This window comes from Mustela putorius, unplaced genomic scaffold, assembly GCF_011764305.1.
Source record: "Mustela putorius furo isolate JIRA1106 unplaced genomic scaffold, ASM1176430v1.1 tig00537350_pilon_pilon_pilon, whole genome shotgun sequence".
Lineage (NCBI taxonomy): Eukaryota > Metazoa > Chordata > Mammalia > Carnivora > Mustelidae > Mustela > Mustela putorius.
The window spans coordinates 23,314,841-23,386,929 of NW_025422471.1; the positions used below are offsets into that span (position 1 = coordinate 23,314,841).

Here is a 72,089-nt window from a genome sequence, read left to right on the forward strand (position 1 = left end):
TGCATTGGGTACTGTACTGATGTCAAATATTTTGCTTTTTAAGTTGTGCTGGAGAAGTTTTAATCTTACACAAATTACCCTGGGATGTAAATGCCATGTGATGTCTTTGGATGTTGGGGTCAAACGGAGGGCGCTGTGTGGCCGTCCTTCAGGAAAGAATGGAGGGTTGTCTTGTTTTCCTCATTTGGTTCTTAGAGTGCATTCAGCTGACAACAACATCATAGTATATCAGGGTAAAACGGCCCTTGCCTTCACTGTATTTTTGGGTGGACAAGACCGAGGCTTAGATGATGCATGTGTGGGCACACTGTTGAATGTTAATGGGCGCAGCCCTCCACTCTGCGCACAAGCCTACTACTGTTATTCAGTTTCCTTTAATGAGAAAAGAAAAAACATGGTGCATTTGAATGACAGAGGAGACAACTGTGTGTCACTGAGATACATGGAAACCCCGGTCAGAAAACAGGCAGTGAAGGAGGTCTTTGAGCACATACTTGCAGGCTTTGTCTCCCAAAGAAAGGCTCGGTTGTGTTTTTGAATGGTTAATTAGGAGATATCTCCAATTTAGTGTTGCATTCTCAGTGAGTCAGATGACTGTTGTGAACAGCTTCTTTTGGACTCCGGCTACTGGATAAAGTCACTATTGCCAAACCCTAGAAAGCTCGGATGCTGGTTGACTCTATGCTTGCCTTCTGATTCTTGTGTCCAAAGCCAGGCTGCCTGGGAAGCAGAGGCCTTGCTGGCTGAGCAGGAGAGGTGCTCTCGTGTCCGTGTGTGTGCTTATGCATGTGTATAGAGGTGGTGGAGCTGGGCTGCGGGGCCAGCGGCTGAGGGAGGCCTCTCCCGATCCAGGAAGGTTCCCGCTCAGCAGCGTGAAGTCCTGCCAGCCCTGCTGAGGGCCAAGGAATGTCTAGGAGGCGAGATCCTTGTCTGCAGCTCCACATCGCGGCCCTCGATGGTGGTTGGACCCTTGGGAGGCCATGGGGGCTCTGCCACCCTCGGCAACAGGCCCCGCGGTACTGACAGGAACAAGCTGTGAGACTGCTCTTGTCCAGGAGGCACCCTCCTGCCTCCTTGTTGTTTGTCCTCCTGGCTGCATTGACTGAGGACATCCCCTTGGTCTCCCAGGGGCCACCATCTTCAGCTGTTTAAGGTGCTCATTCTTACCATTGTACCCACACCCCAGATTGCTCTTTATTTTAATTGGTGGCTCAGGTAGTTTTTCAAAGGTGTGAAGTTTTACCTTTTCCACGTTGTGTCAGGTAATTTGTCTTTGGTATATAGCAGTTTTTCTATTTCATTTCTTTTCTCTTTATTCTCCCCCCCATCACAGAAGGTTAGTATTAATAAGTGGCTGTATTTCTAGCATATTTGCCCTAAGTGCCCTCATACAGACTCTTTAGAGTCTTTAGAGTCTGCCCTGTGGGCGGTTTGTCTTACCTTATGGCCAAATGAGTGGCATGCTCAATTCTGTCTTCCAAAGTCATGGCTCTACAGCTCTCTTCTTTAACCACTGCCGCTGATATCATTTACTGAGTGTGTGCTACGTGCTGGGCTCTGTGCAAAGCATTGTGTGTGCATTTTCTCATTTAATCTTCATATCAACTCTGTGAAGTAGGTAGTATTACCCCATTTGATGGCTGGGGAAATTGAGGCATAGGGAGGTTATTACTTGCCCAACTTTATTCTGCTAGTATGTGCCGTACCTAGGGCTTGAACCTCATCTCAGTCTAGGTCTTGGGCCTTAACCACAAATGGGTATCTTCTAGAGCAAACTGTCCCTCCGGGGTGTTTGGCAGTCTCGAAAGACACTTTTTACTGTCACAACTGGGAGAGTGCTACTGGCATATAGTGGGAGGAAGCTAGGGACCCTGCTCAATGTCCTACAACTTGCAGGACTAGCCCTGCTAACAAAGAACTATCCAGCCCCAAATGGTAAAGGTGCTGAGCTTGAGAAACCCTGCTATGGTTTGAGCAGACAGCGTTTCTTTTTAACAGTAAGGAGCACCTTCCCAGGGAGGCTCTGAAACTTCAGTTCCTTCAAGAAATATTCCTTGTTTGCATAGTTACTCAAGAGGGAGAAAAAAATATAGAACCTTCTACAAGGAAAAAAATATTTTGTGAGATTCCTCACTTGTGAAATGGGAAGGATTTCTAACAGTTCTTGTACCTGTGTTGTGATACAGTCAGTGGCGCAGAGCCCCTCGCGTGGATGATTATGCCAGCCATTTTCTTGTCAGATCCTGCTTACAGCCTAATGCACACAGGTTCTCTGCTAGTTATCAGCAGGAAATTTTGAAATTGTGAAATTTAGCATGTCGGCCTGGTTAGGTCCCGTGGGTCGGTGCTGCTCTTAGGACTTCACAGCTCCCCACCTTCCAAGCCCCATGGACCAGCCCGGGGAGGAGGCCCACAGGAACGTGGTCTGGGCACAGGGGGAGCTGGGCTCGAGTTTCTGGGTGAGCGAGGCTGCATATAGGTTCTGTGTGGAGCACAGTCTTAATCACAACCGTCTGTTTTTGTGTTCCAGTCATGTGCTCGGCCCCCCTGCTCATCAGGCAAAACCGAGCGTTCCCAGTTGGAGAAGTTTAAGGTCTTCCTGTTTGTCTGAGCTGCTGGCAGCGAAAATGTAGACATCTGTGCATTGTCCAGCTCATTTCCTTCCCTGCGGGCCCCCCCACTCCAAAGCCCCCCAGCCGCATCGGCAGGGCTGTATTGTTCCCATTCTTCCTCATTGTGACCTTGTACTGACTGTTTGTTGTAATCACTCCTCAGATAAAGTACTCCTTGGGACTTTTCTTTTCTCTCAAGTAGATGCTTGGGGCTGGCATGTTGAGCATGTAGCTAATACGCTGTGTGCGACATTCTGAAGTGCAAGTCACACCAGGGTGAGACTCACTTTCTCTTCCTGCTCAGCCATCTCCTTGCCGCTTTTTAGGATGAAATGTTTGTTTGGTGGGACACGAACGGCGGAGTGTCTGCCTCTGGTCTCTGCTGACCACCACACCCCCAGGACACATGGTCCCTTCCCTCCTCCCCCTTGGACTGCTCCTTGTCTCTCTGGCCATTTCCTCAGATCCCCAGGGCACCTTCCCAGCATCCCATACTCTCCTTGCTCTGAGATCTCCTCTCAGCGCCTGCTGAGGACACATGGTCTTCTCCCCAGGACACATGTTCCCCTCATTCCTCCCGCCCAGGACACATGCTCCCCTCATTCCTCCTCCTCGGACTGCTCCATGTCTCTCTGTCTCTCAGCACCTGCTGTATGCCCCCCCGAGATTTCAGATTTTTCCTGACTCAGACTAGATGCACAGTCTTGCCCGCACGTCCCTCTTTCTGTGTTCTTGCTCCCAGGAATGGAAGCATTCAGGTGGTTGGGCAGAAATCGGGGAGTCCTCCAGGACTCCTCTTCCCAGCAACCTCCACACTCTGCTAGGCCACATCTGACGCTCTCTCTCCGACCTGCCCCTCTCACTGCTGCAGCTCCGACTCTGAGCAGTTGTCCCCTGGCTCGCTGCACAAGCTTCCTCTGTGGCCTCTGGCGGGCGGTCACTGAAGCACAGGCTCTGCCTGGCCTCTTGGTGGCAGTCTGTGGGATCCGGGGCCCCACCGCCCCCTCGGAACTGTCCTGGTGATCACCAGCTCTCCCCAGAGCCTGCGTGCCCCTCTGCCTGCGAGCGAGTGAAGTGCATACACAGACACACTCAGGGCACGTGCGTCCTTACTTGGCTTAACCCTTACAGGTATCCTGGAGGTGATCTTCTAAAAGGCAAACCTGGGGGGCGCCTGGGTGGCTCAGTTGGTTAAGCAGCTGCCTTCGGCTCAGGTCATGATCCCAGCATCCTGGGATCGAGTCCCACATCGGGCTCCTTGCTCGGCAGGGAGCCTGCTTCTCCCTCTGCCTCTGCCTGCCACTCTGTCTGCCTGTGCTCGCTCTCTCTCCCTCTCTCTCTCTGATGAATAAATAAAATCTTAAAAAAAAATAAAAATAATAAAAAAATTATTTTGACCAAACCTGGTTTGGTCACTTTGATGGTGAAATTATTCCTCTTCATCATGTGGAGGACAAAGTTCCAAATACCAGACCTATCCAGCCCCTCACTAGTTGGGTCCTGCTGTCTTTCCTGTCACATTCCTGCCTGCACCCCCTTGTGTCACACAACAGTGAATGTGCTAGCACTGTTCTCCATGGCCTCGCCTGCCTTCTGAGCATGGGGCACCCTCTTCACTGACAACTTGGGGCTGAGTTCCCTGCTGACTTTCCCACCCCCACCCCTCACCTCACGAGCCCATGACCAGGTGGAGGAAGAGGACTAATTGCTTCGGTGTCCCAGCCATGGCTCAGATCCAGGCACATGCACAGACTGACAAAGTTAATGTTGACGGTGTGTGAATAGGATCTTTCACTCTCAGAAATAAGATCAGTTCACCCGTTGGTCTGGGGTTTGGCTGCGTGGTTTCTGAGGAATGCCAGACTGGTACAACTTCTCTTTCTTAATGATGAGGAAATTTGGGGACTCTTGTCCCCAATTAAATTGTGTCTTACATAAGATACAAAGTTCCTAGTTTTCTCAATCATATCCACTGATGTCTCCTTCTTCCTTCCTCTCCTGAAAGTGTCCCGGGTGGTCAGGAAGTGTCCCGGGTGGTCAGGAGCTCCTAGAGAACTTAGCAGGAAGGGACAGCTTGTCGAAAGGGTTGCAAATTCCTCTTTGGGATCACACTTTATATTTACGAACTCCTCCCCTAATGTCATTTGTTTTTCCCTGAGCCAAATATAAATATGCACTCACTTTGTCAAGTGCAAGCTGCTTCTGTGACTGACGAGTCCCACCTGTGCCGGTGTTTCGGGCCCAGGGGGCCCTGCGCTCTGGAGCAGAAGCAGGTGAGGGCAGAGCAGACTTGCCAGGGACATCCTGCTCGAGCCTCCGAAAACTGGACATCGGGCCTGATGTCCAACAGAGCGTGTTTGTCTCTTGAAACTGCCTAAACCCAACGTGTTCTACGAGTCTGTTTCTTGATAGAATTTGGGTGCATAAGCCAGATTCAGAGTTCATCCTAGTTCCTTGAAAGCATTATGAAAAGTTCACAAATAATCCTGTCTGTGAAAAGGTGAATTTGAATGGGGAAGTGGGGGCTGTTAGAACATAGAGGTTAATTTTAATTCTTTTGTTTAAAATTCATCATGCTAAATAGCTGGCAGATAGGCCAGGATGAAATCTCATTCTCCCGTTTAGCCACCATTTCTGCTTCCATGCTCCCCAAAACAGGAAGGTTATCCACCACTTCGATTTTGCTCAGAATATGAGGAGTGTCCACGCTGTCCAGCCCTTCAGCCTTCCTTTCAGAAGTGTTCTTCTCCAGCCATCTGGGGTTGTCCGGCAGAAGCAGGAATAACCCTCCTCTTCTTTTTCCCCAACTGCAGTTTTCCCTTCGATTCACTTCCCAGTCATTATGTTCCTGATAAAACCTTATCCTAGTTTTCTCCAGATTCTCCCCGTCCAGTACTGCCCGCCCTGGTCCACCGCGGTGAGTTCTCAGAGCTGGTCCTGCCCCTCGGTGGCCGGAGCATGTGTGTTCTGTTTCTTGACTCCCCTTGAGAGCAGCGAGTGTCTCTCTCTGTCTCCTTCCGCCCATCCCGCCCTTACTCCGTGACCCAGTATGTTGCTCTGCACATCTTGGGCGTCAGATCTTGAACACGGTGTTAGTTTCTGGAAGGAACTGTCTCATCTTACCTCTTGAGAGCTTGAGTGAGCCCGGCCGCTAATCCCAGTGATAGATGAGGATAAATAAAAGCATATGAATATGACCTCTCCGGTTTGGGGAGCTAGCAGAACGAGACTCCTTATTAAGTGCTTTAGTTTTAACAGAGATTAAAGAGCATTATTTTCGAAGAAGGGTGAAGGGGAAAAAAAAAAATCAGGCAACCATCTATTCTGGGTTCCAGGAGAAGGAAGAGCTATTTTTGCAGAATACAGACAGATTCAGCGTTACCTCCGAAATCCATTACTTCTGTCTTGTTAAGCTTACGGGCCCTGGGTTTCTCCACAGGGGTGGGAGGTGTGTGTGTCCAACTCATTCATCAACTTCGTAGCACCCACACGTAGCTGGCCTTCCAGATGGGCAGGGCGTTTTTTTATTCCTTCCCAATCACGGAGGCATGATAGGGTTTAGCCCTTGCTTTGTGAATGGCCACCTCTGCTATAGGGCATTTGGGAACAAAGGTCAGGAAGTTAGGAGGCGTGAAAATGGATGTGTTCTTCTATTCTTGGTGTTGACATAGCTTTATTTTCATTGCCCATGCCTGCAGCCTGCCTGCCAATGTAGAATGTCTGTGGTTGACCCACCAAATAATTTGTCTTACCAGCACCTCTTACCCCTGGCCTTTGCTATCTGTGATTATCAAATAATTTATCTTACTAGCACCTCTTACCCCTGGCCTTTGCGATCTGTGATTATCATTTCTAATCAGATCAGTTTTACTGAATCTTGGTAAAAGATTGTCTTTGACAGCAATGGGACCAAAATTTAAAAAAAAAATTTTTTTAAATCCATCCATGACCTCACTGATAATACCAAGGAAAATTAAAAATCACTTTAAATTAATGTCAGCTTAGCAGCTTCATCACCAGGCTATTGGGTTGGAGTGCTGAATTTTTAAACATCATTTGAATCACTTGGTTGATCATGACAAAACAAGACATTTTATTAGATCATTAATAAGAGTACTTATCAAAAATAAGTGCCCCTTGGATGGATGCAAATCAGCCTTCTGGGGCCATTTATAACTGAGGAGAGAATTACTTTGCCTGACTTTAATAATTCACCAAAGAACAGAGAATAAACAGCAGCAAACATTAATTTTGTAGGACAGTTTCATATGGTTTATGTTTTGAAATAAAAGGGATGTGACTTTTGACTCCTGCCTGAAACTAAACTCCTTCCAAAGGAGCGTCTCCTGTTGCTGGCTTCTCCAGCTGGAGACTTCATACTAAGGAGCATTGGTGAATCAGCTGGTACCCTCCCTAAAATAGGTAAGAAACCCGCTTATAAATACTTGCAAAACGATGAAAACTTTGTATTCTATCGTGTTGTTTGTTGTATGGCCAAGAAATTCTTCACAATCAAGTGTTTTCATTTGTCTAGGACAGGTAGCAAAAGTACCTAAGAAAGAAAGCACCCTTTTTATGGCCGTGGATTTTCAGAACTGAGTAAGGGGGCTTTGATTACAGGATTCCTCTCTGAAGCTAAGGACAGGAGAGGGCCTCATTTGTTTGGCTGTTAGCCAAAAGACTGGAGTGGGGATGGCTCTGCTGTGTTTCCAAGAAAGAGAGATACTCTGGAGCTGTAAATGAAAGGTCAGAGCTGCTGGGTTCCTCCATGGAGTGGAGAAAACAAGTCAATGAGAAGAGGGAGCCAGTCTAGTCCACACTCTCCAACCTTGGCCCTTGGACAAGTCCCTGTGTGCTGCCCAAGAGCATGTCCCCCAGCCCCTAGTCTACTCAGCACTGTGATTGGATGTGACCTTCTTTTCTGCCTTTTTTTTTTGTTTGTTTGTTTGTTTGTTTGCGAGCCAGTGCAGGGGCAGAGGGAAAGGGAGACAGAGAATCCCAAGCAGACTCCTTGCTGAGCACGAAGCCGGGAGTGGGGCTTGCCCTCACCACCCTGTGATTATGACCGGAGCTGAAATCAAGAGTCGGACATCTAACCACCTGAGCTACCCACATCCCCCTCTCCTACCACCTTTAAACCACTGTGTTTGGCCTTCCTGCCCCGTCTCCCCTCTTCCAGTCCCCCACTTGGCCTCCCACGGGAGCCCCTGGTCTGAGAGACGGTGGTAGGAGGTGGTCTGGTGCTTAAAGTGATTGTCTTATGGCACTGGAAATGACTGTGGTGGTCTGCAAGCCCACCCTGGTCGCTTTGTGCCTGAGCTGCTGAAGCTGGAGTAGTGTTGAGTAGTAGTGAAGCTGGAGTAGTGAACACACAGTGCAAACTGTGTGTTCACAGTCAATTAGGCGGGAGCCGACACCAGCACCTGTGTTTTCCTGGCTTCCTGTCCAGTGCTTTTTTCCCACCTTTTACTTTGCCATTGGGCCAGCTTCAATCCGTAGAGTTTCTGGTGCTCAAAGATCATTTTTTGTGGCCTCGTGGAGACAAAGAGCCTTTTGAGAGCAGAAAAATAACTGTTGACCAATAGGATGATAATAATAATAATGCTTCCTACGCCCTAGTGAGGGTTTGTGGTTCTGCCTCACTTTCCCTGCATGGGTTTCGTCCCCCTTTGTGACACCTCGTGAGGCAGATACTCTGATCAGCCCACTTTAGAGACGTGAACCTCACTCTCCACAGACACAGGGCTGGTCACGGTCAGGGTGACGGCGTTGAAGGAAGACCTGGCTCCCTGCTGCACCCTGCCTGCTCTGCGACTACTTTTACGTAGAAAAGGCTGCTGTCTGAAGGTAACGCAAATGGCTGCAGGCCAGGCGGGCTTTCGAGAACAGGAGGCCCTAAATGGCCAAAGGAATGCCTCGGGCACAACCCCAGAAGTGGCCGTTCTGGTGCAGGTCGGGAGGTGGGGGGCGCCGGATCCTGTTCGGGAGGGTGGGCCATGTGCCGGGAACACAGAGCATGAGCCAAGCACTGTCTGAGCTCATGATTTCTTTCAGCTTGCCGAGCCTCGTGACAAGCCTCTGCGGTAGGTTCTGTCGGCACCCCGTTTTGCAGTCACAGAAACTGAGGCATAGAGGCACGTCTTGCCGAAGTCACCACCCAGGGTGTGGCAAAACCAGGATTTAAATCCAGGTAGTCTGGCCCCAGACTGAATCCCTCCCTGGTGCTGCCTTTCTAGGGGATCTCACTGGTCTGCAAGGGCTGAGCCACGGGTGTTGTAGGAACTCTGAGTGGGTGAGCCCACCCTCTTCCTGTGCGTGAGCCTGAGAGACCCTCCGCAAAACACTGTGCAGCCCCCCATTTTATGCTGGAACCGAGAACTATTAGCTGCCCTGCTTACAGGAGAGCTTGGCAGTGGGGATGCTGGGAAGGAACTTTCTCTTCCAGGTGAGGGTGTGTACTCCTGAGGCCTGCGGTGATCAGGTCTGTGGGGAATGGTTTACTGTCATGAAGTCTGTCAGTTCTCACGACTTCAGCGGAATATGTGTCAGCATCTTGGTGATGCCCCATTTTATTACCTAGCCAAACACAATCTATTTTTTTTCCCCTCTGCTGATTCCCCCAGGCTCTCTTGCCTTGTACCTTTTTCTTACAGAACATTGTCGGTTCTCAGTGAGTCATACTCTGCCGCCGACCTGTGCCAGGGACTCTGGTGCAGGAGCCCACAGTGGCACCCGGTGTCCATCGCACTGGACAGGTGTGTAAACCAGGACAGGCTTCCTCTTGGCCCACCCTGTGTAATCAGCCCTTCCAGGGGAGAAGCTGGGGAACTGAGGGCTGGGGCATGTCTTCTAGAAGTGACCCTAATGCCATTTCTGCTCCCAGTCTTTCCAGCACGTTTGCTTTTGTTTTTTTAAGCAGCCTGGTCTTCCGATGCTTACTCTTTTCTGAGACATCCAGTTGAATTTTCTCTCTGTTCGCTATGCCTCACTATTGTTAGAAACTATAACAGTAAATCCCTGTTTCCAGAAAGAAAGTACCGGGTCATATGATCAAGTACAAGGGTTTGGACTTCCCACCTCAGGGGTTTGCCCTGCCCATCTTGAACTTTGAGTCTGCGCGGTCTCCACCTAGAGTGCAGTGAGGAAAGCTCCTGGGGCTTCCTCCGCCTGGTACATTCCTCAGTTGTTAGGCGAGCCCAGCAGTGCAGGCCAAAGCTGTTGCCTGCATTTCGGGACTCTTCTCCCTTTGCAAGTACCTGAAGCTGCTGGCAGCTGTGTATTGAGCATACTTTTCCTCAAAGCGTGTGTATCCCTTCGGGAGCTATGCTTAAGCCCATCTGTTTCCAAAACAGTTTGAATTCTAAATATCTGGGGAATTCCTCCAGTTAATAAATGAAGGAAGGTTAAACCTGCTTATGGTTTTGAATTTGGCATTCTCATTAGGGAAAGTTGAAAAATGCTGGGTAGCTTGATCTCTGGCTGTGAAGTCACTGAACTGGACAGCGGTTAAAGAACTGGGTGTGGCTGCAGTCTACAGATCTGGCTGGCTGAGTTTTTTAGAGGTTTCAGAAAATCTGACATTGCAAATAGGTGTGCACATTCACGATCACACAGCATTTCGTGGGTCTTAAGTATATGAGAGAAGGAAGGTTCTAGAGTGAAGATTTTTGATGCCTAGAGTTACAGTCATGTTGGTGAGCACCTGCCTTGCACGTCTTAGTCTAAACTGCGTGTGTGTTGGGTACGTAAAGCCTTATGCTGGTGTCCATCCCCTGCCCAAGCTCATTGGCACTCAGGAGGTGTGTACACACCCGTCTGGGGCGGCGGGGCAGGGGGCAGGAGTTCAGACCATGGGCTGCAGATTGTATCTTCAGCTGCAGAAAGCCAGTGTCGATGTGAGTGAAGTAATACAAAATGAGTGTGAGCCTTTCGGTGATGCTCTTGGAAATATGAGCATGGTCTACACCAGCCTTTGGCCTTTTCTTTCAACTCTTTCAAAAACTTTTTAAAAATTCCACTGCTGTTTAGCAATACTGGTTAGAAACAGAAGTAACTTCAGTGAGAATAGATAAGTCTGCAAAGGAAAAGGTGAGCAGTGACTAGCATTGTCTTGGTCTTCGGGTAAATCCCAGACTATCCTCTTGGTTTTTAAGGATGTGGGTTGTCTTGCATCTTTAGGCCCAGTTCACGGATAATATCTTTTAGTGGCTGATTAGAAATAGCATCACTCTGCTGAGGGCTTTGCGCACAGACCAGATGGCAGCTGGTAGAGCTGCGATGGGCTTGTTTCAAGGGGTTTCTGGGTGAATTGGCCGAGGTGAGGAGCAGCTCTTCCCCTGTGCCCTTCAGGAAGTTCCTGGGTGGAGTTTCGGTCCCCAGGTGGGAGCCCTTTCTCTGAGTCATGCATCTGCGCTATCCCCTTGGCCTCTATGAGGAGGTTTCTGTGGCACTTCTGCTCACACCATCACCTCCTCAGTGGCTGGCAGAACCTTGGCACCGAGGCCCAGCTTGAACATTAACCGCCCTGGTTTTCTTGTCTTAATAACAGTAGTGCCAGTGGGATGGTGGGAGATTCAAGGAAAGAACTGTTTTTGCTGGTTTTTAACGACCAGTGACTGTTTCCAGTTCATAAAATGATACCATAGTCCTACTTAAAAAAAAAAAAAAAAAAAAAAAAAAAAAAAAAAAAGACTTGGTTCAAAAAGAGGCAATACTGAAATATTAAAAACTTCATTTTTAAAATGACAGATATTCTCAGGAGTTGTTAGAAGTCTTCCTCATGGAAGCCACCAGTTTTCACCCTCATGCCATCTCCAAAATGGCCACATTCCTAGGAGGAATATTCTGATTCTCACGGGAGAGATTACCTGAAAAAATGTCAAGTGTGATCATGGCTCTTTGCACCCTGGGGACTCACTGTGTCCACCTTATGCCTCCCTGATCCTCTCTCTCTCTCTCTCTTTCTCTCTTTCGCCTTCGACAGCTCTGCATCCTGAGCAGCCTTGACCTCTTGTTCAGCAGCTGTAGCCTCAGGGTCTCAGTCCTACCCTCTGATCCCCTCAAGGATCTCTTGTCTCCTGAGTCAGTCGATAGCCTCGCTCCAGCCCTGTGGCTTCCAGTTCCTTAGAGAGACCTGCCCTGACGCAGGGTGCACATCAGCCCGGCAGCCCTATGCCCTGGCTTGGACCACTTCTGCAGGGCTCTCCCGAGGGCGCTCCGACCCAGTCTCCCTCTCAGGCTCTGCACAGAGCTCTCCTGCTTGAAGGGAGCAGACTAGCCTTTGTCTTGGCTGGTGGCTGCAAGGAGGTGGCTGGAGCCACCCCCCTGGGTGGAAGAAATAGAAGCAGAGAAGGGAACGCTGAGGCAGCGCCAAGTGATTCAGGGCTCTTTGGTAAGAGACCTCGGGGAAGCGCCTGATGTGGGAAGTGAGTCTTCAAGCTGGTCCTCTGAGTCACTTTATAAATGTCCTCATTTATTCACAAGGGAATTTTTCTTTTTTCTTAGTACTTCCATTTATTAACCTAAAATAAATACAGTAAGAGCAAATCCTGTATTGGAGTAGCTCACCTTGCTGAATTGTACAGTGAGCACTCCTGAGGCAGTGGCCAAGCTTTAGTGTTTCTCATTTCTGTTTAATTGCCAGAAATTCTTTGTCATGCATATGGTAGAGGATGGTGAAATGAAATTGAACCTGACCCCAGAGAGAGCTGGGACAGGCAACTATTGGGATTCCAGCAGGAGCACACCCCTCACAGCTCAGCACTGGCAACAACAGGGTTGGTTTGGGGCCCACACTGCCTGTTTATCAAGGATCAAGGGCCCGTGCTTCATGCTGTCAGGGACCCAGGCTGACAGGGAGGCCTCTATCTGAATGGTTTTTGATCTCAGGGGAGAGGTAAGCGAGCTGGAGACCAAAACACCAGCTCCTAAACTCTTCTGCTTAGATGTGGCATGTGTCACTTCTCACAGTGGTTTGTCGAAGCAGTGCTCTGGTCGGGCTTCATGGGGGTGGGGCAGGAAAATAGGGCCCTCCTCTAAGGACAGACAGAGTGTATTGGAAAGAATAATACAGTCTTCAACAAAAGCTTCCACAGAAGCTTCCAGTCAGAATAGGACTCTTGTTCTAGTTGATTCTTGGGTTTTCTGGGTTTGTGTGAGAGATTCAGAAATAACAGATGGCATAATCCTTTCCGTTTATCATGTTTGGTTTTTCTCAAGCTGTTGGAAGGGAACCTGACTGATGGCATTGTATCTCGTGAACAGCAGTGATTCTTTCTGCCTCTGTACGGAGGGGACTAGAAAGCCTGCAGTTGCTGTGAGAATGAACGTCGTGCTCCCCCGAGCTGGGAGAGGCTGCCCAGCTGTCCACTTAGGCCAGAAGCCTATTTCCTAAGGATTATTTATTCTCAGAGTTGAGGCACTTAAACAGAGGGCATTTGGAGTCTCTGCTGTTCATTGGGTGTTCGTGAAGAAGGAAGTTATATATCTTGATTTTTATGCATAAGTTCTTTTAAGTAATTTGTTTTCCATCCTTTGTTACTTTACTCCATTAAAACACTCTACTTCCTTATTGATCTTGAAAAAACTCACAAAGCTCACTTTAAGACTTACATTTTGCCTGGTGTCATAGAATTCATTATGAACTTGAGAAACACCTTTAGTTTAAAATGATATACAACAGTGAAATTAAAAGGCAACCCTTGAAGTTCAAGCTCTAATTCCATTGAAACAAACCAAAGACATGCGGACCGCACAGTACGTGGAGGCCACAGGCAGATGGCCCCGGCTTACAGCATGTAAGAGATCAGACATAAGCATCTGTCTCGGAGGTGGATTCTTCGGTCCCTCCTGTTTGACAGAGTTGAAGACCCGTAAAGAAAGACGTGCTTTCTAAAGATTTTTAGATGGTGAAGTTTGTACAAGGAATAAAATTAAGAAATAAGGTATATGGGCTTCAGAACTCTTAAAGAAGGAGTCATGTAGAGAACAGGACCAGACAAGTACACCTGCTACTTCTGGCTGCTGCTGTCTCAGGGAGGAAGTATCCAAATGGCACCTTTAGAAATGGGTGCTTAGCAAGCAGATGGATTAGACACCGGAGGAGCGAGAGTGGGCATCACGAAGGAGTTGTGAGGAGCAGGGAATTAAAGGACACACTTGACAGTGCGCACAAGCTCACTGGGTGCTCCTAGCCTAGGAAAGAAAAGGCTGGTTCAGTTGCTTTCGGAGGTGGGCCCTTGCTGCCCTGGAGGGGCCGTCAGGCACCAGACACTGCTAAGAGGGTCAGCCGGAGAGGAAGGTATCTGGTAGGGGGAGCCAGGCTGGGGTGAGGTGGTAACCAGAATGCCTGTGCATTCCCTAGGTCTGCTTGGGAAGGTCCTTGAGGTTTCCTGGTGCTTGGAGTGGCCAAGGCCACCCGAGCTTGTACGGTGTGGACAGCCCAGCTCTGGAGGTGGGGAATCTGAGAGAATTAAAGGTCCTGTGGCCACACTTGCAGTTGTCTGCAGTAGTGTAAGACCCTTGGGGAGGAAAAGACAGGAGTGGGTGACCTCCTGCTCTTCATCTCCTGAGAGCCCCATTCTGCCATTTGCAGTAGAGAGATGCCTGAAAACAATAGCTGACTTGTGTGTGTGATCTGAAGAGGCAGGGTCAAGGACATTGTCCTGAGTGTGTTCACTCCCGCAAGCTGGGATCCACATCCTGTCAGCTTGCCATCTTGGGACACACAAACTAGCGTGGACCTTAAACAGAAATTCAGAAAAACGACTAAAAATATACTTAATGTAGTAAATACTGTGAATGTCCATCCAGATTGTAGAACTTGGCTTACTCATTAGATCTTCGTAAAAAGCAGTGGCTTTCGCACTCTGTTTTATGTTGCACCTACAAATGTCAAGCCTGCTCTGTGCAGGAACCTCGAGAAAGGGGTTCTCACCATAAACACTGCTAGGCATTGCCTCTCAGTGGCTGCTGGCCCGTGCCCCACAGGCCAGTCAGCGGCATCCTTGGCTCACTAGCTGCCAGCAGCACCCCCCCCCCCAAGTTGTGACAAGCCTGGAATATCTACACACCTCATCACTTGTCCCCTGCAAGGGGGAGGGGGCAGAATTGTCCTGGTTGAGAGCCAGGGCAAGAGTTTCCCCGAGTGGAGTCAGACCAGAGATGGGGAGGGAGCGAGGCAGGAATTGTGGCCGTGAGCAGGAAGATGTGAGCACACAGAGCCGGAACTCCAAGGCCAGCCAGGCCAGCGTAAGGATTAGTGCAGTGGGGCCTCTTCTTAAACATTGTCAAGAGGATCACATTTTCATGGGCCGCGTATTTGAGGAGGTGGCCAGGGCAAATGAGAGTTCGCAAAACCTCCTTTGGTAGGTGATTTTTTCTGAAAGCCGTGCAAGGTGCTGAGCTTTTTGGACCAACCTGGTCCATCAGTTCTGAGAGCTGCCGGTGGGCTCTGCAGAGAAGGCCCCAGGCGCTTGAGCTCTTGGATGTTCTGCAAAGACTACTGGACAGCATGTGAGTGGGGAAGAGCTTGGGTCCCTGCAGATTCACTGGCCCGGTGACTTCTGTGATGTCAGGAGCTGTGCTGAGGACAGGTGGTCTGGCTCTGTCCTCCTGAGCTGGGCAAGGCCTCCCCTCCCTCACCCCCCCCCCCCGCACCCCTCGCCTTGCCTCTTCTCCTCGGCCCCCTCCCCAGCTCCAAGTCACTGCCAGGGCCAGCGACCTCCCCGAGTGTGAGGTTTCCCTCGCCCTGACCCGGTCTCAGACGTCACTGTGCAGAGAACCTCTGGGGGGCTTGTTAAAAACACACTTGCTGGCAACACCTCCAGAAAGTTTGATGCAGCATGTGGGGACCAGGGACTGAATGTTTTTAAAAACAGATGGCCTACATCTCCCTCTAGGAGATGGGGGGTGGTCCAGGGACCACACTTCAAGAATCAGCCTCCTGGAGAGTCTTTCCAGCCCTTGGAAGGTGAAAAGCACATAAATTCTACTCACCTAATCCTCTTGTGCTTCTAGAAGATCCTGGTTTGGAGACCATGCTGCCAAAGAAAGCTCCAGTGACGTGGGCGCAAAATGCAGTCTGCTCGGAAGCGTGCTGGTCATTCGAGTCACGTGGGTCACTGTAGTACATTCATTATTTAGTCTTATGACCACATGATTGAGATGATAATTAATGTGTTAAATTATCATTAAGCCCTCTAATAATGATTGATAATAGCTAAGGTACGTGGAGCACAGTGAACAGGAGGCTCTGCTGACCACTCTGCCTATGCTCTCGCCTTTATTTCTCCCGGCAGCCTTAGGAAGAAGAGATTGCTGCCCTTTTTTTGCAGAGGAGGAAACTGAGGCAGGCCGAGGGGCAATGTAGATAGCCTGCCCAAGGACTCACAGCTGTTCAGTGGTAGAGCTGAGGCTTGATCTGGAGTCTGTTTTCAAAGCTCTTAAAACCCGCCATCCCAGCTCACACTATGTAGTGCCCTTTGCCCAGTGCAGTATCGCCAGTGCCCGCTGCCCCCCCGCAGACTGGGCCAGGGCAAGGTCCCAGGGAGGCGGCCAGAGCCCGGGGCCGTCCTTTCTGGAAAGGCGGGGCGCTCTGAAGTCAGTGGAAAGATGGCTCCTCCTTCTCTTCACGACATCCCCAGGCTCCGGTCAGTCCTCCTGGAATGGGCGGCCTCTCTATAAGGCTCTGTCCTGCTCCCCAGGCCTGCAGAGCTGTATGCTTTCAGCTGTCCTACCTAAAATGTGATTCCATTTCAAAGAAAGACAGCAGATATTCCTTAGATGTATGATCCCTTTGGTAAAGGACTTTTTAAGCTTCCCGGACATGGTTTAGGATAGGGCTTCTCAACATCGCCATCAAAACTCCCAGGAAGCTCTTCCAAACACACAGAGCCCTGCCCAGCCAGCTGCCCAGCCAGCCCTCCTGCATGTTCCCTCACCAAAATTCTGATTCTTCAGGGCCACGGAGTTGTCTGTCTGTCTCTGTCTATACATAAAATACATACATATTAATACATGTACACATATACGTATTTGTGTATGTCTCCATATGTATATGATCACTCTTATTCTGATGTGTGCTCAGTGTTACTCTTCCCAGATGTGAGGCAGTGGAATAAACAGCATCATCCGCGGTAGAGTCTCACCAAAAATATTTAAGCTGATTCTAAACTAGCCTTTAGATTTACCCTCGTTTCTGTAAAGCCGGGCATAGAGAACACTTTAAAGGACATCAGGAGGAAATGGACAAATCCAGATTGTTGGGTGTTCTGCAATGCAGCTGGCCTGGTATCTTCAAAAACGTGTCTCCGTGTCAAGGGAAAAAATGCAAACAGAGTTCAGGGTGAAACGATTGTTTTTCACTAAAGAAACAAGATACAAAACCAAATGCAATGCATGAGCCTTGACTGAGTCATGCTTTTAAGAAAAAACTGTAGAAAATGGGGCAGGATAGGGACATTTGAGTGTGGACCAGGCTTTGGATAGAAGGAAGGTATTGTCAGGTTTTGTGGGTGTGTTAATTTTATTGTGGTCATGTAGGTAAATGGCTTTATTTTTAGTACGTGTATGCTACAGGATTTAGGGCTGAAGTGTCAAGACATCTGTGACTTGTTTTCACATGATTCAGGAGAAAACGTCTGAGTGTTACCATGAGGCTGGATACGAGTGTCGAAGCTGAATGTTCAGGGACTGTTCTTTTCAACTTGTATTTTTGCCAGTTTTCATAGTAAAGTAGAAAAAGATAGGCACCTGGGTGGCTCAGGTCATGATCCCAGGGTCCTGGGATAGAGCCCCGCACTGGGCTCTCTTCTTAGCAGGGAGCCTGCTTCCTCCTCTCTCTCTCTCTGCCTGCCTCTCTGCCTACTTGTGATCTCTCCCTCTCTGTCAAATAAATAAATAAAATCTTTAAAAAGAAAGAAAGAAAGAAAAAGAGAACCAAGGTGAAGAAGCAGGTTTGTGTCCTTGAAAACTCTGGTACGGCTTCGTTCCCAGGCGTCGAGGCTCCAGTGCTGGCAGCACACTTGGCCTAGCTTGTGACAGCCGGAGTCAGGTCCTCAGTGCACCTCTGCTCCTCGGCGTCTGCTGCGGTCGTCTCCCGGCCAGCTGGCCCCAGGTGGTCGTGCTCCACCTGCACCTCCTTCCCTGCTCACTGACATCAGGCAGCTGCCAAAGATAGCCCCCTGTGATGGAAGCAACAAACCCAACTGAGCTCAGCCTACTACCTGCCCCCTTGTTTAAACAGGAGGGCTTGCAGGAGACCAGCCGTTTGTCAGTTGCCCCTTGCTCTGCATTCTGATGGTGGACCGTTGTGAGAATCCTAGCATCGTTTTCTGAAAGTCAGAGGACTGTCCAGATGACCCACAGCTGTCAGGGATATGAGAGTAAAGTAAGCTGTGCTGGAGTGGAAGTGTATGTCGTGGCCTCTGCGTGGAATGTCAGGGAGGGCCTGGTCTTATCCAGTGAGTTGTGAAGAGGCAGGGAGTCGGGGGGACGGCGGCAGAGGTGTGTTGAGCTCTGTGCTGGGATCCCCACGGTTCACAACATCTGTCATGAGGATCTGTGTCCCCTTTGATATGGATGTTGTGCCAGCAGGATTCTGTCCTTGCACATGTGACATGGCCAAACGGGGGCACTCTACAGAGCACAGGCACCTGGTAAAGCCCACTGATGCATTTCTTGTCCTGTCGATCTGAGGACTTTTCTCGGATCCCCAGGAAAGCCGGTCAGTCAGCCTTGTGTAGTATGGCCATTCCACTTGTAGTAATTATTAGCAAACTATTAGGCTGGAAAGAGCAAAGCATGTTATCTCCCTCTTCCAAACAGGTGAATAAAAGCTCCTTCCAGCCACGGATGGATGTGAGAACTTGGTGCAGTAGAGGGGGGATGGCTTTAGCACAGACGGACAGAACTATGTTTTGTGAATGTAAGCACTGGGCTCCCTAAATCATTCTGCCCTAGGTTTGGAGCGGACCATTTTGCTCAGCCTCAATGTGCCACCTTCCGTCCTCCTGAAGTTTCACATCCTTTGTCCTCATAAGTGGCGACCTGACTGTAAGCCTGACTCTGAGCCGAGCTTGCTGCCCGGGACAGTGGACACGTGACGTGTTCATTAAGCTCCCGGTCACCTGAGAGGTTGTAGCAGAGCCCTGAGGCTCCATACGAGCGCAAAAACACAGAAGTTTTATGTTCATGTTGAAAATTGTCCATTAAACAGAGGAGGAGCAGGGATCGAGATCGGCTAGCACATCAGGGAACTGGTTTTCTAATCAATGAAAAGACTTTGTAGACGCCTCATCTTCTCCTCATGGGCTGGTCTTCCACTGGCCGGTTTCCGGTGGGCGCGAGCCTGGTGGCCAGGCAGGTGGGCATGCCATGTGGGACCTCGCGGGAGTCATCACTGGCTTGTTAATTATTCTCATTCGGAATGATCATCTCAGGCTAAACAGTCTCTTCCAAAGCTTTTTTGTACTAGTAACTCTTTTCCCAAAAGGCATTTCTAGTTGGTGGTATTTGGGGTTGGGTGGGGGTGAGTTGAGAAGAGCGAGTAGGTTCTCCTTCCAGCCTAGTGCTAATTTCACAGTTGAGTTTGGCAGCGGGGTAGGCGGTGAGGAAGTAGGAAGTAAGACCAGGACCCACCCGTGAAGCTCACCTGGGAGGCTGGCGCAAGTGACGTCACCCGTCTCTAAATAGCACCTGCTCAATGTCTGTCTGCATGTAGTGGCCAAGTTTCTGTCACCTGCCCTCGGCTTCCGGCCGTCACACTGTTGTCTGACCCGTGTCCTCTTGTTCAGGGAAAGGCTTCTGAGGGAAAGGAGGTGATAGTTACTGAGTGCTGACTCTGCCAGACACCGAGGTCCTCTGACAGATTCGTGATAGTTTCTCAAAGCAACACTGTGAAGCAGGATACCTAACCCTTGCCATGGGGGTAGGTGAGGAAGCTGAGGCGTCCGCTTGGCCAGTGCATGGTGGAGCTGGGCTTGGAACCCAGACCCGACAGGACCCAAAACTCTTAGAGTGGAAGCCACTCCTCCCTTCACCAGTGCTCAGCAGAGCTGCACTCCACACACACACACACACGCACGCACACACACGCACACGCATGCACACTGACAATTATGAAGGGCCTGTGTCCTTAGTGCTATGTTAGGTAATTTCCTAAAACAGCATCTTGGGTAACTATAATGATGTGAGGATTTTTGAATGTGCCATGTTTTATGAGATAAATAGTAATCTCTCACTGGCATGTCAACTAGAGTGGTGACGAAGCTTTGGTTCTCGGCTTCCTTATTTCCCCACTGGCCTTCCTCTTCAATAACTCCCTGCCCCACCTCACTGCCCGCACACCAGGGGGCTCTTTGTGGTTCTCATGAGGTTGACATGACCTCAGTTAACAGTGTCTAATCATTCACGACACAGCTTTGTGTCCAGATGTCAGATGTGAACTGTGTGATTCTTCCTGACCTAGAAGAAGGGACAGTAGATGGGACAGCCCAGGAGCACGGTACTCCTGTTTCAGGGCTCAGTCCCCTCTCAAGGAGGTTTGAGCTGTTAGAGCAAAGCCCTCTGGTAATGAAGCCATTTGTCCCTGGGAAGAGAATGAGCCCTTGTGAGACCAGAAACAATGGGCATGTTGAGTTGCAGACCTAGGGTGAAGGGGGGAGGCTCAGGCAGAGGCACAGGGGCTGAATTGGGATGGCTCAAGGAGTGCATTCTTCCTAGGCCATTTTCTGTTGTCAACAAGTCTACTCTGTGGTAATGATGATTCTTAGTCAGTGGTCATTAATGCCTCTGTTTTGAATAATTTCCCCAAGTGAGTAAGTCATGAGCTCTTCAAGGCTTTCTTATTTTTTCTTCTATGAGTTTTAATTAGGGTAGTGTTTTTGTCCAGAGATCACCCTGTGAGAAATGAATAAAAATAAGTTTGGGGAACAGTGTGTTGTTATTCTTCATGGCAGTGTTTACTTTTATATTCTTATATACCTGTGAAGCAAACCCTCACTCTTAGGTCTCTGCTACTAATTTGATTCCCAGGCAATAAAAGTGGGTGTTGCTGCGCGCGCGCTCTCTCTCTCTAAGCAAAAGCTTTTGGTGCGCGTTTTTCAAAACTTACTTCATCTAGTACCAAGACGGCGGGCAGAGGGTCCCTGCGAGCTTTATAAAACCAGAGCCCGTCTGCGGCCAGGGTTTATTGCCTGCCAGCCCTCTCTAGATGTATTTGGATCTCCGTGGTGTTGACCTTTCCTAGTAAGAGGTGCTGGAGCGGGATCCCGGTCCCAAGAGTGCGGAGGCGGGAGCTCCAGGGCCATAGGGTGCGCCTGGGTCGGGTGCAGGATTCCCCCGCCCCCACCCCGGCCGGCGGCAGATAAGGGAACCGCCACGCCACACACCGCCACACACCGTGTGAGAGCTCGGGAAGGGAGAAGTCGGAACAAAGGCAGCCGGGACCCACGCTGCGAAGGGCGGCCATCTGCTCCGATACCGGGACGCGCTCCCTCAGAGGGCTTCCCTGGGACAGGGAGTGGCGGCCCCGGGCTGGGGAGGGCGGGGAGCAGCCCTAGCCGCCGCGCACTTGGCTTTGGGGTCCGCGAGCTCCCGGCGGCCGCGCTGCGGGGCGGAGCCTGGCCGCCACTCACCGCCCTCCTCTCTTCCCTCCCGTAGGTGAGGCCGTGCTCGGAGCTCGGACATGGCAGCATGACGGCCCGGGACCGCGCTGCCAGAGGCCGGCCAGGAGGAGCCCCCGGCTGCGGGAGCGAGCGCCCGGAGCAGCGACTGCTTCCTGAGGCCGCCTGAGCCTCCTTCCCCACCCGCCGGCTGTTGCTGTTCACCCCGTGGAGTCCCGACTTCTCCGCCTGCAACATCAATATGTGTCATGTTATTGTCACCTGTCGCTCCATGCTCTGGACCCTCCTGAGTATCGTGGTGGCTTTCGCAGAGCTCATCGCCTTCATGAGCGCCGACTGGCTCATCGGCAAAGCCAAGAGTCGCAGCGGCGCCGAGCCCGACGAGCGGAGCGGAGGCCCGTCGGAGCCCTACCACCCGACCCTGGGCATCTACGCCCGCTGCATCCGCAACCCGGGCATGCAGCACGTGCAGCGGGAGACGCTGTGCGGGCCCTACGCCGAGAGTTTTGGCGAGATCGCCAGCGGCTTCTGGCAGGCCACCGCTATCTTCTTGGCCGTGGGCATCTTCATTCTCTGCACGGTGGCCTTGGTGTCCGTCTTCACCATGTGTGTGCAGAGCATCATGAAGAAAAGTATTTTCAACGTATGCGGGCTGCTGCAAGGGATCGCAGGTAAGCGTGCGGGAGAGGGACCGGGGCCCTGCCCTGCGTGTGCTGTGCGCCCCCTGCCCCTCGTTCCCTGCCGGTTGAGAAGAGCCGGCTCCTGTCCGGTCAGACTGGCTTTCTCCCTTTTCCCTGTTGCACTGTCGCCCGTTCTTTCTCTCCCATGTTCCTCATTGCTTATTTCCTTGGGCTCGAAGTTAATGGGTTTTGTTAGAGTAACTACTCCTACTTTTTTTTTTGTTTGTTTGTTTTTACCATTAAATTAAAAGCATGCTTTTCCGTCAGTGCATCCCGTTGAGGAAATTCGGGTGAGAGGCACCCCCCCCCCCCCCCGCAGCAGGCACCCTCTGCTAAGAAGGAAGGCACGTGAGTGTGGGGCCTTCAGTCTTGGGCAGTGGGTCCGGCCAGGTGCTCGGTCCCATCCCAACCACAGGACGATTTCACCTTTGGGAGAGGAAGAAGCAGGCTGGGAAGGAATTAGTATCAGCTGTTCTGTGTTTAATAGTGTTCTGGTTTAAATTGTCTGTCTCCTCTCGTCTGACAGAATGTTCTGTGCATTCACATCAGAAAATACAAACCTAACTGCTCCACTTTCAGGCAATTTCTCACTAATGAGCTCATTAGAAATTGATGGAAAGGAGAGTCTGCACCCTTCACAATGATCCCGAGGAGAGGCAGGGAGTCGCAGGATAACTTCTGTGCGCCCCAGCGCTTTCATAGCCTTTCCCTGATGGGTTTGGAAGGTGCATCCTGAACCAGGAGGGCATCAGTCAGTCTGTATGGGCTCAAGGGATTTGTTCTGGATGGCAGAAGTATGCACACATAGATACAGATGCTGCAGTTTTGAGATATCGTCAAGAAACTAAAGGAGTAGACTCTCACTTTGATTTTTCAGGGGGGAAAGAAATAGCTTTTTAAACAATTAGAACCAAGGTATTTGTTAACTCTACCAGGAGAACAGTAATCCAGCCACAAACCCTAACTGAAGGCCACAGGTGACTCATCCCTCAGCAAATGCTAAAGGTTTATGCATGGGACTCTTTGACAGTGAAGATAAGCCCTGAGCCTGGTGTTCCAGGGCTGTAAGGAAACAGACCCCAAGTGAATTCACTGTAGTCTGCCTAATAGCAAACTCTTGAGCTCAGTAGGGCTGGCTTCCAAATCAGCAGATCAAACAAGTTATTTTCCAAACAGCTGATAAGATAATGTTTTCTGTTCGTCCAATCTTTGGGGAGCCCCCATATATATGTGGTGGTTGGTGGATAAGGGCCTAGAGAAGAGAGAGAGAAGCCCTGCTGCACAGTCCTGACCTGTGTGCATGCAGAATATCCTCTGGGGCCCCCATCCCTCTGAGAGGAATTGCCAGATGATGAAGGACTTGGGCAGTCCTAGGCATTCATAGAATTTGTGAAGTCAGGATTCTGATTTTCAGTTTTGCTTGAGATAAATATGCCACCTCTTTGGGCCTTGTCATTCCTCAACTGAAAAATAGGGGGATTGGAAAATATAATCTTATCTTAGTTTTTGTTTTTTTTTTTTTTTTTACTTTAGATTTTTAATTCTGTGAAGCTCATTATCCCCCTTTTTATTCTGAAATCTGAAGTTTATCCCCTTCAGCTTGGCATTTTACTTCCCAGATAGGTTAAGTAAGATTCATCTTTTCCTTGTCAGAGAAATGCCCCTACTTTATTGCACTGAGACACACAGTGCCTCATAGGAATGTGTATATATGCTGTGTGCATAGCAAAACTTCTGCTGAGAAGTACTACCAAAGGCTTTTGAAAAGCCAGAAAAAAACAGGTGGATGAAGAGAAGGCAGTGTGCACAGTTTATTAATCCCGTCAAGAGCCTTGGTTGACAAGAGAGAAGTGGATTTCTGTGTAATTTTTCTTTACTGTGTGTATGTCCTCAGCCTTGGTGATTCATGCCTTTACAATGAAATTTACTATCAAAGTTCTGGTATGCAGGCAAAACTCCTGCTTTGTCATCCCTAAGAATGCTTTTCATCTTGAGAAACGTGTGCCTTCTAGCACTTGTAGCCCTCTATAGCCCGAATGGGGCATCTTGGGCCGTAACACCTAAAGCTGCCTTTTACAGTCATTCAGAAGCAACTTACAGACACCCTTTCAGTCTTGTGATTTACATGCAGGTTTTGAAGGGTCGTGGTTGGGGGTGGGGCACACAGGGAGAGGGAGGGAGAGAATCCGAAGCACGCTTCAGGCGCAGCATGTAGCCCATCATGGGGCTCAATCCCTTGACTGTGAGATCATGACCAGAGCTGAAATCAGGAGTCGGATGTTTAACCAACTGAGCCACCCAGGCGCCCCCACGCAGTTTTCAATAAGGTGTTAGTCTAGTGAACTCAGTCTCGAAGAATGAAGATTAGTCCAGCAGATCTTTTGGTGCTCTTGTTTGCTATTTCACATAAATGACAAGTGTTCATTTGGCACAAAGATCAGTGCATGTCGTAGGAATTATTCATACACTCCCATGAATTATTCCTGACTTCCATTCCTCCCTCTCTCTCTCTCTGTATCAGGTCTCTGGGAAGAAGAGTTGAAAAGAAGAAAATAGTAGCATACCTGAGGTGTTAGTCTGTTGGTCACCTATCCATCCCAAGTCTAGATTTTCTAAGAGAACTTTCTCCCCACCCCCCTCAGTTATGTTCCCTGTGAATACATACAGCATCCCAGAAAGTCTGAGATTACTTAAAATTTCGAATTGGCAAGAGATAGAGATTCCTATGTACTCAGACCACCTCTCTGGAGCCCACTCATCTGAGGGTAAGAATGGAAGTACAGGAAGAAGTAGTTTCTCGGCCCAGTCTAGCAGCATCCCCCTCGAGCAGAAATCGTGGGTGAGACTGACTACGCAGTGACTCCCTCATGGTTCGGATTGGGGTGTGCATCTGTAAGGGATGCTTGGTGGGCTCTTTCTCTCCGAATGGAGACCTATGCTGGGTAGTTCAGACCAACATAAATGGCTGCCATGGTCCTTGAATCTATGGCTGAGAAAGTTGCCCCACCAGTGTCTGAAACAGCTGACTTGCTTTCTCTCCTGTCGGCCAATATGTAATAGCATCTGGGCGGCCCCAGCCTCAGCCAAGGACTCGGTGCAGCTGTGAGCATCAGTCTTCCCTCCCCTACCCCCCAGTTCTCAGTCCTGGATCTCTCGGAACAAATGATGAGAAAGGAACTGTTGCCAGTGCTACAAGAGCATTCTTTGGAAATACACTCAGACTGTGTTTGCTCTTAAAGCTTTCATTTTGGCAAAAGTAACATTTTTGTAAAATATAACTGGGTGAAAAATTACAAGATACTGTAAGCACATTCCTTAGTACAACTTTTTTTTTTTAAGATTTAAAAAATTTATTTATTTGACAGCTATCACAGAAAGAGAGAGGGGAGTAAGCAGGCTCCCCGATGAGCAGAGAGCCCGATGCAGGACTCGATCCCAGGACCCTGGGATCATGACCTGAGCCGAAGGCAGAGGCTTAACCCACTGAGCCACCCAGACACCCCGATTAGTACAACTAACTTTACAGAGTAAATGGGCCTTGGGTTTGTGCAGCCTCGTTGCCTACAGAAAGTGTAACATAAATTATCCAAATCTGGGTATTTCGATTTTAGAAGTGGGTATGAAAGAAATGATACTTCAGTGGAACTCTCAGAATCTAGATTATTTAAAAATAATAATAAGATACAACTACTGACTGTTAAGTTAACCCAGATATGGGATTTGCCTTTAAGATCTAGCCTGCTGGTGGGCACCCCTCTGATATTTTCTAAATACTTAGCACAGACGCCTTTGGAGGTCAGTACTTCTCTCGCTCTCGCCTGAGAGGTCAGGCTTCACCTGCCTCTGCATCAGCCCTGACCTACCCTTCCGGTGGCTGTGAAGCGGCCGGTTTGACCTCACTTCTCTGAACCTCACTTGTAAAATGGGCATGATGACGTATAATACAAACCTCAGGGTTGTTCTGTGGATTGAATAAGATCATATGTGAGAAGAAAGGTTTAAGCATAGTACTTGGCACACAGTAAATAGTAAGTGGCAGCTTTGTGGTTATTAGAGTTTATCTGCTTCCTTGGCAGGACTTAGTATTTTTTTTGTTTCCTAGAATTCCCTCATTTTAAGGAAGAGTGGTTTCTCTTCTACTCTTTGGAACTGCGCTTGTTCTGCTGGGTATCAAGCATCACTATGTTGTATAGGGCCATTCCTCGCCCCTTCATAGCCTGCTTGTGTTGGGGCTGAGTGGCTTTGGGGGGACTGTGGGTGTCCCTGGGGCATTTTTTTCTAAAGCAGAAGATAGCAGTTGAGTTGAAAGGAAAACCAAGAACTTCCTCTCACTGCTCTTCCGTCCGACACACACAGTCTCTCATTTCTTTCCTTACTGGAGGCAGCTCCTCGCCATTGAGCCTTGACTGCAGTTGGCTTTGCAAGCTCCCTCCATAGACAAAATCACAGGCTGATTGGTCTTCACGAGGTGAAGACTTGTCCAGAACTTGGCAGAGCCAGAAACACGCATCAGTCCGGAGCCCTCTGGGATTCATTACAAAAGCTGGGTAACCGGCCAGCAGGGTCGTTGCTGCCAGCTGTCTTCCTTAGGTTGTGACCTGGATGTAATCCATAATGAAACCGTAGAACGCAAAGATCCAGGTTTTCCATGACAGCATCGGGCAGTTTGTTTTTAGAAATGCATGTAGGGCTCTCTTAGAAGCCCATGGAATCCCCAGTGACTCCGGTTTGGGACAGAAGCCATTAAAATGAGCTCAGGATTTGGCTGACTTCTTTTGGCTTGGACTGTTCCACTGGGGTTGCTATGAAGGTTGGACTAGCACATGAGCTGCTGGGCCTGGCTGCTGCTGTCTGTTCAGTCGTCATCCTATGCTTGTTTGCTTCTTTATGTCTCCCTGGCTCTCACGCTCTCTGCTCCCCGTAGCCCTGTCTCTATCCATTTCAGTCCAGCAGGATTGCCTCAGCAAGCTGCTCCACCAGTCTGACCAGATAGATCACTGTGGGGCTGAACTCTGCCGTTGCTGTCTGGGAGAGAGGGCGTGCTCATGGGACTCCCTCTCTGTTGTCATGGCTCCACCTGCTGTGTGCGGGCTCAGCTTTCTGGGAAGTGAGCAATGATGGAGGATGAAGGAGAAGAATATGCAAAAAAGGGCAAGGAATAAAAGCAGCATCTGAGAGACGAGACAGGTGGAGGGTTTTGCCTTTGCTGCTTGTAGAATTGCTTTGTCAGAAATCAGAACGTATGTGGGAGTATGGATAGGCTGATGAAAGGTGCCATGGTCACTGTCTAGGACTGGGTATTGCCATTGCTGTTTTTCATAGGCTGAACAATAACCTTAGCATCAAGCCGGTCTCAGCATGTATTTTGTATTAACGACTCAACCTGGTCTCAGCATGTATTTTGTATTAACGACTCAACCTGGTCTCAGCATGTATTTTGTATTAACGACTCAACCTGGTCTCAGCATGTATTTTGACTTATCCTTTGCTCTACCCATTCACCTCTGGGCCAGAAAGATCAGCCACTGCAGAGGAGAAAAATAAGAACAGGGGCTTGCAAAGCACAGGGAGAGAGGAAGAGATTCCTAACTCTTGCAGTGATCTTGTCCTGTAGTTTTATACCTGAAAAACTTACCTGGCTTTGTCCAAGAAGGTAGTGTGACCCTGATTGCCCAACTTCAAAATCCCCTCAGAGAAAAAGCAAGAGGAAAATAGAGGAAGCATCCTGTGCTTTTCCTTCTTAGAACAAAGCACCGGAAGCTTCTGGCTGTCAAAGGGAGGCTCTTCATTTCTGGCTCTCCAGACAGAGAATGTCTCCCCGCAGAAGTCAGGTCTGACAGTTCTGTGCCTGAATCTATTTAAAAATACCAGCAGGGGCACCTGGGTGGCTCAGTAGGTTAAAGCCTCTGCCTTCGGCTCGGGTCATGATCCCAGGGTCCTGGGATCGAGCCCCACATCGGGCTCTCTGCTCAGCCGGGATTCTGCTTCCTTTCCTCTCTCTGCCTGCCTCTCTGCCTGCTTGTGATCTCTGTCTGTCAAATAAATAAATGAAATCTTAAAAAAAAAAAAAGAATACCAGCAATTATGACACATTTACTAATTCATCGGCCCCTAGTAACCCTCTGGTAAAAACTGAAGAAATGTTGTACAGTAGGCAAGAATTAAATTCCAGTTCAAGGAGCTTTTATGGGATGCCTACTAATTGCAAAGACCTGTAGACTCAGGTCTCCAGTCTCTTTTGAGTTTCTGCTTCCCAGCCATATTAGAGAGCCCTTGTTTCATAAACTGTACCCTAGAGAGGCAAAAATATGTATTTAAATGACTATATATAAAGGGAACAGAGAACTCAACCATATCATTAGATCAAAAACTACTCCCTAAAAGCAAGTGCAGGCATTGATTTGAGTAAATCCAGGGAGCAGGATCTGTTTTTAAAGAATCAATTGGAAGGTCCAGAAGAAAATTGCAAATTCTCTTAAAATTCAGAAACAGCCATTGATATGCAAATAAAATGTGGAAAGCGGTTTGCCATGGTAACCACTTAATTACAGACGTAAATTATCATGGGGCCATGGATGATGTAGGTTCAGATTCCATGAACAAATAATCACTTAAGTATGGCTCTGAATATTTCCATGAGCAGTTCAGGCAGGCACTCTGCTTTAAGAGCTTAATACATGGGTCGTATTCTAAGCTATGATGCCACTTGGAAAGTAATCTACATCCAGGAATGAAGAACTGCGCTACAGCACAGCCAGCCCCAGCTAACTACCAGTTCCATTACTGTATATGGGCTTTCCAGTAGCTTTATTAAATATCCAGGACTCACTCTCTTTTTTATCTTTTATTTTTTAAAAAATATTTTATTTATTTGAGAGAGAGAGGGCGAGCGTACAAGCAGGGTGAGGGGCAGAAGGAGAGGGAGAAGCACTCTCCCCACTGAGCAGGGAACCTGATGCGGAACTCAATCCCAGGACCCCGGGATCATAACCTGAGCTGAAATCAAGAGTTGGACACTTAACTGACTGAGCCACCTAGGCACCCCATGAATGACTTTCTTTTTTAAAAGATAATCCCCAATACCAATACAATCTAAACTAAACTTTGAGAAGGCAAAGCCAGTATTAAGAATTTCAAACCAAAATGCACAAGTTGCTGTGTATTGAGAGTTTTGAGGCCAACCTCAAACCTCAGGGTCTTGTGTTGAAAAGACACCTGCTTTAGTGGAAGAGTTATTTAAGATTATCTTAAGGTTATCTGGACCTTAAGACTAAGACTTCAGCATGCAAGAAATTTGCTTACTGTCCTAAAAATTTCATAGCTCAAAAACTAGATTTTTTTTTCACATGTCTTTTACTCTGCTACACACTGCATTTTATTTATCTTGGAAGTTTATTTTGAATGATCAGTGTAATTTGGTTATAGTCAAACAGAAGCTCTATCTTAATTTTGCATGTTAGATGAATAATTTATCAAGAAAATATTTCATAAATCCTTCCCCGGTACATGTAGTTTAAAAAATAGCTTCTCGGAAAAAAAAATAAAGAAGAAAGAAAAAAGAAAAAAAGAAAAGAAAAAAGAAAAAGGCTTCTCACTCGGAATGAGAAGGAAACTGTACCACCAATTCACAGGAAGGGATAATCTGGCTAAATTATTTTGTGGGATGCATTTTAACTGTTAGAGAGTTAAGGCTTTAGAAACTGTCAGTGAAATAATTTGCATATAAACATGAATCATTGCTGAGAAAGACTTCAGGAGGCTTCAACAAGGGAGAAACTGCATCTTTCTTAAAGATTGTTTCTCTGTATATTTTAAGGGCATCAGACAGTTTGTAACTGATGGTCATTAATTCTGAGTAATTCTAACAGAAACTTCCTCTGGGGGCCTTAGTTGTAAAGTCTTTTTATGACAGTTGTGCTCTGATTGTCTTCCAAAGAATTCTCTTTATGTTGCTCTATCATCCGCTGTCCACCCCCGACCCTGGAAAAGTATTTTTCTTGCCAATTATAATTCCCTGGGAGTGTTTTTAGTAGGAAATCAGTACCATACAAGATTCTTCTGGGGAGATGATAGGAGCATTAATACAAACATTAAAAAAAAAATTTTGACACCTGATCCTTTACTTTTATTCTCCTTCCCATCAGAAAATCTTGTTGGTTAAAAACCTCTGTTATTAATCATGTATGAAGATGACATGTAGAAATAATCTGCCTAACAAAGACCTGTGGTACCATCCAAAAACCCTTTTGATTACCAGTGAACCTCGGCCCTCCAGTTCCTGGTCTGCCTATCAGAGCAGAGTTACTCGGTGTCAAAGTTGCACCCACTCTGGCTTGTCCAGTAACTCTTGAGATTTTGAAATGAGGTTCAGCGAAAGCAAGTTTAGATTCTGGATTCCAAAGAGACAGAATTCCAAAGAGCCTTCTTACTCTTCAGCGCTATTACTTGTTTCTTAGAAAGGTGTCCCCAGCCTGGCACAAGCCACCTCTGCACTCTTCTCCCCTCTCCGCAGAGGGGCCTCTTGCCCAGCATTTACTCCCTTTGAATGAATCCTGGTCCATCCATTCTGCTGAGGTCTCTAGCGGTCCACAGCAAAAAGAAGAAAAGACAGGGACAATGTGAGATTTCATAGAGCTGAATGTATTCCATTTAAAGAACTGCCTTCCTGGGTGGCTCAGTGGGTTAAAGCCTCTGCCTTTGGCTCAGGTCATGATCCCAGGGTCCTGGGATCAAGTCTGGCATCGGGCTCTCTGCTCGGCGGGGAGCCTGCTTCCTCCTCTCTCTCTGCCTGCCTCTCTGCCTCCTTGTGATTTCTGTCTGTCAAATAAATAAATAAATCTTTAAAAAAAAAAAGAACTGCCTTTGATTCTGATTACATCCTTCACCGTTTTTGTGTTAAAATATCCTTTAAAATATCCTTTTATGAAATGATGAGGAAAGGAGAAGATGGTTTTCAGTGTCCTTATATCAGCAAAATAAAAAATATTGGCCTTGTAGTAATTTTTCTGGTGATTGTACTAGTGTGCAAAGTCCAGAAGCTTGGGAATTACTCTTCTAGAATGTAAGCAAGGGTGCAGATTGTGTCTTTTTCACATTTCTATCTCCACTGTTCAGAATGACCTACATACATAAGTCCTCAGTCAATGTATGTTATTGGTGAAAACATACTACATACACAAGTCCTCAGTCAATGTATATTATTGATCAAAACGCGATCTGTGTTATGATGATCTCTACAAGCCCAGCCATAAATTTCTAGGTGTCTGGAAAAGAGTAAAGTGTTCTCCAGTGCTGCTAAGCCTCAATCGTGACATGACCTCTGCCCTCCCAGACACGGCATAAATAGATTAATGGAGCTATTATCCACAGAACTAACTGGCAGCCACTAAAACCAAATTCTGTTTGGCTTTTACATAAATTTTCATTGAAAAATTGAAAATCCTTAATGGGCAAAGTGATGTCAAAGGTATAGATTAACCAAAGATGGCAGTTCTTGGGCAGAAATCCTTGATTCATGTTATAACTAATACTTCGTTGTATTACTTCTGAAATATTCCTGACTCTGAGCGGTGAACCTGATGTTTTGGTACTGAGGACAGTGGCCTGCCTGGCATCTGAGAAGTCAAGCAGGCTGGAATACCATCACCAGATGGCATTGCAGCTTGGGAGATGTAAGCCCAGAACTCTTCTTGGGTGGAGGGACGGGCCCTGAGAGCCACCATCTTGGTGTCTGCAGTTGTCCTAAGCAAAGTGTCACTCCAGCCAGATGGCACAGACTCAGGGCGATATCCCTGATGTGCGATGTGAAACAGGCACATCTCTTCCAAACACCTGAGGGACTTACGCCCGTGCTGCATAGTTAATGGCAGAAGGATGCAGGAGGAGGGGCGGGGGGCGTGGCGAGAAACGGAGATCATTGGTGTGTTCTGTGAATTAAGAAAAGCCACTTGAAGGGAGTGAGATGGTAGCACAGTGGCCTGAGCTGCTGGTGGAGGATGTAATTTGGGGGCGGTCTGGGAATGCTTTTGGTAAGAACACAGGGTATGTTTGCTTGTGGATGTGCAATTTTAGACAGTTCCCATTCACACAGAATCTGAACAAAGACAAAAATGTATGTGGAATATATGGCTTACATTTTTTCCCTCTAGTCCAGTAGGTTTCAGGCTTGCTTGCAGTTTTCTGCTCCCGGGTGGTCTGCATCCTGCGGAAGAGGACATCCTAGCAAACCTGAAATTGTTCTGGCCTGTTCCCTAGGTTTTCTTTTTAGAAATTTCTTTAGCCAGGGGCAGCCATTCCACAGTGGCATATGTGGTGAAGTGAGGAGGCCGGTGACATTTGGACTGTAGTGAAAGAGGTGTGGATAGAACTTCTCTATTCGTTGTTGTCTTGCTGTGGCGTTAGCAAACCAGCCTGAGTGAACAATAGGTGACCCTTTATTTTGGTGCAGCCTTTCCCTCCCTTTGTCCCCTCACAGCACTGGACCGCACAGATGTCTTTGCCTTAAAAGCTGGTGTCCAGTTCGCAGTGAAACAGCCGCAGCTGAGCACAGTGGCTCGGGAGTGGCGTCTGGAGCCCTCCCGCCTGGATCTGAGGCCCGGCTCAGATCAGCTCAGATCAGTGCGGGGCCTCGCTGGATCCCTGCAGGCTTCAGCTTCCTCGTCCATCAGGTGGTCAGAGGAATTGTACCAACCTTCAAAGCTTGTGAAAAGGACTGAACCAACTAAATTTAAAGGGCTTCCCCAGTGCCTGGCACATTGTAGTGCTCAGGAAGCATCAGGGGTTGCCACTGTTAGTTTAAGTTATTCTGACCATTAAAAGGTTCTAATCATCTGTATAACCTTCCAGGTTTAAGATATTCGTTGTGAATGGAACTTGGGAGAAGGCATTTATAGCTTTAGCTCCATGCCATCTTTACTTAGAATCTAGCATTTTTGTCATAGAAGACCTTTCCAAAAGGTTCTTGTGAAGATGTAAAAAGTAGAAAGAAGATAGGAATCAAAACTGACGTGTGAAGTCAGCCCACAACACAACCTGTGTAGAGGACTGTGGTGTAGACCCTGAGTGTGGATTTGGGATAAGGATGGAGGAATAGAAGCCAGGGAGTAGGAAACATACTTCTCACCACCGTTAACAAGTTTCCCGTTGAATGGGAGTCCCTCTGAGCTCAAACAGTTGCTGATCCTTTATGGAACAAATGGATTTTATGTCACAGTTAAGACTTCTGATTTTTACTCTCACTATTCTAATAAAGTTTTTCAGATAGTTGTATTTGCTCCTTAGAATTTCACAGGTAAAAAATTTAAATAAAAAGTACATTTCTTCTTTCTTAAAAGATTAGAGAGAACCTGGTTTAGCCCTGTGTTATGACTGAGAATGATTGCTACAGAATGTCTCACCAAGTCCCTGCACGTGAGGAGTATGTCGGTTCATAGCATGACAACTGGGGCGAGAACAGCGTGATGACCAGTTCAGTGGGTGGGACCTGGAGGTGGTGTGACAAGGTGTGCCTTTCTCAGAGCTTGATACATTTGCCTGGGGGTGCTGGGAAAGAGAAGTATCCCCACCTAACAACAGTTGATGACCTATCAGCAGCTATTAAGGACTGCCAAAATGACTTCCAGCTGTCAGCATAAAAGAGGACTTGGGGAAAAACTGACTTGGGGAAAAACTGAAGTTTAGATGAAGAGAGCTGTAGTGTACGGATAAATGTTAACTAGCATCCCTGCATTTGTTGTAAACCACTGTGTACATCACTCGCTCTGCCACATGATGGGCTCCGCCCGAGAGCTACGTCTCTGCACACGGTATTCCCCTCCCCGAATGCAGACCATGCGCACCAGGTGCTCATCGGCGCCCCTGCCTTCGGGGCTGCTGCTGGGAGGGGGCCTTCCCTGCGCCCGAGAGCAGTTCTGCGTTCTCTGTCTCCAAGGCTGGCATGTTCTGTTGGTCTTTCCATTGTCCAGTCTCCTGCTGCTTCTGAACACCACCCTTCCCTCTTTTGCAAATACCATGGTCCCCCCCCTTCTTCCTTGTACCTCTCTGTTTTCCGTCACCTGCCATTTTTCCTGAACTTCTCCACGTCTGCCCCTGCACTGCTGCCCTCCCAGCTGGTGGCCTGGGAAGGCCCCACGGGAACAAAGCTTCTTCCTCCAACCAGTTTAATAACTTGGCATGTGTGTTACCTTGATTTCCTTTAAAGCGTAGCATCTACATCACAGTGCCCTGTCCTTCCATTCACCCAACAACTATTACTAAGCACCTATTACATGTCCTAGAGTGTTTTAAGCAATTGGGATACATAAAGAATAACTGACAAAGTTCTTCCTCCTTATGGAGTTTACACCGAAGATGGTGGAGACAGACTGTGAACTAAATAAGTTATTATATCAAAAGGTGGTGGGGACTATGGAAGAAAGAAAAGGTGTAGCCAGGGTAAGAGAGGTGAGGTATGCTGGGATGGTAAGAGGACCAGTTATAATAGTAAATAGGATAGAGTAGGATTCAGGGAGAACCGATTTAAAGACTTGATGGAGATAAAGGAGTCAACCATATGGGAATCAGAAGGAGCTTTGCAGGCCCAGGAAACAGTTAGAATGAAGGCCTTGCTGGTGAGAGTAATGTGGGCTCTGAGGGAAAGAGAGGAGTCAAAACTTACTCTAAGGTTTTTGTCCTGAGAGGGTATAAGAGTTGACATGAAGTGCTCAGGGCAAAGACAAGACTGAAGTGGGTAGCGGCAAGCGGGAGTTAGGTTTGGATGTAATTTTCAAGTACCTCGTTAGACATCCAAGTGGAGTTTAAGCAGGCAACTGGATAGCGGATCTGGGTATCAGAGTGCAGGCGATGTCAGCCTGGAGTGTTTAAAGCGTGGGACCAAGTGTGATCAGTAAGAATACAGAGAAGAGGACAAAGGATTGAGCCCTGGGCACTCCAGTGCTAAGATACCAGAAAGTTAATGACAGCAAAGGATACTGAGAAGGAAAAGCCAACACAGCATCCCCCCTAGAACACTGGTGGATGCTCTGACATGCTTGCAAGGAGGACTGTCCTGTCTTCGTTTTCTTCTAAGCCTGTACTTAGTATTCTTTTCTTTTGAACTTGCTGATTGAACGTACCACTCCCAGTAAGCCTGGAGTGCTCTCTGAGCTGTGGCCTAGAATGGGACTGGGATACTGGAAGCCAGTCCCTCTCTCGTCTGATTTGCTTTACTTCCTGTTGGAGAGGGTTCCCTTCCTGAGCAAGGGAACGAGGTGGAGGGGGCATGGTGGCGGGGGCAGCCTCCTGGCATTGTGCTTTATTGAACTGAGCCGGCTCAACAAAAACTGGAGTGCAGGCTAAGCTAGGTCCACATCCCAGATCTGTGAGTCACAGGGTAGACCTGAAGGGAATCAGCAAGGGGTTCTGCTGGGTTCCTAAATGAGTCAGTGGCTATTTCAAGGAAATGAATTGAACTCTTGACCTCTGTTATCCAAAATTAACGTGACACACCCATCAGGTGTATGGTAAGTGCTAAGACAAAACTGCCATGTAGACTAAGGGAAGTCAAGTTTTCTGCCCTCAAGGGGCTCAGAGTCCTACTAGGGTACTGCTCTATCTCAGAGCTGAGTATAATGACTGGCACTTAGATAACTCAGTAAATAGTTGTTGAGTAAGTCTACAAAATTAACAGTGTGATGAAGAACTGAAGAGAGACAGGGTAGTGGAAGCACATAGAAGACCATTCTGGCAGGAAGTGGTGACAAATGTTTCTCATGGAGGGGACACCTGACTTGAAGGGGAAAATTCCAGGTAGATGAATTCCCCAGGTGTCAGCATGAATAAGAACCCCGTGTTCAGGGAATGGGGATTGTGTGACCAGAATCCTTGAGTGTTACTAGCCCTTGTGTGTTTAAAGCCTGTGAAACCCCACATCAAGCCACTCCTGCACCCCCGCTGTGGCCACTTACCGCTGTGCTTGGCACTCAGGGAAGGCACACAGTATACAGTCAGGGGACTCACCTCACGGAATTACCGAATTGGAACCCAAATTTATCAGAAACTATTAAGCCTGCTGTCAGCTGTCTACTGTGCACTCACTCTCCAAAGAGATGAGGATATCTGATAGCTTTAGAGTGAGCTTCTCAATTATAATCTAGTGAAGGCTGAGTGTTGGGTCCCTCAGTGGGAGCTTCTCCACAGGATGATAGTAGCAGTATCAGCGGGCCTTGTTTTCTTTGTGTCCTTAGAAGAGTGCTTTGCAAACTGAGGTCTAGTTAGTCTTTGCTATTTAGTCTGAAAGCCTGTCTGAAGAGGAAATAAGATTTTTTTTTAAAAAAAAAAGATTTTATTTTTATTTGAGAGAGAGAGAGATCATGAGCACGGGGGAGGAGACTCCCTGCTGAGCAAGGAGCCAGATGTGGGGCCTGATCCCAGGATACTAGGATGATGACCTGAATCCAAGGCGGATGCGCAACTGACTGAGCCATCCAGGTGTTCCAGGAAATAGGAATTTGATGTCCAAAGATCCACTTATTATTCTTTGGGACAGGAACCAGACTTTAGTTCTCACATTTTCAGACCAGGAAAAATGGCCTCCTTCTGTACTCCTGGTGGGTGACCAACAAAAGACAAGAAACTGCATCCATCCCCTTGGCCAGCCGGAGGTGAAAGAGTGATGATTGTGTGATTGATCTGGAGGGAAGGAGGTGATGCTCTAACAGCCAGGAAAACACTGTGAAATGGCCATGGAGCCTTTCCTCATTTCCTTCACAGACTGAAGAGCTGTGGTTCAGACTTGACTCCCCCCATGCCTGGCATCTCATGAGGCTTGAGATGGTCATCTTCAGACCAAGTAAAATACTATGTGTTGTATTCAGGAACTCATAGTCTTTATAAAATTGGGTGCTTGCCAGGATCACAGAGAGGTTTATCTTCCTACCTAAGGGATTTACTTAAAACTTACATTTGATGACATTACTTCATTCCAGAGCAGTAGCAAGAAAATAACCTAAGATGTACAATTCTGTGGTCTAATTACAGGAGTCAATAAATGTGGACCACAAAGCAAGAGGACTAAGACTTTATCTTTCTTGGTACTTTTTTTGAACCTTCTACGTTTTAGACACTGGAAATGCTATAAGACATAGTTTCTGCCCTTTTGGAGCTCATGGAGTCTAAATATTTGAGTTAAATCCATACCACATGCTTAGGGTGTCCACAGAGGCTGAAGATTCCTATACAGTAAGACTGAATTGCAGAGAATCTGGGGTTGAGTCTGAAAGCTCCACCCAGACAGGGGAAAATGTTATTAAAACTGCACAGAGACACAGTGGGCATTGCATTGTGATAGCTGGTGTCTAACTCATATGGCCAGCCTCATCGAGGTCAACAGGACTGTGTCTCCAGCCGGTGGTGGCATCTCAAGTAGTCCAAGTAACTATCAGTTCTTCATTTTTTTTTCTTTCCCAGGTAAGGCTGTCATGCCCACGTGACTCTATGATGAGCAGATGGTACCTTCTGGGGTGCCATCCCATCAAGTAGACCCATGGCAGAGGTTATCACAGCTCTGAGTCACTGTTTCTTTCGCTGGTGATGATTTTCTTTGGGCTGTGGCCAGTATCACTCTCCCTGCTTTCCTTCCTCCTAGCTGGGCCAACTGTTGCTTAATCGGGCACATGGGAAGAGATGCCCATCAGAAAAGTCAAAGCCTACTGGCCAAGTCGCTTACTTTGTCAATGATGTCCCCCTCCCAAAACAATACTGCATTAGGGCAAGGTGGTGGAAAGACCCCAGAGACCATTCACTACAGGCTGGCCTAACTTTAGAAACTACTTTTTTAATAAGTACATAGGAAGATCAGACCATTTTCTGGCTTGGCTTCTTTGTGAAATTTAATCCAGAGCACACTTCACCTTCCCTTTGGTCTCCAGCTGTAACCCACAACCACGCTGAGAGTCCCTAAGTATACTGCAGACTGAGAACCAGAGAAACCATGCTAAGTTTGTAGCAGACTTGGTATGTCTGACTATAATGCCTGTTGTTTGACATGCCTATTTAAGACTTCAGTTTTGTCTCATTAGTTGGTGTCATTAATCCTACTTGGAATTCAGGGCATAAGTTTGCTTCTAAACACTGGGATTCAGAGCCCTGGAACAGGACAGTGTGACAGGCTACACCAGCCAGCTAAGAGTCTCTCCTTCTTTTCCTGCTGACAAATTTCATTCTCACTGATTGGTATCTGTCAAGTTATTTTACTGGTTTTCACGGGGGACACTGTGGTTTGGAGATTTTATTTATGTTGGGTTTATATCATAAACCCATCATAAATGGGAGATTTATTAAGGTTTAACTATGTTCCAAGCCCTCCTCTGAGTACTGGCATTAGAGGGGTAAATGCATAATACAAAAATCCTTGCTCTCATGGAGTTTCAAGTCTAGGGTGGAGACGGATAACCAAAGATGTAAAACAGGAGGTTGAACTACAGGATCTGTCCATTTTTATAGGTCAAAAATGACTCAGATATATTCTGTTGGTCATAAATGCTAAGGAGAAATAAAACAAGGAAAGGGGCAGGAGGTAGGTGATTGAATTTTAAGTAGAGTGGAATGGAAGACCACCCTTACGACATGGCATTTGAGTGTGGCTAAAAGCTGTCTGGAGGGAAAGTACCGCAGGTGAGAGAAAGAGACAGGCCCGAGCGCGGCTGGCACCGCTCACAAGCCGCACCGGGCCCGAGAGCAGCGCGATCAGGATGTTACAAGGTCAGGGCTCCTGTGGTTGCTGGAGAGGAAAACCGGAATTGTTACACTTACTGGAATTCCTCCAGTAGACAGCCTTTGCCTAAATACTAGAAAGATGAAAAATATCTTGAAATTATTTTTGCTCACCTGAAGGCCCACTGTTTCCTTTCTCTCACTGAGACGTGGGTCTTGCATTTTCCTGGTATCAGTGGTGTCAGTGACAACTCTGCTGAGTGCTGGGAGGAGAGGTCACCAGCTAGGGCAAGGTAGACAGGGACAGTTTCCTCCCTCTGACTCACTGACCCTCTGCAGATTTGGAGAAGGCAGTCTTGGTGTTTGTCTAGGTTGGCTGCCTGTGTGTCAGCACAGATCATGTCCACTGGGGCTTGCCGACATACTAGCCCACATTTTATTACCCTCCCACATGGACTGCCCTGTGGGCTTATAAATATTCAAGCTGAAGCTTTGGACAAACTCTAAGTTATTGAAAGTGTCCCTGCTGTCCTTATTCACAAATTAATTGGCCAGTAGCTACCACAGGATTTTCAGATGGGCTGAAGCACCTCAGGAACCTTGGCTGAGCTATTAGAAAGGGGGACAGCCAGGGGTGCTGAGCAGTGGTGCAGGAGTGAACGTTCGTGACAGTGCTGTGAAAAGCAATCTGATGTTGTGAAAGTAAGGATGATATTTATTTTAAAACTGCCTGCTTCCCGGAAGAGTCTGAGAGCCAAATTAAGCTATTCTGAATGTCCTAGGACTAGCTAGATCCCAGCTTGGGGAGCAGAGCTGTTGGGGGACCACATACTCCATGCTTTCTGTCTTTGGTCCCAATCATATTAAAACACATTAATTTTCGGGGCACCTGGGTGGCTCAGTGGGTTAAGCCTCTGCCTTCAGCTCAGATCATGATCTCGGGGTCCTGGGATCGAGCCCCGCATCGGGCTCTCAGCTCAGTGGGGAGCCTGCTTCCCCTTCTCTCTCTGCATCTCTGCCTACTTATGATCTCTGTCAAATAAATAAGTAAAAATCTTAAAAAAATAAACAAAACACATTAATTTTACTTATTGGGCTTAAGTCACATAATACAAATGATATGTACAGTTAATATTTTTTTAAGATTTTATTTATTTATTTGAAAGAGAGAGGCAGGGAGAGAGAGAGCAGGAAGCAAGCTCCCTGCTGAGCAGAGAGCCCTATGCGGGGCTCGAACCCAGGACCCTGAGATGATGACCTGAGCCGAAGGCAGAGGCTTTAACCCACTAAGCCACCCAGCACCCCATGTACAATTAATATTTAATTGGAGACAATTTAAATATGAATCCTGATCTTTTTAAAAAGTATTATTTATTTGAGAAAGAGCACAAGAGGCAAAGGGAGAAGCAGGCTCCCTGCTGAGCAGGGAGCCCGACTTGGGACTCAATCCCAGGACCCTGAGATCATGACCCGAGCTGAAGGCAGATGCTTAACCAGCTGAGCCACCCAACACTGGGCTTTTAAAGGGACAAGCAGCTAATGCTCCCTTGACTGGGACAGGCACCAGAGCTTGACAGGAGAGGCATTGAGCTAGAGAGTGCCTCTAAATCCTTCTGGAAGTCCCAGGGATGCTACCTCACTGTTTCCAGGGTGGTAACTGAGGACCTGAGGGCGGAGACTACCAAAGGGCCGTTTACCTCAGCTGGGTGAGGTTTCCTAGGGAAGGAGATGGGAATTAATTGAGCTTTATCATAGGCCTTAGAAATACAGAAGAACTAGCTGAGTAGATTTAGATCTCCCCAGCTGAGTAAGATATGTTCAGATGGAGAAGAGTTTATTTTTCCAAGGGTATTAAATTGTAGTTTGGCTTCTCCCCTCTCCCCAAATTACTACACCTTTCAAAATACACCCTTAAAAGAGACCTGATTTGCTTACTCATAAATGGTAAACTTTAAATTGCTTGTGTTTATATATGGGAGTGGTCTGCCAAAGGCTTTAACCTATTACCAGTTGCTAGTCTATGTTCCAGTTTTGTTCTGGCTGTTACTGTTACAGACTATATATGTTTTTACACACTTTAATATCCACAACCATTTTAGGAGTTAGGGAGTTGCCAGTTTTACAGGTGAAGAATCATACCCAGACAAGAAACTTTCCTAAGGTCACCTACTTCATAAGTGGCAAGAGCTTAAATTCCTTACCTCAGAGTTGCCCCGCCAAGCTTGTGCTCATTTGCTTGCTCTCAAATAAAATCTTAAAAGACAAACAACTTTATAGAGCCCAGTCCACATTTCACTTGTGGGGGCCTTAGTTTGCCAGCCTCTGCCTGGGGGAAGGAGGAGGAGCAGTTCCAGCCTCTGCAGCTACTTGCTGTATACCGTAAAGCTAGGGGGTTTCACCTGTTTTCTCTCCTGCCTCACAGGCTTGTTCCTGATCCTGGGTCTGATACTCTACCCAGCCGGCTGGGGCTGCCCAAAGGCCGTAAGCTACTGTGGACACTATGCATCAGCCTATAAGCCCGGAGACTGCTCCTTGGGCTGGGCCTTTTACACCGCCATCGGGGGCACGGTCCTCACCTTCATCTGTGCTGTCTTCTCCGCCCAAGCAGAAATTGCAACCTCCAGTGACAAAGTACAGGAAGAAATCGAAGAGGGGAAAAACCTTATCTGCCTCCTTTAGTTTGGAAGAGACCTACATGCCATTTTCTTCCTGGGTAATTTTGTGAAACAGTACTCCTCTGGTTTCATCGTCTGAGTCAGGTGAAGAACTAGCCTTTATCTACCAAAGCCTACATTCCACGGCCCCAAGCCTTAACAGGACCAGTGCGGGGCAATGTCCAGCTAAGTGATTGCACTCGAGGGCTGCAGTTCAAACTCTCGGAGGTGGAATACGAACCCTGACACACAGTTGACAAGTCTGTCTGACTCTATCTTCTCCAGGGCTCATAAAGGAGAATGATCTAAACCATCAAGGCAGCAGTTCGTCTGGTAACAAGAGGCCAGAGCTACATGTGCAGTTTATTCTGAGATGTATTTCTGCCACCAGGGTGCATGTCTGTAAGCATCCCTGCCTCAGAAAGAGGTTTTGGGGTTGGAGTTTTGGTCTCCTCCTAGTTGTTCTTCTGAGACTAAAATGAAGATTGCATACTTACGGGGGGTAGCTTATGTGCTCGAGGGCATAATATGACCAGAGGGGTCAGCAGGTTAGTGTGGAATCCCATTGTGGAGTGTGCTCTAGGCTGAATTCCGGGGTAAGGTTGGACTGACTGAACTGTCTCTCCAAGATTTTAGAAATCTGAGTAAGGGAAGAATAAGGACCGATATGATCATGGGAATGAAAGTCAAAAATCCTGCTAGGGAAGACAAATTCATTGCACTGCCCAGCAGTCAGCCTAGCACCAGTACTGGTCCAGTCTCCTTGTCTAAAGGAGATCCTGTGTTTTTCTCCTAGGGTTAGGATCGAGCTTTGACTGCCAAAAGGAAACCTCACCCTGTTTCCTCATTCCAGGAACAGAGGTCTCCAAGCCAACTGTGGCTCATTCAGATGTTCACTGGGAGAACTTACCAGAATATCAGCACTTGTGGGGAGACCTTCTCCCACTGTTTGGTAACCATGGGGTAGTCAGCTGTATTTCCAACCCCAGCAGTGCAGAATGACCTTCTTTGCAGGAAAAAAGGAGCTAGTCATGAGAGCTAAGTTTCTCCAGTTACTAGTGTTATTTCTGAAAGCAGACTGCAGCATTAAATTACTTCAGTAGGTGAGTTGCATCAAACCTTCATACCCAGAGAAGTACAGAGTAGAAATTTTAATGCAAAAACAAGAGTGCCTAGCACCTGTCTATGCCTATTTACAAAAAGAATGGAACACCACTATTAAAAGGGATTCAGGAACTTAAAATCTGGTTTCTATGAATTGCCAGTAAAATTGATTCAGAAAAATGGAATTAGCCACCACCTCAAATTTACTTTGGAATGATCTCAGTGGCAAGAACCTAGCTGGTATTACCAGAGCTTCCGAATTGCAGAATGATATAGAAACACTCCTTCACATAGTGTAAGCAAGTGGAGTGGACCTCTGAGATTTCTGGAAGAATTAAAAGTATGGGACTATTTGGGCTTATGAATCTGTTCCCTGAGAGCTTGCTGTGTGTTGAAAGCTTAACAAATAATGACTTAGTACCTTCTTTGGGTAAGGTATTGTATGCTAAGGGCCACCAGGCACAGAAACCAGATTCAGATTTTACAACACTGCCCATAGTGAATCATATCCAGGCTGAGTCTAAAACCATGCCTTGGTGCAAAACAACAGTTGCTTTATGTGTGGATGGAATGGGGCAACTGAAGTTTTATTCCCTTCTGGCCTTTGGCCTATACCACAAACCATCTTATCACACAGATTAAGAGCTAAGGGCAAGAGGGGTGGTGGTGTAGAGCCAGGCCTTAATTGGTTCACCATTCTTAGACTGAAGTTCAGAATTAGCAATATTTAAGTCCTACAACCTTGTTTTGTTTTGAAAAGAGAAGGAGTAAATAGCCTCATAGCAGCCTACTGTAGGGGCTCAGGAAACATTAATCCTAACACCACACAGAAATAGGGTATGGAAGCCGAAGGACAGAGTTCCTATCCCTGCTGTGTATTTTATGCTCTAACCACTTCCAATGCCCAAAGTCACTACTTTTTAACCCTTAGCAATAATTTTCATTCCAAAAAACAGCAGCCAAGGGGGATTCCTTTCATCAGCAGATTGGCTCCAAAATCAGTGTTAGGAAATGGGTTCTCTAACTCCCTTTTCACAGACAAGTTAAAGTCCTAAGCTCTGAGGACCTTCTGAGAATGGCCATCATCTTCATTCCCAGACTGCTCTTTGGCTAAGGTGGTGGTGTAGCTCCAGAACACCTGATAAAACAGTAGTCACAAGTGAAAATGTTACTTCTCTTGGCCAGAAGGAATTCACCCGACAGTGTTTTTATTCCATTATTCCGAATGCTACAGACAACAAAGCACATGCACACATATCACCCCAAACTACTACAAAGTACTTAAGCACTGATTGAATTAAAAGCAGAGCAGAGATGGAATTTCTGTAGCAGAGACAGAGTAAGAACTAATGTTGGACCTTTTAAACCTTCTATCCATTAGCCATGCTTTGGGAAAAATGAAACCTTAAAATCGTGCTAGTCTACACCAAAACTGTATCTCTCTTTAAAAACCACTGAATATGAGGAATGTATTAGACACATGTTAAATAATTGGACTGATTGTTGAACCACATTTTCCTAATAAATATCAATCACCTAATCACCTCAATCCAAAAATTTAATACACCTGGACCATTACTACTACCAGAAAAGTCTTATTTATTTTTGCCTGCATCTGCGCTTAAAAAGTTTTGTGACAGGCTGGGCTTCTCAACGAACTCCAAGAAGGCAAAAATACTTGCCTTGGATTCTGTGGATTTTTTTTTAAACCTGTGTGCTAATTCAACAATTGTTACATTGTGTAAGGATTTTTGTATAGTTTTCAAACATCTGTGGTGTAATGATCTTTGTTAAACATGTAAAGTGCCATAGCCTTTTTTTATGTGTAGCATATTTAAAATATATATGTGTATATTATACATACACAAGTCTGTGTGAAAGATGTGCAATAACAGGTGTATGTATGTTTTGTTTTTTTGGAAACTGGACAGGAGTCAGAACAGGGATTGTTTCTGTTTTGGCAAAGGAGAGTTAAACACTTTTGCCTTCATGGCCTAGTCATTAACCCATAACAATTTAAATGCTACACAAACCGATGTGAAGACAAGACTGGTATGAAATCATTGATTCCTGGGTCTAAATTAAAATAATCACTAGATTTATGTGAAAATTAAGCCAGCACCAGGCCCAGTTAATGCTAGTCTTTCATATGAAATGTGAAGCTGCCACATTGCCTTTTCTGTTAGTGCAAAACTAGTAGCTGGTACATAATCACTAAGGAGCTTTTTCTTAACATGCTTTGATAGACCACGTTAATGCTAGATCACTATTTAAGGGCTGATCTCACACCTTCTTCACCATAAGAATCTGGTTTAGAACAGACCTCTCTGTGCAATAACATGTGGCCACTAGAAATCCCTGGCCTGCATTTGTATTTGGGCAGCAATGACTCCCAAGGGCCAAAAGAGTTAAAGGCCTTTAAGACTGGGATTTCTTCTGAGACTGTGGTGAAACTCCTTCCAAGGCCGGGGGGTCATTAGGTGCTTTGGAGGAACTCAGCATCACTTGATATTCAGTAGCCACTTGAGCCAAATAGAAAACTGTATTTACCGCTAATGGACTCAATTTGAGCCTTCAAATTTATAGTTATCCTATTATATTGTAAACTAAATACATTGTTTGTCTAGCATTGATTAGGTTCCTGTGCATATGTATTTCACAATGCCCTCCCCTCCCCAGATTGGAATTAAACCAGATTTTGGAAACTCATTCTGATTTTTTCAAGTCTAAGTATATTGGTTTCAACAGAATTACATAATTTTCTCAAGAAAACACCTACAAGTCAACTTTTATGTTAAACACTAACTGATATATAATAATGATGGGGGAAATACTCAGGTATTTTAACTATTCCATTTATTAGTTATATATCTGTATCTATATATCTTAAGGTTAGCTTTAACTTCGAGATTAAGTACCTATTTCTTTCTTGGAGAAGCATCAACATAAAAATGGGGAGGGAAGAACTCTCAAATATTATACAAATATCTTAATTTTGCAGTAAATTTAAGAACTATGAAAATGCTTCCAAGTATTAAAAACACTTTTAAAAGGAATATATATAATAATGACAAAGAATAAAGTCAGCTAAGGGCACAATCTCTTCCAACAAAAATACCAAAATTAAAAGCCAGTTGTGGGGCAGGTGCACATCCATCTTTCCTGAAGGTAATCCTCCCCATAGAAAGCCTCACTGAGAAGCAGAATTCTACTTTAGACACTCGAAGAGGACACTATTAAGACTTCTCATAAACTCTTGTTCAACTCTGCATATCCCATGAAGCACTTACCTGACAGAATAAACAAAAATGGCTCTTTCAAGGGCCTGTAACCTCTGAAACTACTTTTATGCTTTGTCTTCTAAAGATACCTGACACCTGCTAAGCTTCTAATAGAAACAAAAACTAAAAGTTGACAAAATTATTCAAATCACAAAAGAAAAAGTTTCTGAAAGAATTACAATATAGGTAGTCCAAGCAAAATCGGAAATTTTCACTTGCTTTTTCAGCTATCACATATTTAAACCAAAAGAGAAGGGACCCTGGCTTTACATGTCAGCAGAGGCTAGAGAACCCTCGCATGTGCTTCCCATTTCATCCCTAGTTATTACTTGGCAATTCTGCTACTGGATCAACTTGCCATGACTGAGCTTCCCTGGAACACTGCATTCAACTTATTCCTAGCTCTCCTTAGTCTTTCCTTAACATACAACCACTTAAGAACAGTCTTGACTATTGAAAAATTGGACATGTATTTTAAGTGCATTATTTAAGTGGACATGTATTTTAAGTAGTTTCCATTAATTCACTACCTTTTCAACTCTCAAACACTAAAGAATAATGGCATCAAAACCAACATGTAGCCTACTCTTCAAAGCAGCAAGAACCAGTAATTGTCTTTTCTTTCAGAGTCCCTATCAAGCAGCTTAATCATTTGGCTGAGGCCATCTAGCTGCTGTCCCTACTACTATCTTCTTCTTGCAGCTTCTTCCTCACCATGGAGAGTTCTGCAAGATAAGTCTTTAAGCTGAGGTACACAGGATGTAGATAAAAGCATAAATAAGTAAAAGGAAGCAGTAAAACCACATAGGAAGGAAAAGCCAATCAAGTAACATGTAGATATTAGCAGCTTTTTGGCTTTTTATAGTCAGATATCCTGAAAAATCTAACACCTACAAGGCAGGCAGTCGACCACGTGCCTCTGGGGGAAACCACTATGACCTGTTCTCAAGAGAAGAAAATTTGAAGAAAGCTTCACCATCTCGATGGTGAAGACCATGAGATGAATTAGAGAAGCTGTGGAAAAAGAATGGAGAGTTTGGTGACTAGTTAGAAGTGGGGGGTAGGGACTGGGGGGAGGGGTGTTATTGAGGGTGGGAGGGAAGGAAAAGATAACAAAGAATCCAGAATGACTCCCAGGTATTTAGCTTGGGCAGACTGGGTAGAAAGTGATGGTATCACCCCAACATCAGAAATCAAAGAGGAGCAGAAACAGTATAAAGGTGGAAAGGTTCAGCTTAGGCTGCCAGAAGTCATGTGTGCAACCTAGAATATACTGTGGAGAGAAGACCAGGTTAGACCAAGAGATGTGGAAGTCATCAGTATGCACGACAGACAGAGTTCTTAATTACTGTGTACTTTCTCTGTGCACATACTGTGTTAAGCACTTAATTCATTTATTCATCAAAACCCAATGAACAGAAAACTATCCTCATGTTACAGATAAGTTGCTACTCAAGTAACCAAACTAAACTGAATTTGCCCTAGATTAAAAAGCTAGTAAGTGGCAAAGTCAAGCTCAAAGACGGGTCTGACACACAAGTCTCAAGTACTCTCAAACAGTGGTAGTTTCCTTGTACCTAAACTAAACATGATGAAAAGATGGCCAGTACAGGGACACCTGGGTGGCTCAGTTGGTTAAGCAGCTGCGTTCAGCTCAGGTCATGAACCCAGCATCCTGGGATCGAGTCCCACATCGGGCTCCTTGCTCGGCAGGGAGCCTGCTTCTCCCTCTGCCTCTGCCTGCCATTCTGTCCACCTGTGCTCACTCTCTCTCCCTCTCTCTCTGACAAATAAATAAATAAAATCTTAAAAAAAAAAAGATGGCCAGTACAAATCCTGGGGCAACTTCCAACAAGTCTGCGTAGTTAAATCTTAGAATAACTTCTATGTACAACTCCAAAAAGACCACACACCGTAAGATGACTACGGATGAAAACTGCTCTTTCCTCCCTTTCAGAGAAAGACCTCATTTTTCCTACCTTTGATGGCGACACCCTGTCTCAACTCAATCCTGGAAGTGCCACTAAAAAGTCATCAGGTTAGGATATATGACTGTGGTTAAACAGACGATGACTGGATAGTTATTATTTTACTATGAATAATCTCTCATCCAGGATAAACAGCTCTTTTTAGCTAAAAAGCCTACTTTCTTAACCTAATAGTTAACCTAATAAAGATTTGACTTCAACTAAAGTTTCTCCAAACATACACACAAATACCAAAGACTATTTGGTAATGGTATGGCAGGTACTCACCCACATGCTGTAGAGCTAGGCCTTGGTGTAGAGACTTCAAATACAAACTGTGCTTTTTTTTCTTGGGTACTGATTTTTTTCCTAGGCCCCACTGTCCCTAAAGGATAGATATGAATTATGGATATGAATTTTGGATATGAATGTGGAAAGATGGAAAGGGAACAGACTTGAAGAGAAGTGATACCATGGGTATGATGGGGCAGAGGCAACCCCATTATGTAGCAGGAGTCAGAGGACATGGGTCTAGCTGCTCCTTCACCACCGCTCACTGAATGACTGGGATAATGTTCTAATCATTTATAAAAATGGGGCCCATAAAAGAAATTACAGGATAGGTTTGGTGTGATGATTAAGTGAGATATTAAAGCAGTTAGTACACTCTCTGGTATAAAGTTCTCAATAAGTGACAGTTACTGGAAGAAAATTAAAGAGAATGTTCTGTCTGCCCAGACTGTCATTTATTCTCACAGATTAAGAGTTGTGCTAAAAACTTATAAAGAATAACATAAGTAGTTGCTAAAGCCAATCTGAATTTACCAAGAGAGGCTCAATGGATTAGCTACCTGAGACCACCATTTCTTTTTCCATCCTAATCATCTATAACTTAGTGCTTTCAGGAAGAAGATTTCTCTGTGGATGCAGTATACGTGGTTACTCCTATTTAGCAAAACCAAAAAGATAAAAAGGTTAGTGTTGACTTAGCCCATCATCTATGGGACACCAGAATCTAAGAAAACAAACCCGATTAGTTGTCAAAACCTAACGGTGGCAAACATGTTCCTTTAGAAAAGGAACATGCAATATTTGCAGAGTGTGGATAGAGAAGCCATTTCAGACAACATGGATGGGGCATAAATTGATAAAATTTTCTGGAACAATCTAGCAGTGCACATCAAAGGTCTTTAAAAATATGGTTGTTTTGGACACCTGGCGGGCTCAGTTGGTAGAGCATGTGACTCGATCTTAGAGTTTCAAGTTCAAGCCCCACACCAGGGGTACAGTTTACTTTAAAAAAAAAAAAATGCTTACACTTTGACCCAGCAATTTGTCCTAGAGAAAGAACAAAAGTCCCAAACTTAAACCGTACATTCCCTGATAAATTACTAATACATAAACCTGAAAATCAGAACTTCATGGAATAACAGTAAGAACTAAAAACAATTAGCAAAATGGCAATAAGTATATAAATATCAGTAATTACTTTGAATGTAAATGGACTGAACTCTTTAATCAAAAGATTTAAGAGTGGCTGAATGTTGGAATAAAAAAACAAAACCCAATTTTATGCTGTCTACAAGAGATTCACTTCAGATGTAAGGACACACACAGACTGAAAGTGAAGGTATAAAAATATCTCCCATGTAAAAATAACCAAAAGAAAACTGGCGTAATAATACATGAGACAGGATAGACTTTAAAATAAAGACACTAAATAAAGACAAAGGAGGGCATTACATAATGATAAATGGGTCAATCCAACAAGAGGATATAATATTTACAAATGTCTATGCACTCAACACACAAGCATCTAAATATATAAAGCAAATTACTAACAGATCTAAAGGAAAAGAGACAAAACAACACATGTAATATAATAATAGCAGGACATTCAATGAATAGATCATCCATCCAGAAAATCATTAAACACTGGCCTTGAATGATACATTAGACCAGATGGACTTACTATACAGATATATACAGAGCATTCCATCCAAAAGCAGCAGAAAACACATTCTTCTCAAGTACACATGAAACATTCTCCAGGACAGATCATATGTAAGGTTACAAAAAACAATTCTTAATAAATTTAAGAGAACAATTCATATCAAGCATCTTTTCCAACCACTATGATATGAAACTAGAGACCAATTACAAGAATAAAACTGAAAATTCACAAAAGTGTGGAGATTAAACATACAACTGTGAACAGCCAATGGGTTAATAAAAAATCAAAAGAGAAATAAAAAATATACTGAGATAAACAAAAATGCAAACACAATACACCAGAATGTATGTGATGCAGCAAAAAAAGTTCTGAGAGAGGTTCATAGTAATATGGGCCTACCTTAAGTAACAAAAAAATCTCCAACTATCTGATTTTATACCTCAAGGAACTAGAAAAAGAAGAATAAAACAAAGCCCAAAGGTAGAAGGAGGAAAAAATAATAAGAGAAGATATAAATGAAACAGACTAAAAAGAGAAAAGATCAGAGGAACTAAGAACTGGTTCTTTCAAAATACAAACATAAATTGACAAACCTTTAGCTAGACTTATCAAGAAAAAAAGAGGGCTCAAATACATAAAATCGGAAGACTTTACAAAGATAACCTCAGAAATACAAAGATGTTAAGAGACTATTATAAATAATTATATGCAGATAAAATGGATAACCTAGAAGAAATGGATAAATTCCTAGTGACATACAACCTTCAAAGACTGAATCATGAAAAAAACAGAGAATCTGAATAGACTAATTACTAGTAAGGAAAGTGCATCCGTGATCAAAACCACCAACAAATCAAAGCTTAGTACAAGATGGCTTTATGGGTGAATTCTACCTAACATTCAAAGAATTAATACTGATCATTCTCAAACTCTTCAGAAAAAAAAAAAAAGAAAGAAAGAAAGAAAGAAAAGAAAAAGAAAACAAAAACTGAAAAGGAGAGAATGATTCCAAATTCATTTTATGAGGCCAGCAATACCCTAATGACTCTTAGATAAGGACACCACAAGAAAAGAAAATCACAGGACAATATCCCTGATAAACAGAAATGCAAAAGTCATCAAAAAATACTAGGAAACCAAATTTAACAATACATTAAAAGAATCATACACCATGATGAAGTAAGATTTATTCCAGGGATGCAAAGATGGTTCAACCACCACAAATCAATCTCATATACCACATTAACAAAATGAATGATAAAAATCATATGATCATCTCAATAGATGCAGAAAAACATTTCACAAAATTCGATATTCATTTATGAGAAAAACTCTCAACAAAGTAAGTATAGAGGGAACATACCCTCTATAATAAAGGTAATAAGATGACAAGGTGATACATGACAAGCCCACAGCTAACACCATACTCAGTAGTGAAAAGCTGAAAGCTTTCCCTCTAAGTTCAAGAACAAGATAAGGATGCCACTCTCACCATTCTTATCTGAAACACTACTTGAAATCTTATCCAAACCAAGAGGACAAGAAAAAGAAATAAAGATACCCAAACTGGAAAGGAAGAAATAAAACTCACTATCGGTGGATGACATGATTTTGTATACAGAAAACCCTTAAGACTTCACATTATTAACTTCACTTAATTAACATTAAGAAAAATGTTAGAATAAATGAATTCAGTAAAATCGCAGGATACAAAGTCAATATACAAAGATCCATTGTGTTTCTATATACTAACAACAATCTATCACAAAAAGAAATCAAGGAAACAATCCCACTTACAATTACATAAAAAAAGATAGAATAAGATATTGATGAAAGAAATCAGAGATGACACAATTAGGTAGGAAGATAGTCTCTGCTCGTGGATTAGAAAAATTAATAATGCTTAAATGTCCACACGAGGGGTACCTGGTTGGCTCAGTTGGTTAAGAGTCTGCCTTTGGCTTAAGTCATTATCCCAGGATCCTGGGATTGAGCTCCACATTGGGCTCCGCTCAGTGGGGCATCTGTTTCTCCCCCTCCCACAAGCCCTTCCCCTGCTCATGCGCACTCAAATAAAATAAAAATTAAAAAAAAAAAAGTCCATACTACTCAAAGCCATCTACAGATTCAATGCAATCCCTATCAAAATTCGAATGGCATTTTTCAAAGAAATGAACAATAGGAAAGTCTGTATGGAACCACAAAAGACTCTGAATAACCAAAGAAAACTCAAGAACAAAACTGGAAGCATCACACTCCCTGATTTCAAACTCTATTATAGAGCTACAGCAATCAAAACAGTATGATAATAGCATAAAAGCAGGCAGATCAACAGAACACAACGGAGAGAGCCCAGAAATAAACTCACACATATATGGCCAATTAATCTATGACAAAGGAGGCAAAGACATTAATGGGTAAAGAACAGTTTCTTCAATAAATGGTGTGGGGAAAACTGAACAGCCACATGCAAAAGAATGAAACGGGACCACTATTTTACACCATACACAAAAATTAATGGACTAGAGAACTGAATGTGAGACCTGGAACCATAAAACTCCTAGAAGAAAATATTGGTAGTAAGCTCCTTCACACTGACTTTGACAATGTTTTGAATCTGACTCCAAAAGCAAAGGCAATAAAGCAAAAAAGAGCAAATGGGTCTACACAAACTAAAAAGCCTGTGCACAGCAAAGGAAATCATCAACAAAGTGAAAACGCAGCCTACTGAATGGGAGAAAATACCTGCAATATGTGCATTTGGAATACTGAAATATTACTCAGCCCCCCCCCCAAGTGGAATCTTCCCATTGCAGTATAATTCATGGACCTAGAACACGTTATGTTAAGTGAAATAAATCAGAGAAAGGCAAATACTGTATGGCCTCACTTATATGCAGAATCTAAAAAAATGTTTTTTTCAAAACAAAATAAACAATAAAACCCAAGCTCATAGATACAGAGATAGAGAACCAACTGGTAGTTGCCAGAGGAGAAGAGTATAGAGGGTAAGTGAAATGGGTGAAGGGAGTCAAAGGTACAAACTTCCAGTATTAAAATAAGTCAGTCACAGGGATGTAATGTACAGTACGGTGACTACAGTTAGTAATACTGTACTGAATATTTGAAAGTTGCTAAGAGAATAAATCTTAAATATCCTCTTTTTTCACAAGAAAAAAAAGTCTATGTATGGTGATGGTAAGTAGACTTAGTGTGGTGATCATTTCACAGTGTACACAAATACTGAATCATTATGTTGTATACCTGAAACTATTTTAATTATGCCTCAATAAAATTTTGATTTAATTAAAATTTTGTATAATTTTATATAAATTAAAATTTAATAACATGATATATGCATATAAGGGTAGATATACAAGTATTAAATGTTATAGAAATATATTGAGACTATGAAAAAAAGTTCATCATAGTTGAAAAAAGATTACAAGCCATTAAATTCTCCTTTTAAAAGTAATAGGAGACCAACTCAAGACAGCTCAGAGAAAAAATAAAATAAGAATATTACTGGGATAATGGGACAAAATATGGGTAAGCTGCTGGACCTCATACAGGAAATGGAAAGCCACTAGGATATTTTTTATATGCTTCATTCTACTTGGGCATTTTAATCATTTAATGAGCCAAGTATACATCGGCTATGACTAGATGACATCTTATACCAGTGTGGTCTAAGGGGCCCAAAGAGATGAGGTATATGAGAGCTAGATAAACATCCCCACAGCACCTAATACAAGAATGTGGAAGGGAAACTTACTTTTTAATTTTTGGATAAAAGTTGTCTTCCTAGAAAATTAATAGAAACATATAAGCCAAATTTTAATAACAGTTATTTATTGGTATAAAATTATGAGGAACTTTATCTTCTTTTGTTTATAAATATTTTCTAAAATTTATCAAGTGTGTATTAATTTTATAAATTAAAAAATTATAGAAGCTAAAACTATTAGGCCATTATGACATAATGCTACATAAGGGAAAACTGGATTAAAAATCCACAGTATTATATCCCATGGTTCTATAAAAAATGTATGTATAGAAAAAAGGATGGAAAAATACAACATTGGCATTGATATCCCTAGATGATAGAATTACGTATTTTTTTCTCATTCATTATTTTCTAATTGTTTTCTAACAGGTATATATGACTTTCAAACTAGAAAAGAATTAGTCTGAGGAATGTATATGACCAGTGGACTGACTTTTTGTGTAGACTATAATATCGTAAGAACTAGTATGACCAGCTAAAGGACAGTGATTTTTGGTGAAGAATAAATCCAAAGAATAATAAAGCTGAAGAATACTATAAACTGCCGCCAGTAACAACTACTCACAACTATGATTTATCTTGAGAATCACTGGCCTCCAAAATATTAAATGAGTTCTAGAGGAATTCTAGGATTCCATGTAAGGGCTATAAATAACTAAGAATTAAAAAAAAAAAAATTTTTGCATGCTATGAGTCTACAAATTGTCCGTATAAATGTAGAGGAAATAATATTCAGAGTACTTTATACAGTAAATGAAACATTACTAGGTTGAAGAGGATGAACTTTTTTTTTGTCCCATTAGAGAAAAGATAAAATGGGTTTTAGCAGCAGGAAGGTTTTAACTACACAATTGGGCATACAAACCCAGAAAGATCTAAGCTGATAGGTCACCTGGCTGGCTCAGGCTACAGAGCATGTTACTCTTGATCTCCGGCTCCTAAGTGCAAGCCCTACACGGGGTGTAACCATCACTTAAGTGTAAAAAAAAAAAAAAAATTATAAATAAGCTGAAAAATAAATCAAAATTTAGATAAACATAAAATTTAACACTCATTACACTGATACATGGTGGCTCCCATCTCTCTTGCCATTTGAAAATATAAATAGTGCTAAAGAAAATTCTATAGGTTTAAGGCTTTGTATTACCAAAACCACAAACTTAAACTGTACATAACTGTAAATATGAAGCCAAAAGGAAGGGTAAGAACACTAGAGATCCGTCTTTCCCTATTTTCCCAGAAGCTTTAAAGATATTTATCTAGTACAGATTAGTGGCAATGTCTGGCTTAGGAAATTTCTATAGATTTCTTTCTAGCTCTCTATGTACTGTGACAAAGCCCTAACGTAAGGTTTTTAAAACATCCATCAATACAAAAAGCTTGCTGTTTTATAAATTGTACCCTAAAATTCTAGTGGAAATACTTCACTTTCCATAATATTTGACTACTGAGATATAACTTTTTAGTTTAATAAACAAGTATTTAAAACAACTCTAATGTGTTATATTATTCTACTCTAAATAATTTATACTATGGTACTTAAAAATCTATCAAAGTAAGGCATTTTTAAATTTTTAACCATTATTTTTACATTAACCACTTTTATTTCACTTCTAAAGGTCTTAATCACATGGAATTTAAAAATCCCTCTAAACATTTTCTTTAAAAGAAAAATGGAAGAAAATACAGTGAAATGGTATTTGATGGCCACAGTAATTCCAAAGGGGGGAAATGTGCAAAACTGTTACAAACTTGGCAGTTTGAACATAGATACATAGATTTTTACCAGTAAAGATATAAAATTAAATGTTAATGTGTCAGCATTTTCAGAAAAAGATACAGCAATAACTATGAGAGCATTATACTAGCACAAATAAATTATAGAAATAAACTCAATTTAACATAAATTCCCCATAAAATGTCAACTATACATTAGCTCAACACGATTTATAGAAGATATATCCAATGAAAATCCAAACTCATTTAGATAACACCCAGAAAATTAAAAATGCTGTTCCTATTTTAATTTAACACATATTGCTCAAAATAAGATTCACCAAGAACATTTTAGATTTTTACATCCTCTTTAGATAACCCAAGTGAAAAATCCAATAATACACAAATAGGTACCTTCATCAGTACATAAAATAGCAACAGGTAGCTAGGTTAGGAAACAGAACACAAGTTTAAGCTAATCAATACAATACTAGTACAGAGGCATCCATTTTTAACACACAGGAAAAACCTGAACCACCAAACAGGTTTTCCATTTTGAATCTCACTAACTTCTAGATGGTATGTGTATTTTGACCTTAAAGTGGTCAAAATATGAGTGAAGCTCATGTTCTATCACCTAAAAAGTCTAATCCAACAGAAAAATTGTCATTTCATGTTGCTCTGTTTTTAATGAAGCCTTTTATATTATTTATTTTGTTCAGCACATGATAGAATTATACAAAGATTCTTTAAAAATTAAATGTGACATTTCTATATACATTAAGCCCACAGCATAATCTCTACCTCTGAAATGCTAATATCATATTTAAAATTAGACAAACTAACATCCAGTAAACAGCATTTTATTTTATGACACTCTGTGTTAATACAATAAATATACAAAACTTCCAAACCACTGAAAACATGCAACATTAGAGGGACAGATGGAGGGCATTTATAGAGAACCATGACGCTCATTATGATGGCAGCACAATATTACTCACTGACAAAATATACAAACATCCCTAGATAAATAATCCAAGTCCCAAATTACAAATCACTGAGCAATGATTTTCCAGTGTTCAAATTTTAGTTTGAAATAAAATAGCCACAATTTAATATTACAAACTGAAAAAAAGACATGAATGCTTACACCAATGAAGACCAATTCATGACTGTGATACTGGTAACGTTAGTACTGAATATAAAATATTAACAAATGTCAATCTCTTGCTGGAAAATGTGACCATTTACCCATTATTGTTAGGAGAATAAAGAATGTAAGAATTTAAAAGCCCTATACCTTATCAAACTGTTAGTATTGCCATCATTTTAATACACATTTGTTTTCAAAAAACAATTTTCTCTCATAAACGTGTATGAGCCCAAGGAAATAGATTTTAAAACATCTCTATCCACACACCAAAAGGTACTGTTGTTTTTAATTATTTGCTACTTAACAATGCTACCTTTGGGGACTTCTACAAGACAGAAGCCTTCCTATTTTTGAAGGAAAGTATCTCAGTATTTTTCAAGACTCTATATTCATTTGTAGTTGAAAACAAAAAGAGAGAAATATTTGGACTTGAGATATAAATTAATGATGAACATAAGTACTCCTATTATATTTTGTGGTTAATGTTTTGAATGTTTGTAAAATACACACTCAGTAAAGCACGCTGTGATAAATCAGATTTTCAGTAAGATTGTAGAATCTGACAAACTTGAAGTGGCTTATTTGAGAAAATAGGGAGATTACCACTGATCAGAAATATTCATAAAAACAGCTTTAACTTCATATTTTGAACCCTATTTTAATCAGGATAAAGGAAATATCTTCTAAGTATATTACTTCAATAAATCCCAAATAAACCAAAGGTAAACACCATCTAGATGAATCCATGTGACCTAGTATCACACAAAGTTTATCTCATAAATAGAAGTCATCATCCCACCCCCATCATGAAATTCATTCATCTCCAGATTTGGGGAAAACAATTAAAGTGATTTAACCATTTATGCCCATTTGATTCTTTTTAAAAAGGTTCTGCAGTCTCAAATAATATAATCCAATAGACTATCCTTATTTAAAGTCAAGTTGAATAAATCACTGATTATTCTGCAACCTTAAGTAGCTAATGACTTCCAAAACACAGTATATAATGACTTTACAAATGTCTTTGAGTCATTTAATCAGTATTAAAAATGATTCAAAGTTTCAAACCAAGTATACTGTAAGAATTATATCCTATGGTGCATAATAACAATTTTAATATGGTTGTAGACATAATGCAGTTATCTATATTTGTATTTTCTTGTTTGGTGCAGGTTAAATGTTTCTTCTATTGCTGAAAAGTTTTAATATATTCAGTCTGTCTCAAAAATTGTTAGACTGAGGTTTGTTAGGGAGTCAAGTATATGCGAACCAACGGCGTCTTTTTCTTTTTGATCCCACTACAGATGAGGGGCTACAAGAAAAATTCCCTGAAATACTGTATGTTCTTTCTGGACAAAGAGTTAGTCTAGACTTTAATACCTCTGTTAAAAATTACACACTCCCCAAAAAAGAGCTGCCAAACACAATCTCAATTCAGTTAAAATGAGTAGCCACAAGAATATACCAAAGTTTCCATACAGTAATATTCTACTATGATACGAATACTGAAAATTAAAAAAAAAACAGTATTATCATTACTACATTCTATTCCATTTATTATCTACCCTTTTTTGGATAATGCACTGCACATTATGTTCTCACATTGCATCCTGATAAATTTTTATTAAAAAAAAAAAATATTGCAGAATACCACTTCTTTGATTCTATCAGCACTCCCTAATCCTACAACCATAAGCAGTGCAGAAGCCAAAATACTAATTCTTTTAAGAAATGTGGTGCCCATGCAAGATCAGAGATTGATACCAAAATATCAACTACTCTAAAAAAGAAAAAAGGAACAAAAATAAAAGGATAAAATTTACATGATCTACTACAAAATGCACACAGGCTCTTCACTGGTGACTAAAACTGCTAAAAAGCAAGCCAATTTTTAAAATCCCTAAGTCCCTGATGGCCTATTTCTTCCAATATAAATGGGGAAAACAGAATGAAGTATCACCTTAATGCTCCAATATGTAATCCTTAAGTCTAAGATTCTTGAAAGAAAGACTGCAGCTAGTACTAAATGTATTTTTAATCGTAAGTACCATATTAATTTCAGTGTGTCAACACTGAAAAAATTTGCTGAACATTCATCCTCCAAAAAATATGGAGAATATGTATTTAGCATGTGATATTTTTTTCTGCAGGGGGCACCAAAATATTAAATTGCTAGGTAAGTAGTAAGACAAGAAAGTTTTTCTGGTCTTAGCCCATGCACAAGTGAACAGGAAATATACATGCCGTGTGTACTGTTTTGAACATAAAAATATTTATAGAATACAGTAACTAGAGAAAAGTACAGTCGGAAGGTACCAGTGTGTTTTCGGAGGGCTCTCTAAATCTGGTTACCCTTGAAAGCATTCTGAGCCGCACTAGTTGCTGCACTTGAAGCTGCATTTGCAGCTGCAGTCTGGACAGTTTTGTTGGACATCACACCTGTTGCAAATTCTTGTTGGGCTTTCTCAAAACTAGCACCTGTTGTGCGGTATAGTCCATGTACCTATGGAGGCACAAAAAAGTGGGACAAGGTAAGTGGTAATCTATACAGTCATTTTCAGCAACTCTTCCATTAATCTCAACCTTATCCAGAGATAAAAGGACTAGACTGTAGTCACGATTCCTAAGGTCAAGAACATCAGCCACCAACCACACTGGCATACCATATTGTATTAAAGTATTTTCCTAACAGTCTTTTCCACTTAATCCCCAATGCAGAAGAGGTACTTATGCTTTTGCCAAACCAAAAATAAATTTTAAAACTTCTTAACCAAGTGCAAAAGGTTATGTTTCCCACTGTACCTGCTTATTTAAGATACTACAGAGAATGGTTTAAACACAAGAGACATTCAGAATTTATTAATTTACTACCAAAGACAATTCAAAAAGAATAATACCTTATTTATATGTTGGTTACATATAAACTACTAACCCTATTACAATAAAATGATATGATTTTATCATTTAATATATCAAGCACTACTCATGTTCTTAAAATGATACTTCTGCTATCCTCTCTCACTCTGTATACCATTTTACTTTTTGTGTACAGTGAAGTCCTAAAGGATTTACATGGAAAAACTTTTGGGAACTGTCCACCCATACTGATTTATCACTTAAATCTTCGGGATTTATTTGCAAGAGTAAGGTTAAAAAAAAACTCAATTAGCATACATTTCAAGATGCATAAACTATGAAGTGCAACAATATAACATCAGCCAATTTAATGTAAGTTTGGGAAAAGAAATAATAAAACAAGTTAGAATATTTATTAATTACATGCCTACAAACTTGGGAGAGGCAGGAAGAGACAAAGGGAACTTACACTGCATTCTGATGAGGTCTAAATGAAGCCTGGCTGAAATGCAATTTAAAGCAGGTTTAGAACATTGGGGCAGCACCCAAGTCAGTCTTTTTCCCAATCCTGGATAGGAACTGATACTTGTGGGGTAAATATGGAATGAGGAAAAGGAGAATGAATCAAAGATTTTCAAGTCAAGCTTAGATACACTGAAGTTGTTTCAAGAAAAGAGAGTAGACAAGACAGGTTGGCTTAGAGGGGAAAGGAGACGCTAAGTTCTAAACATTCGAACATTCATTCCACAGATGTTTCCTGGATACCTACTCTAGAACTGGTACAGTGGGCAGGTGAAGATTTGGTTTGGAGCTCAAGAGAGGAATGGGCAGGAAACAAGAACTTGAAAATCAATGCCACATCAGTGACAGCCACAACTCTGTCTGACATAAATAAATAAAATGGTCCATGGAGGAAAAAAAGAAAAAATGTCAAGGACCAAATAAAGTCTGTTAAGATACCAATATTTAGGAGGTGCCTACAATAACAAGGAATAATTAAAAGAGGATGGGAAAAGCCAAAGACTTTTTCCACAGGTGCCACGGGAAGAAAGCCACATTAAAGAATGAAGAGCTGCCCAGGGTGGAAGATAAAAAATATCCAGACAGCCCTAAGTTCTTCTAACATAGTGGTGAAGGCAAAAGCCATCTTATAGTGGGACAAAGTGTAAAAGGGTCAGGGAATAAAAGAGAGCAATGACAAGTACACTTTAGATAAACCCTAAAATTCTTTTCTTCTGGTACTATAGCACTATCATAATTTAATTCTTTTAATACTTTGAGAGAATGATGACAAAATGACTTTTTTCCTTGTTGGTTAACTGAATGTTATAATATATCTCTTTTGTATTCCCTTCTCTCTCCAGGGATAATCTTTATGGATTACTCAAACTTTGTGTGTTATGGCACACAAAAATGGTTCCAAACAAATTTGCTGATCCTTGCTTATAAACACAAAGAGATCTGAAATATTAATTTTCATAATAGTCCAGTTTGTCAAATGTCATTCCATCACATGATCACTTCCTGTTCTGTAACTGTGATCAACATCTTCAAAAGCATTTCTTCATGTTGGGAATTTTCTGAATCATAAGTAATTATTTTAATTCTTTTAAAAAATTATTTAAAATTTAAATAAAAATATTAAATTTAAATTAAATTTAAATAAATTTAAATTTAAATAAAAATAAAAATTATTATTTGAGAGAGAGCAAGCGAGTGGGAGTAGGGGCAGAGGGAGAGAAAGAATCTCAAGCAGACTCCTCGCTAAACAGAGCCCAATGCAGGGCTCCATCCCACAACCCTGAGATGGTGACTTGAGCCAAAACCCAGAGTAAGATGCTCAACAGACTTAGCCACCCAAGTGCCCTAATCCTTTTTTTTTTTTTTTTAAGAATTTATTTATTTGACAGGCAGAGATCACAAGTACGTGGAGATGCAGGCAGAGAGAGAGGAGGAAGCAGGCTCTCTGCTGAGCAGAGAGCCTGATGCGGGGCTCGATCCCAGGACCCTGGGATTATGACCTGAGCCAAAGGCAGAGGCTTTAACCCACTGAGCCACCCAGGTGGCCCCCTAATCCATTTTTAAAACCAAGTTTTCTGTGGAACATAAAAGATACAGATAATTGACCACTCCTTTGTTCAAGAAAATGGTCTCAAAACAGAGTTCATATGATTAGGTCCAAGAAAATGAAGTATGTTGTAGAAATCTAATAAACCTTTACTTATTAGACCCTGTTACAATGCAAAGGCACTACAGTTCACTTGTCTGTCTCTCCTCCTTCCCCTAAAGTTTTTGGACATGTAATAAACAAATATTTGTTCTAACTTGCTTTGTTATTTCCTTTCCCAAATGTGTTTTAAACTGAGTGCCTGCTGTTACATATCCAATAGATTTCTTATTTCATTACTTTATAAATGTAATGCATAGCCCCAGAGCAGGGCAAAATAAAGGTAGAAGAGCACACATTTCTCAGTAGTCCAAATCTATACAGACTCAGAGGGCCACCTAGAGGGAAAAGATTACGTATGTATTCAGTGCATAATGCTCAAATGCTGTATGAAATCCATTATATCCATGTGAAAAGGGTGATTCTTTTTCCTCAGTGCTCCAACAACATGACAGGCTAATTCTAAGTATCACCATCTCAAAAAGCTCATCATTTCCCTGATATGTTTCAGGAGTGATACCTACTGATAGCTCACATTCCTTATAAAATCAGAGACAAAGCTTTAAGATAAAATATTATAATTTTTAAAAACCAAACAGCTTAAGTACTTGCTATCCTTCCAGTTATGAGAACTGCATTAACCTAAATACTTAGTTCTAGGAGCAAACACAAAGAACACTAGATTTTGTATCTACTGTTTCCACTACTTTCCACCAGGCTGGTCACCACTCAAAACCTCAAGTTTAGGGGTACCTGGGTGGCTCAGTTGGTTGAGGGTTGAGCATTTGCCTTGGGAATTCCAGGATCCAGGCCCACTTTGGGCTCCCCACTCAGTGGGGAGTCTTCTCCTCCCTCTGACCCACCCCCCTCTCATGTTCTCTCTCACTCTCAAATAAATATTTCTTAAGAAACAAAAAACAAAAAACCCCTCAAGTTTACTTCCCATGAAACAAGAGTATTTGTTGCCCTGTCTCTCAGTGTTTTCCTAAGGATCAAATGAGAATTATGTAAATATGTAATAAAAATTAAAATTTATTTTTAAATATTTGTAGAAGTGTCATAGCCAACACACAACTCCAGAAGGTAATCTTGCTTCCTTAGTGTATCTTCAAAAATATTCCAGTATATACTGTGGTAGTATATGACACAAAAAATTATGTACTATATACCATGGAAAGTAAAGAACCATGGTATAGTACTTAAAATAGTCCAAACACACATTTCCATCAAAGCTTACAGAATAGAATTTCAAGAAATAATGCTTTTATAAATATAAGATGCCTGCTATGCCAGAATTATTTTAACTTTTTTTAAAAATTAGGGGGGAAAAAAAACCAAAGAAATGAATTTTCAGAATTTTGATTCTTGTTTTGAGTTTTTTAAAAAAAAAAATCAATCTCTTAGTCTAACGTTTTCAATTAAACCATTTCCAATAAACCATCTGTGAAACTGCCCATAGATCGGGGTCAGATACCCCTTTGGGAACCTCCTGAATTAATGGTCTAATTTCACACTATTGAAATTGCACTCATCCTTCAAGGCCTATCTCTTTACTGCTGTCCTTTTTCTGCCTGATCTAGCTCTGGCTCTCCCTATTATGAGCACCTCTAATACCATGCATAGCACATGCTTTTTCGTTTGTAGGGCTTGTAGGTATACATGTCTTAAATGCCACATGACTTTGGTTCCTTGAAGGAAAAGGCTAATTTCCACTCACTACCATAACCCCTTTAAGACACAGTAACTTGCTGGGGCACCTGTTTGGCTCAGTCATAGAGCATGCAACTCTTGATCTTGGGGTAATTAGTTCAAGCTCCACACTGAGTGCAGAGCTTACTTTAAAAAAAAAAAAGAAGCAAACAAACAAACAAACATAGTGACTTGCAGTAGAAGCCACTATATAATTAATTACTTATCTGTTAGGGATTAAACAAATGGCCCCAAATTACCCTATTTATAAAGTTACCAAAGAAGTACAACCCTGCTCTTGCTGGCTGTAACTGTGTTACAAAGTAAATTGCACATACAGGCTGTTTTAAAAGTGAACATACTAGGGAACTTTTAACAAATCCACTTACATCAATAGATAGATCATTCAGGCAGAAAATCAATCAAGGAACGAATGGCTTTAAGGACACATTAGGCTAGATGGACTGAATATACACAGAACACCTCATCAAGAACAGCACAACACACATTCTCTTCAAGTATACATGGAACATTCTCCAGGCTTACATATTAAGCCATAAAACAAATCTCAATAAATTTAAGAAAACTGAAATCATATCAAGTATCTTTTCTGACTACAATGGTTTTAAACTAGAAATCAATTACAAAAACTAGGCAAAAACACAAATACACGGAGGCTAAACATGCTACCAAACAACCAATGTGTCAACAAAGAAATCAAAAAGGAAATAAAAAAAAATACATTCAGACAAATGAAAATGGAAACAAAGCAGTTCAAAATCTTTCAGACAAAGCAAAAGAAAACCTCAAAAAAAAGTTTAAAGCTATTCAAGCCTACCTCAAGGAAACCAAAAAAGTCTCAAACCATTTAACCTTACACGTAAAGGCACTAAAAACCAACCAAGTAACAATGCCCAAAGTTAGTAGAATCAAGGAAATAATAAAGATTAGACTGGAAACAGACACAGTAGAGACAAAAACAAGAAAAAAAATCTATGAAACCAAGAACTGATTCTTTGAAAAGATAAACAAAATTGATAAATCTTTCCAGACACATCAAGCAAAAAAGAGAGAGGACTCAAATAAATAAAATCAGAAACAGGGTGCCTGGGTAGCACAGTTAAGTGTCTGCCTTTGGCTCAGGTCATGATCCTGGGCTCTTGGGATCGAGTCCCATATGGGGCTCCCTGCTCAGCAGGAAGCCTGCTTCTCCCTCTCCCTCTGCTGCTCCCCCTGCTTATTATTCTCTTTCTCTCTCTGTCAAATAAATAAGTAAAATCTTTTTAAAAAATAAAATACAAAAGAGGACAAATTATATCCAACACTACAGAAATAAAAGGGATTGTTAAGACTACTATGAAAAATTATACGCCAACGAACGGGACAACCTAGATGAAATGGATAAACTCCTAAAAACATACAAATCTTCCAAGACTAAATCAGGAATAAATAGAAGATCTGAACAGACTGATTACTAGTAATGAAAATGAACAAATAATAAAAAACTCCCAACAAACAAAAGTTGAGGACCAGGTGGCTTCACAGATGAGTTCTATCAAACATTTAAGAAAGAGCTAATACTTAGACTTCTCAGAAAGTCTGAAAAATTGAGGAGAAGGAATGCTTCCAAATTCATTTTATAAGGTCAGCATTACTCATTTGGTATCCAAAACCAAAGACATTACAAAAAAAAAAGAATATTACAGGCCAATATTCCTGATGAACATAAAGGCAAAAATCCTCAAAAAAAAAAAAAAAATTAGCAAACCAGATTCAGCAATACATTAAAAGGATCTTCACCATGACCATGTAAGATTTATTCCCAAGATCAAAGATGGTTCAGTATCTTCAAATCAATCAACACGATACACCAGATTAACAAAATGAACGATAAAAATCATATGATTATCTCAATAGATGCAGAGAAATCACTTCACAAAATCCAACATCATTCATATTAAAAACTCTCAATAAAGTGGGTAAAGAGAGGGGCATACTTCAACATAATAAAGGCCATATAAGACAAATCTGCAGTTAACATCATACTCAGTGGTGAAAAAGTGAAAACTTTTCCTCTAAGATGAGTAATAATACAAGGATGTCCATTCCTGCCTTTTTTATTTCACACAGTACTGGAAGTCCCAGCCACAAAAATCAGGCAAGCAAAAGAAAAAAAAAAAAGGCATCCATTCTGTTACTATTCACAAATAACATGGTAAAATATATAGAAAATCCTAAAGACTCCACCAAAAAACTGTTAGATTAAATGAATGCAAGGAAGTTGCAAGACAGAAAATTAATATATGGAAATTTATACACTAATAATAAACTAGCAGAAAGAGAACTAAAAACGTAATTCCATTTACTATTACACCAAAAAAAGGAAAAAAAAAAAAAAACACCCTAGGAATAAACTTAACCAAGGAGGTAAAAGACCCATATAATGAAAACAGTAAGACACTGAGGAAATGAAATGATGCTGATACAAACAAATGTAAAGACAGAACATGCTCAGGGACTTGAAGAATACTGTTGAAATGTCTAAACTATCCAAAGCAATTAAAAAACTCAATGCAATCCCTATCAGAATACCAACAGTGTTTTTTACAGAATCAAAATAATCCTAACATTTATACAGAACCACAAAAGAACCCAAATAGCCAAAGCAAACTTGAGAAAGAAAGAAACTTGTGATACTGTAAGTATCACAATTCCAGATCCAAGCTCTACTACAAAGCTATGGTAATCAAAACAGTACAGTACTGGTGCAAAAAGAGACACATAGAATAATGGAACATCATACAGAGCCCAGAAATAAGCCCATTTTTATATGGTTACTTAATCTGTGACAGAGAAGGCAAGAATATATAGTGGGGAAAAGACAGTCTCTTCAATAAACGGTGTTGGTAAAACTGGACAGTCACATGTAAAAGAATGAAAGCGGACCACTTTCTTTCACCATATATAAAAATAAATTCAAAATGGATCAAACACATAATATAAGACTTGAAACCATAAAAATCCTAAAGGAAAACACAGGTAAACTCTTGGACATTAATCTTAGCAATATTTTCTTGGATATGTCTCCTTAGGAAAGTGTAATAAAAACAAAAATAAACAAATGGGACTACATCAAACTAAAAAGCTTTTTCTCAGTGAAGGAAACCAACAAAATGAAAAGGCAATATCTACTGAATGGGAGAAGATATGTGCAAATAATACAAATGATAAGAGGCTAATATCCAAAATATACAAAGAATCAATACAACTCAAAAAAAAAAATCAATTAAAAAATGGGCAGAAGAACCTGAATAGACATTTTCCCAAAGACAACAAATAGCCAATAGCTATATGAAAAGATGCTCAATATCACTAATCACCAAATACAAATCAAAACCACAATGAGATATCACCTCACACCAGTCACAAAGGCTATCCTCAAAAAGACGAGAAATAGGAGGGAGGAGTCAAGATGGCGGAGAAGTAGCAAGCTGAGACTGCTTCAGCTAGCCGGAGATCAGCTAGATAGCTTATCTAAAGATTGCAAACACCTGAAAATCCATCGGCAGATCGAAGAGAAGAAGAACAGCAATTCTGGAAACAGAAAATCAGCCACTTTCTGAAAGGTAGGACCGGCGGAGAAGTGAATCCAAAGCGACGGGAAGATAGACCCCGGGGGGAGGGGCCGGCTCCCGGCAAGCGGCGGAGCAACCGCGCACAAAATCAGGACTTTTAAAAGTCTGTTCCGCTGAGGGACATCGCTCCAGAGGCTAAACCGGGGCGAAGCCCACGCGGGGTCAGCGTGGCCTCAGGTCCCGCAGGGTCACAGAAGGATCGGGGGTGTCTGAGTGTCGCAGAGCTTGCGGGTATTGGAACGGGAAAGCCGGCTACAGAGACAGAGCCGACAGTAATCTCGCAGCTCGGTGTTACCCTTGAACCGGTCGCAGGCTCGGTGAGCTCGGAGCGCGGCCGGAGGACAGGCAGACGGGAGTAACTGGGCGCTGTTCTCTGAGGGCGCACTGAGGAGTGGGGCCCTGGGCTCTCGGCTCCTCCGGGCCGGAGACCAGGAGGCCGCCATTTGTATTCCCGTCCTCTGGAACTCTACGGAAAGCGCTCAGGGAACAAAAGCTCCTGAAAGCAAACCCGAGCGGATTACTCACCCCGGCCCCGGGTAAGGGCGGTGTAATTCCGCCTGGGGCAAAGACACTTGAGAATCACTACAACAGGCCCCTCCCCCAGAAGATCAACAAGAAATCCAGCCGAGACCAAGTTCACCTACCAAGGAGTGCGGTTTCAATACCAAGGAGAGCAGCAGAATTCCAGAGGAGGAGAAAGCCAAGCACGGAACTCATGGCTTTTTTCCTGTGATTTTTTTTTAGTCTTGCAGTTAATTTAATTTTTTCTTTTTCATTTTTTTTTTTTTCTCGCCTTCGGGGTAAAATTTTTTTTTTTTTTTTTAACTGTTACCTTTTTTTTTTTAACGATTTTTTACTAGTTTATCTAATATATATATATATATTTTTTACATTTTTCTTAGGTGTTTTTCTTTTTTAAAAATTCTTTTCTTTTCTTTTCTTTTTTTTTTTTTTTTTTTTTTTTTTTTTTTTTTTTTTTTTCTTTTTTTTCTCTCTTCCTTTTTGAACCTCTTTTTATCCCCTTTTTCTCCCCACTCACGATTTTGGATCTCTTCTAATTTGGTTAAAGCATATTTTCCTGGGGTTGTTGCCACCCTTTTAGTATTTTACTTGCCCCTTCATTTACTCTTATCTGGACAAAATGACAAGACGTAAAAATTCAACACAAAAAAAAGAACAAGAGGCAGTACCGAAGGCTAGGGACCTAATCAATACAGACATCGGTAATATGTCAGATCTAGAGTTCAGAATGACAATTCTCAAGGTTCTAGCCGGGCTCGAAAAAGGCATGGAAGATATTAGAGAAACCCTCTCGAGAGATATAAAAGCCCTCTCTGGAGAAATAAAAGAACTAAAATCTAACCAAGTTGAAATCAAAAAAGCTATTAATGAGGTGCAATCAAAAATGGAGGCTCTCGCTGCTAGGATAAATGAGGCAGAAGAAAGAATTAGTGATATAGAAGACCAAATGACAGAGAATAAAGAAGCTGATCAAAAGAGGGACAAACAGCTACTGGACCACGAGGGGAGAATTCGAGAGATAAGTGACACCATAAGACGAAACAACATTAGAATAATTGGGATTCCAGAAGAAGAAGAAAGTGAGAGGGGAGCAGAAGGTATACTGGAGAGAGAATTATTGGGGAGAATTTCCCCAATATGGCAAAGGGAACGAGCATCAAAATTCAGGAGGTTCAGAGAATGCCCCTCAAAATCAATAAGAATAGGCCCACACCCCGTCACCTAATAGTAAAATTTACAAGTCTCAATGACAAAGAGAAAATCCTGAAAGCAGCCCGGGAAAAGAAGTCTGTAACATACAATGGTAAAAATATTAGATTGGCAGCTGACTTATCCACAGAGACCTGGCAGGCCAGAAAGAGCTGGCATGATATTTTCAGAGCACTAAACGAGAAAAACATGCAGCCAAGAATACTATATCCAGCTAGGCTATCATTGAAAATAGAAGGAGAGATTAAAAGCTTCCAGGACAAACAACAACTGAAAGAATTTGCAAATACCAAACCAGCTCTACAGGAAATCTTGAAAGGGGTCCTCTAAGCAAAGAGAGAGCCTACAAGTGGTAGATCAGAAAGGAACAGAGACCATATACAGTAACAGTCACCTTACAGGCAATACAATGGCACTAAATTCATATCTCTCAATAGTTACCCTGAATGTGAATGGGCTAAATGCCCCTGTCAAAAGACACAGGGTATCAGAATGGATAAAAAAACAAAACCCATCTATATGTTGCCTCCAAGAAACACATTTTAAGCCCGAAGACACCTCCAGATTTAAAGTGAGGGGGTGGAAAAGAATTTACCATGCTAATGGACATCAGAAGAAAGCAGGAGTGGCAATCCTTATATCAGATCAATTAGATTTTAAGCCAAAGACTATAATAAGAGATGAGGAAGGACACTATATCATACTCAAAGGGTCTGTCCAACAAGAATATTTAACAATTTTAAATATCTATGCCCCCAATGTGGGAGCAGCCAACTATATAAACCAATTAATAACAAAATCAAAGAAACACATCAACAATAATACAATGATAGTAGGGGACTTTAACACTCCCCTCACTGAAATGGACAGGTCATCCAAGCAAAAGATCAGCAAGGATATAAAGGCCTTAAATGACACACTGGACCAGATGGACATCACAGATATATTCAGAATATTTCATCCCAAAGCAACAGAATACACATTCTTCTCTAGTGCACATGGAACATTCTCCAGAATAGATCACATCCTCGGTCCTAAATCAGGACTCAACCGGTATCAAAAGATTGGGATCATTCCCTGCATATTTTCAGACCACAATGCTCTAAAGCTAGAACTCAACCACAAAAGGAAGTTTGGAAAGAACCCAAATACATGGAGACTAAACAGTATCCTTCTAAAGAATGAATGGGTCAACCGGGAAATTAAAGAAGAATTGAAAAAAATCATGGAAACAAATGATAATGAAAATACAAACGGTTCAAAATCTGTGGGACACAACAAAGGCAGTCCTGAGAGGAAAATATATAGCGGTACAAGCCTTTCTCAAGAAACAAGAAAGGTCTCAGGTACACAACCTAACCCTACACCTAAAGGAGCTGGAGAAAGAACAAGAAAGAAACCCTAAGCCCAGCAGGAGAAGAGAAATCATAAAGATCAGAGCAGAAATCAATGAAATAGAAACCAAAAAAAAACAATAGAACAAATCAACGAAACTAGGAGCTGGTTCTTTGAAAGAATTAATAAAATTGATAAACCCCTGGCCCGACTTATCAAAAAGAAAAGAGAAAGGACCCAAATAAATAAAATCATGAATGAAAGAGGAGAGATCACAACTAACACCAAAGAAATACAAACTATTATAAGAACATACTATGAGCAACTCTACGGCAATAAATTTGACAATCTGGAAGAAATGGATGCATTCCTAGAAACATATAAACTACCACAACTGAACCAGGAAGAAATAGAAAGCCTGAACAGACCCATAACCAGTAAGGAGATTGAAAACAGTCATTAAAAATCTCCAAACAAACAAAAGCCCAGGGCCAGACGGCTTCCCGGGGGAATTCTACCAAACACATTTAAAGAAGAACTAATTCCTATTCTCCTGAAACTGTTCCAAAAAATAGAAATGGAAGGAAAACTTCCAAACTCATTTTATGAGGCCAGCATCACCTTGATCCCAAAACCAGACAAGGATCCCACCAAAAAGAGAGCTATAGACCGATATCCTTGATGAACACAGATGCGAAAATACTCAACAAAATACTAGCCAATAGGATTCAACAGTACATTAAAAAGATTATTCACCACGACCAAGTGGGATTTATTCCAGGGCTGCAAGGTTGGTTCAACATCCGCAAATCAGTCAATGTGATACAACACATCAATAAAAGTAAGAACAAGAACCATATGATACTCTCAATAGATGCTGAAAAAGCATTTGACAAAGTACAACATCCCTTCCTGATCAAAAACTCTTCAAAGTGTAGGGATAGAGGGCACATACCTCAATATCATCAAAGCCATCTATGAAAAAACCCACCGCAAATATCATTCTCAATGGAGAAAAACTGAAAGCTTTTCCGCTAAGGTCAGGAACACGGCAGGGATGTCCATTATCACCACTGCTATTCAACATCGTACTAGAGGTCCTAGCCTCAGCAATCAGACAACAAAAGGAAATTAAAGGCATCCAAATCGGCAAAGAAGAAGTCAAATTATCACTCTTCGCAGATGATATGATACTATATGTGGAAAACCCAAAAGAATGCACTCCAAAACTGCTAGAACTTATACAGGAATTCAGTAAAGTGTCAGGATATAAAATCAATGCACAGAAATCAGTTGCATTTCTCTACACCAACAGCAAGACAGAAGAAAGAGATATTAAGGAGTCAATCCCATTTACAATTGCATCCAAAACCATAAGATACCTAGGAATAAACCTAACCAAAGAGACACAGAATCTATACTCAGAAAACTATAAAGTACTCATGAAAGAAATTGAGGAAGACACAAAGAAATGGAAAAATGTTCCATGCTCCTGGATTGGAAGAATAAATATTGTGAAAATGTCTATGCTACCTAAAGCAATCTACACATTTAATGCAATTCCTATCAAAGTACCATCCATCTTTTTCAAAGAAATGGAACAAATAATTCTAAAATTTATATGGAACCAGAAAAGACCTCGAATAGCCAAAGGGATATTGAAAAAGAAAGCCAACGTTGGTGGCATCACAATTCCGGACTTCAAGCTCTATTACAAAGCTGTCATCATCAAGACAGCATGGTACTGGCACAAAAACAGACACATAGATCAATGGAACAGAATAGAGAGCCCAGAAATAGACCCTCAAATCTATGGTCAACTAATCTTCGACAAAGCAGGAAAGAATGTCCAATGGAAAAAAGACAGCCTTTTCAATAAATGGTGCTGGGAAAATTGGACAGCCACATGCAGAAAAATGAAATTGGACCATTTCCTTACACCACACACAAAAATAGACTCAAAATGGATGAAGGACCTCAATGTACGAAAGGAATCCATCAAAATCCTTGAGGAGAACACGGGCAGCAACCTCTTCGACCTCTGCCGCAGCAACATCTTCCTAGGAACAACGCAAAAGGCAAGGGAAGCAAGGGAAAAAATGAACTACTGGGATTTCATCAAGATCAAAAGCTTTGCACAGCAAAGGAAACAGTTAACAAAATCAAAAGACAACTGACAGAATGGGAGAAGATATTTGCAAACGACATATCAGATAAAGGACTAGTGTCCAGAATCTATAAAGAACTTAGCAAACTCAACACCCAAAGAACAAATAATCCAATCAAGAAATGGGCAGAAGACATGAACAGACATTTCTGCAAAGAAGACATCCAGATGGCCAACAGACACATGAAAAAGTGCTCCATATCACTCGGCATCAGGGAAATACAAATCAAAACCACAATGAGATATCACCTCACACCAGTCAGAATGGCTAAAATCAACAAGTCAG

At 42.8% G+C, this 72,089-nt stretch overlaps 2 protein-coding genes across 2 annotated transcripts in view; one reads left to right on the plus strand and one right to left on the minus strand.

The window, feature by feature from the left end:
* The first annotated feature begins 21,461 nt into the window (after positions 1–21,461).
* LHFPL2 (LHFPL tetraspan subfamily member 2) lies at positions 21,462–45,071 on the plus strand. The gene is made up of 2 exons (XM_004766823.3): positions 21,462–21,906; positions 41,027–45,071. Exons 1-2 carry the CDS (start codon positions 21,477–21,479, stop codon positions 41,281–41,283), a joined length of 687 nt encoding a protein of 228 aa, XP_004766880.1. The 5' UTR covers positions 21,462–21,476; the 3' UTR covers positions 41,284–45,071.
* A 10,843-nt stretch (positions 45,072–55,914) lies between these two features.
* SCAMP1 (secretory carrier membrane protein 1) overlaps positions 55,915–72,089 on the minus strand; it is a 127,698-nt gene continuing 111,523 nt past the window's right edge. The window contains exon 9 of the mRNA XM_004766832.3: positions 55,915–58,726. Within this exon, the coding sequence (XP_004766889.1) occupies positions 58,562–58,726 (165 nt within the window). The 3' untranslated portion in view covers positions 55,915–58,561. The remainder of the gene's footprint in view (positions 58,727–72,089) is intronic.

Bases quoted from the DNA above. Each gene is read 5' to 3' on its own strand.
- LHFPL2 (XM_004766823.3), top strand. From the start codon at position 21,477: ATGTGTCATGTTATTGTCACCTGTCGCTCCATGCTCTGGACCCTCCTG. The intron at 21,907-41,026 runs GTAAGCGTGCGG...CCTGCCTCACAG, and splicing joins GCTGCTGCAAGGGATCGCAG to GCTTGTTCCTGATCCTGGGT.